The sequence below is a fragment of the Ruditapes philippinarum genome, unplaced genomic scaffold (assembly GCF_026571515.1).
Source record: "Ruditapes philippinarum isolate M1 unplaced genomic scaffold, ASM2657151v2 ctg1245_1_1_1_1, whole genome shotgun sequence".
Taxonomy (NCBI): Eukaryota; Metazoa; Mollusca; class Bivalvia; order Venerida; family Veneridae; genus Ruditapes; species Ruditapes philippinarum.
The window spans coordinates 5,850-63,954 of record NW_026857902.1 but is presented as its reverse complement, the minus strand read 5'-3'; the positions used below and the strand labels follow the sequence as shown (position 1 = coordinate 63,954).

The 58,105-nt window shown below is 32.4% G+C and overlaps 3 protein-coding genes and 1 long non-coding RNA gene across 5 annotated transcripts; 1 reads left to right on the top strand and 3 right to left on the bottom strand.

The window, feature by feature from the left end:
• The first annotated feature begins 19,829 nt into the window (after positions 1-19,829).
• On the top strand, positions 19,830-23,697 carry LOC132751455 (LIM/homeobox protein Lhx4-like). Its single transcript, XM_060741610.1, has 4 exons — positions 19,830-20,176; positions 20,427-20,598; positions 21,071-21,273; positions 22,700-23,697. The coding sequence occupies exons 1-4, from the start codon at positions 20,140-20,142 to the stop codon at positions 23,248-23,250; spliced, it is 963 nt and encodes a 320-aa protein (XP_060597593.1). The 5' UTR covers positions 19,830-20,139; the 3' UTR covers positions 23,251-23,697.
• A 1,527-nt stretch (positions 23,698-25,224) lies between these two features.
• Positions 25,225-42,456, bottom strand: LOC132751444 (monocarboxylate transporter 12-like). 2 transcript variants are annotated; one of them, XR_009628679.1, is made up of 8 exons: positions 41,648-42,456; positions 39,563-39,679; positions 37,014-37,157; positions 36,431-36,565; positions 35,859-35,997; positions 34,659-35,389; positions 33,213-34,232; positions 25,225-25,383 (listed from the first exon to the last, which is right to left on the bottom strand). XR_009628679.1 is itself a non-coding variant. In XM_060741596.1 (7 exons), the coding sequence occupies exons 1-7, from the start codon at positions 41,976-41,978 to the stop codon at positions 34,069-34,071; spliced, it is 1,761 nt and encodes a 586-aa protein (XP_060597579.1). In that variant the 5' UTR covers positions 41,979-42,456; the 3' UTR covers positions 33,011-34,068. The 2 variants fall into 2 exon arrangements, 1 of the variants encoding a protein (XP_060597579.1); XM_060741596.1 differs by lacking the exon at positions 25,225-25,383 and having other exon boundaries at positions 33,011-34,232.
• LOC132751446 (monocarboxylate transporter 12-like) lies at positions 25,384-29,668 on the bottom strand. The gene is made up of 5 exons (XM_060741597.1): positions 29,530-29,668; positions 28,715-28,849; positions 28,165-28,303; positions 26,984-27,714; positions 25,384-26,555 (listed from the first exon to the last, which is right to left on the bottom strand). The coding sequence occupies exons 1-5, from the start codon at positions 29,654-29,656 to the stop codon at positions 26,392-26,394; spliced, it is 1,296 nt and encodes a 431-aa protein (XP_060597580.1). The 5' UTR covers positions 29,657-29,668; the 3' UTR covers positions 25,384-26,391.
• A 7,209-nt stretch (positions 42,457-49,665) lies between the features above and the next one.
• LOC132751443 (uncharacterized) lies at positions 49,666-51,193 on the bottom strand. Its single transcript, XR_009628678.1, has 3 exons — positions 51,033-51,193; positions 50,255-50,447; positions 49,666-49,806 (listed from the first exon to the last, which is right to left on the bottom strand). It is a non-coding gene; the product is annotated as an uncharacterized LOC132751443 (long non-coding RNA).
• Between the last annotated feature and the right edge of the window lie 6,912 nt (positions 51,194-58,105).

The following is a 58,105-nucleotide window of genomic DNA, read 5'->3' as shown; positions in this document are numbered from 1 at the left end:
TCCCTACATGATGGAATTAGAATAATGCAGACACTGGTCTGGTAGAGTTGTCACCAACTTGTTTACCTTCAGTCTCTGTATGAGATATAACCGTGGGTTTTATAGGAGAATAAATAGTCATCCCGGAATTATAACACTGTATTATAGCAATGATAGTGATAGCAGTGAACAATTAAAAAGAATGAATCACTAACTGTGATGACATCTAAACACCCCTACAATAATTTCTGTCAGATAAATCATATCTAAATCAAAATAAAATGTTCGAACAGGGTATTTCATTAAAGGATTACCAAGATTACAGGGTTGTCACCATGTGTCGGAAATATGACAGATTTTTTTTCCTTAATTGTCTAAGTCGTTTTGTCAAAAGAAATAACAAAATATTGTGTCAGATGATGTCAACATTCTGAAACCAATCCTGTGCAAGTGTTCAAGATTTTTAAAAAGTTTGAATATTTCATTCAAATGTTATGACTTGGTAAAACAAACTAAAAGAACATACAAAAGAATACAAAGGAAAAGTCAAATGATGTATATGTATAAACATGTACATTTGGAAAATGATTGATGTAACAATATCGTATAAAGTTAAAAGAAAACAAAAAGGAACAAATTAAGATAAATCGACATTAAAGATTTTGATCACATTATAAATTTAAAAATATCTAAGACTAATGAAGAATGAGTAAAGATGTATTTAACTCTTGTTAATAAAAGGTATTGCAAATCTGTTTTACTTACAGCTCTTTCCAAAACAAAGCAAATTTTTCCGAGAACGATAAGTGAGTTTGAATGTGGAGGGTTTTGCATCTTGTAAAGTACTTACAATTAAAATACAATGAAACTCGTCACGTAATTGATTAATTGATTTCAAGTTAATAGACTTGAATTATCTAAGTTAAAAATTTACTCTTTTTTATTTGAAGGATTGACAAGAAAACATATTATATGCTTTGTATATACAATGTAATATTATACGTGTAAAAGTCCTATATATTTTGGAGTAAATGCAATAGATTTCTATTGGGTCTTATTTCTTTGCTTATCCTTTGTAAATATAAACCATTTAAATCGGTATAAACTTACTAACAAACATTCAAACAATGAATTAAAAAGAATAATAAAACATACGAGTTCTAGTCATGCATTTTCCTTATAAGTACTTTCCTGCGTATGATGTTTTATGTACTGACATATACTGTTAATTTTAGACTTCACAAACTAAAGAGCTTTATCCCCAGCCACTTGCAGGGTCAGAAACCTATACCCGACTGGAACCGTCCCTGTGAACAGTTATATAAAAAGGTTTTTAACGTTTTTACACAAATGGGACATCCTTCTTGATCATTAAAATTGTGTTTAAACCATTTCCTCGAGAATTAAAAAAATCCCAAGTACCGCCAAGTCTCAAAAAAGTACATAAGATTTTTTTATTATCTTTTTGTGCAAATGGTTTAAAAACAATTTTAATGATAAAGACAGATACCCCAATTGTGTTTAAAGTTTTTATTGACATTTTACAGAGGTGGTTCAGCCCGAGGGACAGGGTTTGACCCCAAAGTGTCTGTGGCTTTATCATGGTAAAAAGATTTCACTAGGAAGTTTCGAGATACCTATATATGCACACAGAAAAGCTTATACACTTATTTCACGTTAATGTAAATATTAGAATAATATAAGATTTTCCCATTTTGGTAATGTACACATATATACAATATAGTCCAAAGTATAAGCAATTATGCATTTCTTTTTGTTTCGATTTGTTACGAAGGGGGCTGAAATCTTCACAAACTCAGATGGACTTCTTGTATGGTTTTGAATAAAATCACTTTTGTAATAAAGTTTCTTATTTATCATTTACGCGCTGGCAAGTTTAGATTATATATTTAACATCATTAAATTATTACATTTTGGCAAATCAGAATGACGTTACAATCGTCCGATTCCAAATTTTAATGATTTCCCGCAGGTTTTAGGGATCTATTATTATAAATACCGGTATTTAATAGGACAGAGAAGATCGCGAAAAGAAAAAAAGGCTAGTTTAGATAATTGCACAAACCTTTACATTTATTTCACAATGGCAAGAACTATCCTTTACATTTTTGTTAAGAACCATCTTAGAATGACAACAGCTATCCTTTAAATTTTATTTAGAATGGCCAACGAGATTCCCAGATTTTATTTTGTAATTTTAAATTGACCAATGAAAACTCAAAATAGCGCAGTCAAAAGAAAAACAATATACCCAACAAAAATACAAGCGTTTAATTATTGGTGCAAAGTGCAGGTAGAGACCTTTTTACATTACGATTTTTCCATAGCAACGTTGGTTGCATTTCGCGCATGCGCATTCTGCGCAGGGCAAAAGCGCAATAACGATAGCATACATTTAGCGCACTTAAAGTCTTTAAAAGGCGTGATTTCAAGCTTTGCTCTTTCTAATTGCAGGACCATGAATAGCAAGAGTTAATTTAGAAGATAAAACTATTGTAAAAATACTAGTAGCAAATTCTATACAGAAAGTTATATTAATACGTTCACTATATAACAAGCTATTAATATTGAAATACTGTTAAGAACATAAGTCAGATTCTAAATTATACTCGTTCGAACGTTATCTCAGAAAATCGTTCCATTTCTGTACAAAATGGTCATGAAGTCTATTAAGTTCCCTTAAAACTCGAAGAAAAAAGGAGTAACTGCTTAACCTAACTTTTATGAACAAAATTAATAACACAATAAAAAAAGACGAACGAACGATCGAACGAACGAAATAAACATCCAACGAACACACAGCCAGTCAACCAACCAGCCAACGAATGAACGAGCATTGTGCACGACTGTACCGAAGTAGGCACAGTAAAACGCTAAATTCTACTTCTCATGCTATTTATAACAATTACGTAACTTAATCTTTGGAAAATTTGCTAATAGTACCTTCTGTAACCTGATTAACAATGCTGGGAGTAATTAGTTAATGCGTATACAGTCAAATAATTACATTTTATCATTATGGTTTGACGGTATTGAATACACGTTGTTCTTTGCCATATGAAGTTAACTGAACAAAGATATATACCTAAACTAACATCTGAATTAAAAGGTCGGTATTTTTAGCATGTTAAATTCGATGAATTGCCATATTTCGTTTATAAATGTATCTAAAGTGATAAAGACAACACGTGGCTTACAAGAGTCATGGCAGATCTGAAAAATTTGACCAACTCAAAGTCCAACCTTTTTTAAAAGGCTTTATCTTAATTAAAACGACTATAAAATTCTAAACAGCAACGAATGTGTATACTGAACAAGTTTTGAAAAAGAAGAGAATGGTAAGAAAAAAGGAGAAAGTAGAACACAACAAATAAACGTTGTTGTCAACTTCCGGTTGTCAAGGGAACGTTCTCACCACCTTGGCCAAACGTTCGGATAGTGACTACTCGGAATTGTGTTTACCTTTTTTTATCGAAACTGTCTGTCTTTTTACTGAAAAAATATTGGAATTGATAAACCCAAGATTATATTCAAATACGTTTTTGATAATATACACGAAAATGGTAGATTTTCTTCGATGCTGGTTAACAACTTCGGGATATAAGGTCAAACCAGAAGTGTTCAGCACGTAGTTACCATTTCATCCCAGCGTCCATCTTACCATCGGGCATGTGACTGGAATATTTTCATCCGAGTGTTAATGCAACAAAAGTCTGGCTCATTTCAGTTATACATAGCTGTATCAAAACATTGATCTTAACTTTGTGAATTAATTCAATCCATTATGTAAAATGAATATTAAGTGTAAAAGCAACATAGCATTACAAAATAATATAACAAGTGAAAAAATCTTAATTTTATCTTGTCAATTCTGACATTTCATACAATAAAGTGAAAATGTAAATTCAAGCTCTTAGCGATCCTGATTAGAATCTTGAGCCCGGCATTATCAACGCTATATGCAGAGCGTATATTGAGCTGGCTTCATCACTAACATTGATATTTGTGACGGCGCGGCGGCATTCTGAGCGACGTTGTGAAGAGGTATTGTCGCTTGACGGGCGCCTGGGGAAATTAAGAGATGGGTTTCAATGGAGAATTATTGCGCTCTTTACCGTATAAATTTTACTCAATCAACTTAATAGAGTAAATGATAAAAAGCACTATAGTGTCCATATAAATGCCAGATGAGCGTCTAGGGAGGGTGAATGTCGCCGGTAAAGAAATAAACTGTATATCACTCGAATAAAAGTCTTCTTTGAGAAAGGTTTGAATGAAACAGATACCATGTTACCATAAACTTGCGACGTAAGTGGAACATATATACTTTATTTCAAATGAAATAAAGTACAATTCTCGCCGTAAGGAGCTTCGTAAATAATGCTTTCTCGGAGAATTTTAGTCTTCACACCCATACGTTAGTCTAGTTTGTTCACAATATATATTCTCTTTTTACATTTAAGTACTTGCGCAAATATGTGCGATGAATTGTATTCCGCTCCTATATATATATATTATAGGGAAACTAATCATAAAGCAAAGTGATTACATTGCCTTTATCAAAACATAAACAATAAATTATTAAAGTATATGCAGTTAATATGAAATTATATCAGAACAAACGTTATATTTTAAACATAATGCATCATATCAGAGGAAATGCAATAAAGTAGGTGTCTCCTTAGTGTTGGGGTTTTGAACTTACTGAGGCCCCCGTCTTTGTATTTCATAAATTGTATTTAGGATTTTATGGACAGGAGAAAATTTTATTTATATAGAATGCATCATTCATAGGAGGGATTGTTTATAAAAAAAATGTCTATGCATGGAAAATTGTAATTGTACTTTGCTTATTCTCGAGCTCGGCGTTTCCTGAAGTTTCGTTTGTCTTATGTTAGAAGTTTTTTTTTTATACCTTTATAATTGTTTTTTGGTCATGACTCGTTACAACTTAGCATTAGATTTGGTTGAGTTGACATTTTAAAGATATTTGTTTATATTGATTTTTTTAATATTATATTTTTACACAATTTATTATCACATTTGTTTTCTCAATAAGTTAATGCTTAAGATTTACTTTTTCAGTTATGCTTGAATTTTCACTTTTTTCACTTGTGGAGCATTGTTCAGATTTTTGCTTTTTCTGTAAGGCATTGTTTAAGTGTTTGTATTTGTTGTTAGGTGTTTGCCTTTTGGGTAAGGCATTGTTAAAGTTTTGGCCTTTTTATTGAGGCATTGGTATTGCTTTCAATTTTCCTTCTTTTTTTCCTTGTATTGTAAGAATTACTTTACGAATTCTTGTAAAATTGTATTATGTCTTCGAGAAGACTTTGGAAAGGATATTGCAATCTTTATTCAAACCTTTCAAATCGAGTGTTTGAATCATTTTACCTTACTTGTGTTCCATCATAACAGAGGTAGACCGAACAAAAGGAATAAGTGTCTTTTAGTAAACCCATAGGGAAAACCTGTTCACGTGACCTATTCATCACTTGTATACATGTTCGGAAATATAGCCTTGCATGCCAGCTATAAGTCGTTAAATGCGACAAAAAGGCATGTGAAACAATGGCATCAATAGCAGAGTGTTCCCATTGGGACTTGACTCCATTCATTGATGAGATTTTAATGGCGGTTAGGTTTATTTCATGTAGTCACTAATTGTGCAACTATAATTCAATATATCCACTTTATTTGTTTAACTATTAGATTGCTGAACTCTTGTATTTGACTGACCTTACTTTTGAAATATACTCGTATATATATTATTCATATATACTATCAGATATTTAAATACAAAAACACCAAAATGCAATAACCAAATCGTTTACTTTGAATATGTTCTAATAATACCTCTTTCATTGCCAAACGAAAATCTCTTTGTTTGCGCTGAGACTTATTGCAACAAAATTATTTCAAAAAAAAAAGAAAGAAAAAGAAGAAGAATAGACTTAAACATGATTAATAAACAAGAAGACTTAGAAACTTAATCCAATCCATCCCGCGAATGAAGACCGCATTATGAGCCATAGTACTGAAAGTACACGTTCATAGCTGGCGAAGTTTGTATTTTTCAAGATTATACATTCATGTTTTAGTTGTCACACAAAGAGCCATTTTTGTTAATGGCAGGATGGCGAAAGAACAACATAAGCCTTCTAAAAAGTCGTCTCTCAGGTCAGATTATGTCAAGGCATTTTACACAACAAAAACTACATGTTTAATAATAGTTAAAATAGTAGTTTTCCCCACTTTCATTACTTGTTGTATTCGCTTGATTATTAAGTTTTAGCCCATAAAACGTTGTCATCAACATTTAAATTCAAAAGCAACGTCATTTCGCATTTCGCATTTTGTAATGTTAACATTTTTTTTTAAATCAGATACAAAGTGTTTCTTAAAAATATTTCAGAATTTTACACAGACATCTCAGTTTCTATTTTCTGTCTTTTTTAAAGTCAGTCTGTCAAACTTGGGTTAAGATCAATATTTTGAATAAAAGTTTAATAATTTTCCCATTTCCAGACAAATTAGCTTTCGTTTAAAATAGTAGAAAGACGTTTTTTACTTCTTTTATGGATAAATAAACTTTAACAGAAAGACGGCCTGTTTTTGTTGAGAAGAAATGAATGCATTCTATATGACAGAAACAGGGTATAGTCAGTAATTATTTATGGCTGCAGATTGGACGGTTTGGTCCATAACTCGGCATGCCTTACACGTCTTCCTCCAAGAAGGTGTTTAATTATTCACCCATCTCTGCCATAACTGCATTAGCACGGGATTTTCGCGCTGAAATTCTTTAATTATTCATACTACCATATCATAAGTAAGGTTCAGCGGAAAAGAATAAGAGCCGCAGGTAAATAGACTAGGACCTTTGTTCTAACGTAAATTATGATATGTTAGTAGAAGTTTATAGAAATCCTGTAAGAGATAAGGTCATTGTGCTTTCTTTACAGCTTATTAAATATTCAGCAGCGAATAATGTCGTGAAGATAAAAAAACAAAGAATATGTTTAATTATTATTCAAGTGCATATTACAGTACATAAAAACAAGATGATTTCATGATTTTCAATTAAGATCAGAATAGATACCTCTTACATATGAAAACACTTAATATGGAGATTGGTGAATAATTCAGCATTTTTTTGTTAATATTTTAAAATTTATTGATTGTAAGTGAAAACCAACTTTTTGACTGTATGTCGTTTTATTTAATGAAATGAGGTTTGAACGATGACGACAATGTTGACTTTCACATAAAGACGACGACGATGATGATTTAGTGAGGTTGATAATGTTGTAGACAACGATGACGATGGTGATTATGATGATGATTAAAACGAACCTCCTGTTGGTGATGATAGTAGTGATGATGATGATGATGATGAAAATGATGATAAAAATGATGATGATGAAAACGAAACTCCCGTTGTTGATGACGATGATGATGATAATAGTGATGATGATGAAAATCAACCTTCTGTTGATGATAATGATGATAGTGGTGATGATGATGAAAATGAAATTCTCGTTGATGATGATGATGATGATGATGATGATAGTAGTAGTAGTGATGATGATGAAAACGAACATCCTGTTGGCGATAGTGATAGTAGTGATGAAGATGATGATGGTGATGATAAAAACGAAACTCCTGTTGATGATGATGATAGTAGTGATGATGATGAAAGTAGTGATGATTATGAAAACAAAACTCCCTTTGATGATGATGATGATGATAGTTGTGATGATTATGAAAACGAACCTCCTGTTGGCGATGATGATAGTTGTGATGATGATGATGATCATATGATGATGATGATGATGATAAAAAAGCGAAACTCCCGTTGATGATGATGATAGTAGTGATGATGATGAAAACGAAACTCCTGTTGATGATGATGATAGTAGTGATGATGATGAAAACGAAACTCTCGTAGATGATGATGATAGTAGTAGTGATAATGAAGAATAAGAGAATATGGAGATGCTAACAACAATGATTGAAAAGATGATGATGATGTTGTTAATGATGATGATGATGATAAAGCATATGATGATATGGACGATGTCGACAATAATGATTATGATGGTTATTTATGCTTAAGGAAAATAAAGAAATGATGATGATGATGATAATAATAATAATAATGATAATAATAATAATAATAATAATAATAACAACAATAATAATAATAATGATAATAATAATAAATAATAATAATAATAATAATAATAATAATAATATAATAATAATAATAATAATAATAATAATAATAATAATAATAATAATGACAATAATAATTCTTCTCCATATCAAAAAATACATATCTTATTTATAATATAGCCTTCAATTAAACAAGATAAGGAAATTAAAGAAATTCACACGAATGTGTACACATATATAAAACATATAAGCAACAAATATTTAAATCGACAGACACATGCATTCATCAGATTCGTTTAAATTGTATATCAAGTTTTTTTCATATTTCTTTTAAAAACATATAGAGAGGAAGATTCATTAATGTTTATAAATTATGCATACTTATATAGCTTTATTTCTGAAATTCCCTGTAAAATATTTTGTATTAGGTCTTACATGTATTATGTTTCCATTAGTAGTTGATCTAAGTGAATATGTTTCACTTTTCGAATACTCTAGGATATCTGCAATGTAGGAAAGAGTCGATCCTTGTATAGAATTAAATACTAATAATGCTGTATGATACATGCATATATTTTCAAAAGTCAACCAGTTTAATTGATGACGTTTTGACGGGTTTACACAATACAATCTTTGCTGCGCGTTTTTGCATTTTAATCACTTTTTCAAATTCAGTTTTGTTGCAAATACTCCATGTAATACAACAAACATTAAAACAAGGTAAAATATAGGCACTACAAAACATTTATGTCATTTCAGCGGATAAAAGGTTTGATATATGCAATTTGTGTTTGTAATTTATTACAGACGTGTTTTATTTTAATATTCCATTGGAAGTTTTCGTCTAAGAAAATAGCTAATAATTTCTGTGACTTCGTTTGACTAAGGCATGCCAGTTCTATATTTATACCTAATGAAGGTTTGGATTTTAATTTGTTGTCTGACCCTATTATCATACAAGTGGTCTTTTTTGGATTTATTGCCATGTTGTTTACTTTACACCACTTACTTATGTTATCAACATCACATTGCAGGGTTTTCTGAATCACTTCAATTTTTTTATTTGATGCATGCATAGTAGTATCGTCAGCATACATGTCTATCAGTGTGTTGTACTAAATGGCATATCATTAACTTAGGAAATGAAAAGTAAGGGGCCTGGTATAGACCCTTTAGAGACCCCTGATTTCATGTTTCAATGATTATTTCCATATTTGACAAACTGAGTTCTATTTTCAAGATATGATTTGTAAAGTTTTATTGAGGCGTTTGAGGAGAAGTATAATTTTAACTTATGTAACAATATTTTGTGATCTACCAAATCAAATACCTTCTTTAGCTCTAAAAATACTATGCCTATCAACCAACCGTTATCTAAATCATTGGGGAAGGATTCTATGAGTGGTATTCGAGCTGTTTTTCAGAAATGATTTTTTTCTGAAACCTGACTGATGATGAAGACGATGACGAAGATGACGTTGTTGATGATGATAACGATGATGATCACGATGAAGATTTTGTTGTTGTTGTTGTTGTTGATGATGATGATGATGTTGATAGTGTTGTTTTCATAAGGATGACGTTGACAGTGATCACAATGATTATTATTAAAATGTTAAAAATGAGAAAATGACGGTGATGATTATTGGTACGTCGATAAGCTATTGAATAATGTTTTTCATTTGTATTTTTCTTTAATTTGTATAAATACTAATGATTTATTTCTTTAGATTTCCCATTCGTTTGATGTCACGGTGTCTATCAAGTGATGCATCACAAAGACGATAACGATTCTTGGAGACAAAAAAAAAGAGTCGTTAAAATATTGGACAGATGGAGTGACGGTATTCTCATTCTGTTTACCTCGGTCTTTATGCTCCGTTATATCAACGCAGGTTTCATCTAAATGTTTGTGTTTTCTGTATTCACGATACAAGTAAACAAGGGACCAATACCCCCGTCATCAATCAAATTCCGTCCCTAATTGGGCCTGTCATAACAGTTCTAAATGATGAAATTATACCCCGTATTTTTGTAGAAAAATCTGGGAGCACCACAATAAAATGTCTGAGATATTATCTCTAAAACAAATATGGAAACGGTCAATTTTAATAGCTCAAAATCTGTGGTGTTTTTTGAAGACAGACAAATTATTTTATTATTTTTTCTTCTCCAGTTGGTTCCTAGTATATAATGTATAATAATTGGTTACAAAGTAAATTGCACCTTGTAAAATAGATTAAAATTGTTCAGGAAGTCTAAGTATCATGTTTCCTCAAACATTTTATATTTATTATATAAGGTTTTGATTTATACTAACATGTCATCATGTATCTAGCAAAAGAAATTCAAGGTAAACGCTGTCATGACAATCCAGAACGCATGCTTTTGGAAAAAGAAGTTTCATTTTTTTGCACAGAATTTAACAGTTTATATTCCGCCATATGCTCAGAAGAAAATTGTTGCTGTTAGATATTTTCATCATATAGCAGAGCCTGTAAAATAAAATGATATTATATAAAATTGCACAATGTATCTCGTTCTTTCTCGTTCTACTTTCAGATAATCCATTAGAAAGGCCATATGCTATTGCACTATAAGATTAATAGCGGGAAAACATTCGATTGTTTTCCATTAAAAGCAGTCATCAGTCATCTGCTAATGAAATGGATGAGTTTATTTTTTAAATAGACATCACATACCTGTTTTGCTGGTGTAAAAATGACCTCGTATAAATATGCATAAAAAAACACATTATTGTTGTGCCAATCGTGGAAAATCAAAATATTTTCAACACATTTTTGGTCGATATTCATCTAATTAAAAAGACATTCGTTTGCGTCTAAAATAATGTAGAAAATGAAAAATTAACTTACAGAAATGCCGAAAGAATATGTTTTCTGATATTTTACCTGTTGTATTAGAAAAAAGTGACTAATTCTGTTCGTAAAATCCTTATTGATTTTCCTGTCAGTATATATATAAAAAATAACAGGAAAAATTGAAAAATTAACTTACAGAAATGCCGAAAGAATATGTTTTCTGATATTTTACCTGTTGTATTAGAAAAAAGTGACTAATTCTGTTCGTAAAATCCTTATTGATTTTCCTGTCAGTATATATATATAAAAAAATAACAGAGAAAAATTGATTTCCGAAAGTCACCGTCATTTAAGCCATTCCATCACGCAATGGGTCAGGTAGTTTTGTCTGTAATTGACGTAGAAAAACAATGCATGATGAATAATATATTTCTTCTTAATTCTTTATTGCTGCCAGTAAACGTTGTCAAAAGAGATTCAACTATAGATATATTTAACGGAAAGGGACATAATCCGGTTATACACGAACTTTGTGAAAACTACCGAAAATATTAACACTGAATAATTCATTTCTTTTGAGTTCTTTTTATTGCATACATACAAGAATGTTCTGGGAACATTAAAGATTAATATTTCATAACAATTCAACAGGTTTGGAAAATACTTCAGAACTAGTGAATATCGATCAAATGTCCTCATGCTCAAAATTAACATACTAATACTGCGTCCGCCAGGAATAGGAAGAAGTACAATAAACGGGGACACAATTCAGTTAATAACGGACTATGTGAAAAATCCACGAAAAGTGAATAAATCATTTCTTTATGGTTATTTTATTGCTTCATGTAAATTTTGCTAAATGTGATACATTAAACGGAAAAGGACATAACCCGATAAATGACGGACTATGTGAAAAATTCCCGAAAAAATTTCCTACTTAATACTTCATTTCGTCTTTATTCTTTATCGTTTGCCTGTAAATGTTTACCTTTAGACACAATGAACATATTCCAAAGTAAGTTATAACTTACTACATAGATAATAAAACAATATAATTTCAAGCGTTACGCATATTTGCAATTAATCAGCGGAAATTTAATGAGTTTAAGTGCAAGCATAATCCTATAAAATATTAATGCAATGCTGTGAAGATGTTATGATATCAGTTTATGATTAAATTGAAGCCATACTTGATTTATAACCCACGATTTGTAAAACACTTATTTAATATTGCTACATTATAATCTATGTTTAACTAAAGAAAAAATCTTAATCAACATGATGTACAGAATACCTTTATCCATCTCCTAATATATATTTGAATGTTTGTTTTCCTTTTAATATATATTGTAGATGTTGCTATAACACCATACTGTCATTATTTTTCTTTTATTCAAACGAATAATTACGTTAAAATAAATTTAATATTGATAGCACCGAATTATAAAATTCTTGAAATGAACAATAGAAAAGTATGATATAGATTGTTTTGATAAAAAATACTTGTAAAAAATCCCCCAGCTATCTACTATTCTGGATGGATCGTGGTATAAAAGTCATTGCAACCACAGTTGTTTTTCTCTCTTCGATCGGTACGGGCACGTCGTTCAAAGGGCATTGGAGATCGGCAATTGATTGAAGAACAGACACATCGTGAAAGACGGCCAGATACTAACTACAGCTAGGTATTACGTGTAAGAAGGTCAATGTTCGCATACTCACTACAAGTAAAGGGATAACGTGTAAAACGGCCAAAGCTAGGGATTACGTGTAAAACGGCCAAAGCTATGGATTACGTGTAAAACGGCCAAAGCTAGGAGTTACGTGTAAGAAAGATATTGTTATATAAGATTAGTTTTGGTCGAAAATATTGTTATCTCAGGCCATACTTACATGGTTTACAGCTAGGGGTTACACACGATGTGAAAGACGACCAGATACTTACTACAGCTAGGGGTTACGTGTAAGACGGTCAATGTTCGCATACTCACTACAGTTAGGTGTTAAGTGTTAGACGGTCGATATTCGCATATTCACTACAGTTAGGTGTTAAGTGTAAGACGGCCAATGTTCGCATACTCACTACAGTTAGGTGTTAAGTGTAAGACGGCCAATGTTCGAAAACTCACTACAGTTAGGTCTTAAGTGTAAGACGGCCAATGTTCGCAAACTCACTACAGTTAGGTGTTAAGTGTAAGACGGCCAATGTTCGCCTGCTCACTACAGCTAAGGGTTACGTATAAGACGGTCAATGTAAGCATACTCTCTACGGCTAAGGGCTACGTATAAGACGGCCACAGCTATGGATTACGTATAAGACGGCCAATGTTTGCCTACTCACTACAGCTAAGGGTTACGTGTAAGACAGCCAATGTTCGCATACTCACTACAGCTAGGGGTTACGTGTAAGACGCCCTATGTTCGCATACTCACTTCAGCTAGGGGTTACGGGTAAGACGGCCAATGTTCGCATACTTACTACAGCTAGGGTTACGTGTAAGACGGCCAATGTTCGCATACTCACTACAGCTAGGGTTACGTGTAAGACGGCCTAATGTTCGCATACTCACTTCAGCTAGAGGTTAAGTGTAAGACGGCCAATGTTCGCATACTCACTTCAGCTAGGGTTATGTGTAAGACGGCCAATGTTCGCATACTCACTTCAGCTAGGGTTACGTGTAAGACGGCCAATGTTCGCATACTCACTTCAGCTTAGGGTTACGTGTAAGACGGCCTATGTTCGCATACTCACTACAGCTAGGGGTTACGTGTAAGACCCCAAATGTTCACATACTCACTACAGCTAGGTGTTGCGTGTAAGACGGCCTATGTTCGCATACTCACTTCAGCTAGGGGTTACGTGTAAGACGGCCAATGTTCACATACTCACTTCAGCTAAGGGTTACGTGTAAGACGGCCGATATTCGCATACTCTTTACAGCTAAGGGTTACGTGCAAGACGGCCAATGTTCGCATACTCTTTACAACTAGGGGTTACGTGTAAGACGGTCAATGTTCGCATACTCACTACAGTTAGGTGTTAAGTGTAAGACGGCCGATGTTCGCATACTCACTACAGCTAAGGTGTTACGTGTAAGACGGCCAATGTTCGCATACTCACTACAGTTAAGTGTTAAGTGTAAGACGGCCGATATTCGCATACTCTTTACAGCTAAGGGTTACGTGTAAGACGGCCAATGTTCGCATACTCACTTTACAGCTAGGGGTTACGTGTAAGACGGCCTATGTTCGCATACTCACTACAGCTAGGGTTAAGTGTAAGACGGCCTATGTTCGCATACTCACTACAGCTAGGGGTTACGTGTAAGACGGCCAATGTTCGCATACTCTTTACAGCTAAGGGTTGCGTGTAAGACGGCCAATGTTCGCATACTCTTTACAGCTAGGGATTACGTGTAAGACGGCCAATGTTCACATACTCACTTCAGCTAGGGGTTACGTGTAAGACGGCCTATGTTCGCATACTCACTACAGCTAGGGGTTGCGTGTAAGACGGCCTATGTTCGCATACTCACTACAGCTAGGGGTTACGTGTAAGACGGCCTATGTTCGCATACTCACTACAGCTAGGGGTTGCGTGTAAGACGGCCTATGTTGGCATACTCACTACAGATTAGGGGTTACGTGTTAAAGCATTTACGAAATATTTCGAATAAAAATAATGCATAATAGTTAAAGTGAGAACTAGACAGATATAGGGTAATATTAATTCACACTAGCTATAAACAAACATTCTGCTTTCACCGTATTTCCCAGGGGGATAAAATCAGAGGAGGGTATCATGATTAAATTTGGAACATATATATTAGATTCGATTTTCAGATTTTTTTTGTAGGAAATAGTATCACGTTGTGTTTTTTGTTTTTCAAGTAAGGAAGGAAGGGCATACTAACATTCAAACTTGGTGAAATACTGCTTCTTTTAGTGCGCGTTGAAATAATGAATGAAAATAAAACTGATTTGTTCGGGAAACACAAAGTGTGTTAATTTGATTACTTTCCGAGATGGAATTTGTTTAATTCAATCAACGCAGCTCAGAACTGATTGGAGTAGGGGTTTGCGAATATAACATGATCAACTTGATTGGATTAGCTTACACTTCGCCGGCTCAAGAACATGTTCTAAGGCGCTACGTTCTTTTTCTGACACGAAGTAAATGAATTAAAATTTCGAGTAAAGAATAAGCAAAGATTACAAAGTAAAAAAATGTGGCAAACGTATGAAAGAGGGCTTCACTCTCGGTAGACTTGTAAACAGGAAAAAAGATAGAGGCCAAGTAATCCCATTGCGGTGATGTCAAAATAAGCGAAATGTAGGTAATACGCGGAATGTAGGTAATGAGCGGAATGTGCGGGTTGGGAATTCTGTGACACTTGTAGATTAAGTTTCACCCCATTTTGACATAAACATGTAAGTTAACAACTTTATTAAATATGAAAATCAATTACGTGAATATATGTACATGCCATCTTCACATCTTCATGCCATAGTCTGCAATCACATAGAGTTTTCAGATTATCTTGTTCAGCGGAACACCATATTGTCAAAATGCCGAAATTCAGAAGGATATGGTTATTTTTTATTCTATTGCTTTTCAGTGGCATTTAGTTATTTAATATATCATCCATTACATATCGGTCATAGTCAGTCGCACTACTTCCCTATTTTTTCCGTCTACAAAAAAAAATCATAACATATTTGCTTTGAATACACAGTATGAAAATTTATAATAGAATACATACATGACAATTCATTCAAAATGTAAATTATGAATTATTTTGAATGAATAAAAACGATTATGAATATATTTTGATTCGGTATTTATGAGAAATAGTAATAACAATTATAAATACTTATACTCAATAAAAAAATGTAAAAATGATCATAACAACTGGAGCAACAATATCATTAGCAATAGTAATGTAAATAATATAATCAACAGCAAAGAATAGTTCAATAAAACAACCACAACAATGTAACCAACACAAAGACCCCCCGCCAAAAAAAACCAAAACAACAACAAATAAATGAATAAACAAAAAATAAAGAAAACACAGAAAAAAACAACAACAACAAAACATAAAAAAAACAACAAAAAAAACAACAAACAAACAACAGCAAGAACAACGACGACAACGAAGACGACGACGACGACAACAACAACAACAGCAGCAGCAGCAGCAGCAGCAGCAACAGCAACAACAACATATGATGATGATGATGATGATGATGATGATGATGATAATGATGATGAAGATAATGTTAGTGATGACAGCAACAACAACAGTCATAATTAAAAGTAAACAGCAACAACAAAATGAGTTAAGAAATAGACAATCAGAAATGTCAGAAATATGTTGTACAAAAAATGAATGAAAACTTATCAAAGTTAAGTCATAAATGCTCCGGGAATTTCGAAAAGTATTACCTATAAAATATTCTGTATAATTATCATTAGATCTAGAATCTAGTCTTTATTTATTTATTATTTTTTTATTTATTTATTCATTTAATTGATTGGTTTCATATTTCTCAACTTTCAAATTTTTAAGTTAAAAAAAATCTTGTCGGATCACAGAGTTTCAAAACCATATTGACTATGTCACTTGTGCGCACGTGCATAACTACAGGGTAATTATTGTAATATTCTCGCGCATAAATTTTAAATAATTAGCCATAAATATCAGCAATGTCAATGGTATGAAAATAAAAGATGGTCGTCTAATTACCTTCCGTGACTTGTGAGAGGGTAAAAATGAATTAATGGACTATCCAATTTCATGGGCTTTACTCGTTTTCATTTGCATCATCTCGGAACTTATGCTTTACGTAATACGCTATACTAGTAATCGGACATACCCGATACCGGAAGTTACGAGTTTGTTTTCCTCCAGTCTTAACTCTTGGATAGAATTCTTTCCCTTGTACGAACGAGATATCGTTTAACCAAACTAGCGGACAGATGTGAGGAAAAGATTGAGAAGAATCCATAATGTGTTTTATTCAGTGATATATAGGCAAGGCTGTCACTACATGCAGATAAATGGGCCGAAAATTAAAACATTGGTTTATCGACCGAGTCCCTTTGGGGCTTCAAGATTGATAGAGAATCAATAAGGTACGGCATTAAAAAGGGCGTAGAAGATATTTCAGCGATATTTCGCTCATGGCAAGATACTGCGCTATTGTTATGATGCTGTGATGCGAGTTTATTGTGAAAAATACGAGGGGATGAAATTATAATAAAGAAAATAATTGGGATAATAAAATACAAAACAGTATTACTATTATTATTATGTTTCCAGTCGGAGAGAATCATGATGCAACAGCTAGGTCAATGTGTTTTCCTGTGATTTCACAAAAAAAAACTTTCAAATTTCTTCAAACTTACAATCATTTGAAGTACGACATTCACATGACTTTAAAAGATAAAATAATAATAATAAAGACTTTATTTTGTAATAGTTTAGTTCGAATTACACCACCACTGTAATAAATTTTAAACTGCATCATATTTTCAATTTGTACTATACAATAATGTAAAATATTGACAGAGAATATCACTTTCCGAATTCTTGGCAATATTGCGCTGAAGTAGGACAAACTTACATAAAAAATCAAAATATGTACTGCCTGAATAGCGAAAAATGCAGACCGTGAGCAGACGACACAGATATACCAGTAGATCTTGGTACTGGTACTGGTCGCAAGTTCCGCCAGCAAGCAAAGAGCAGAAGTTAGCACAACTAATGTTATCTCTAGACTTATTAAAAGGGATTATTTTAATTATAGAGGTGTAAATTGTAACTATGTATCGTATTAATATATCAATAATATAATCATTTTTGTAAACCGCTCACAATACCCATTTTTATTTTTTAAAATACCTCTTTTCTAAAACCTTTTTGTTGTTATAGGAATTGGTTCAAAATATTGACATATAGGATTGTATATAGGTATATGAAGGGGAGTGATTGTGCTAACATATATTATCATCATGAAGCCACTGCTGGAGATATGTTAATGATATCTCTAAGATAATAATTTCGTTCTTGTAAAATGTATAATGTCACGTACACCGTGATTAGAAGAGAGTCTTCAATGTAAATTTATTTTCTTTCGTATCGTTTTTCAAATATGGTAAGCATATTACTGCAGAAACCAAGTAACAATTAAAGCAAGTAACAATTAAAGCAAGTTACAATTAAAGCAAGTAACAATTAAAGCAAGTAAAAAAGTAAGTAACAAAGCAAGTAACAATTATAGCAAGTAGTAATTAAAGTAAGTAACAGCAAGTATCAGAGTTTATAGCATCAATGTCTAAAACCGACTGCGCTGAAAAAAAAACACACACAAAAAAACCAACAACAAAAAAACTAACAAAAACAACAACAAAAAACAAAAGCACGTCAGATAAATTAACATGTGAAATCTTTAGCATTAAGGGTTTTGAGGTCAAACAAAACTCGTCCCTTGTAACAGATGTTTCCCCCCCCCCATGTAACATGCATTTACCTGAACATAAAAATTACACCAAAACACATTCTTCTTGGTGATACAAGATGAATTATGTCTGCTAATGATACAGTGACCGGAAGTAAAAGATGTAATCACTTATACAGTGATTTTGTTTCTATACTGTGGAAAAATCTTACACAACTTAATCTTCATGTAAAATCCTTTTTTGGTATTTAATTGTTGATGCAATGAAATATTTTTGCACATATGTAAATACAAATTCGACATGTTTTTACATATCTCATTTAAAATTATTGATAATGTACTTGTCATTCGCGCTTGCAAAACTTTTATCTTCACGTTAAATTTTTTTTTATCGCTTTAAAGTACATGTAGTATTTTTCTCAGACATAAACTGTATAGTTATTTTTTATTTACTTGCTCCCTGTTTTTTGGTGTTGTTTTTTTTTCCCCAATAATTAAGATCATTGATTTATTTAGGAATAATGCTAATGACATCCGTCTATTGATAGTCATTTATAAAGCATGAACACAAAGACTGTACCTTCACTTTCTCTTAATTTTTCGTTTTTCGATTAAGATTCAGTTATTGGTACGGGACTTAGTAACCTTGTTTATTTTTCTCACCTAGGATGAATATAGCAATGTTCATGTTTAAAACAAAGTCTTAACTTTCGCTTTCGTTTAAGACTTTACATTATTGTAAAATAATTTCATGTTATTGTATCTTTTATATTACAATGTAATGCATTTGTATATAATTCTCTTCTGTTGTATGTACATTATATAATACTTTGTAAATATGTTACGCTCTCCAATTTTGGGGATAATAAAATATAATAAAACTAGGCAACGAGCTCACGACTCGAATTATTTTTTGTCTAAGGGAGGCAATCCAGTCGAAATGAAACAGAAATTAAATCATCTGTTATCTCCCATACACCCAAATTATAAGTTTTATAAAAACCGATTCCCCAAGTGTCCAAAGCAGTTTTAATGTTATTTTCGTCAAGTACAATATGTTATTTTGGTTTATTTTGTCATGTTTTCGATCTATTTACTTTAGGTGCGAGAACATCTTAGCTGGGGCGTAAAATAATGTATATTTTTGGTCCCAGATCTTAGTTATAATTTTGTCATTTAATTAGCTAAAAGAAGATACTTAAATTTAATCTTATAAAGACTACGAAATAGCTTAAGAGGAGTGGATATCAATGACCACCCATGTGACATGTGTGGGAACCCGTCAACTTGTATTTACATAAAGCGCCATGCAGACGATATAATACCTATTAATGTGTAATGTATTCCTTAATATTTAGGGTAATTGTTATTATCTCTCGGTCGAGATAACACTTTCTTTATTAAATAAACTTTACGACTTTAGCTACTTATTGTTTACATATTTAATCGCTAAAATCCAGACGATAAAAGTCTCGCGCCTTGGTCACGTGATTTAGCGGAAGTCAAATTCGATCGTCTGCGCAAGATTTTCACAGTCATCGATTGGTTGTAAATATGACATAATGATATACATAAATAAAGATATACCGATGACAATTGTCAATTAAATGCTTTGCTAACTTGGATGCAAAAAGTTTAATTACAGACTTGGTTGAAAAACGGTTAAATTAAAAAAAAAATGGAACTAAACAGCACTGATTCGATGCAAGCAAATGGTAAGTGATTTCTTATTTATAAATATATCAAAGAATATCATTCGTTCCTAGTAAAAACAAAATGCCATTATTTATTTTTCCAGCATATTTCACATAAAAATAAACTATGATATAGTAATTAAATTGTACTTAATAAGTGATTGAAGAAAAAAAGTTGTCTTGTTGCATGTTTTAGTTTTGTTTTGTTTTGTTATGGTACTTGCTAGTTATAAAATACAATTTCATGAAATGGATGTTGATTTTGTTTCAGGACCCCCTGTGTGTACTGGATGTAATAAAGAAATCTACGACGGAACTTTATTTCAAGCGAATGGGAAATACTGGCATAATACATGTATAAAATGTGTTGTTTGCCGGAAACACATTACCGGATGTTGTCACATGAAAGACGAAGAGTTGTATTGCAGAACAGACTTTACCCGGTAAATAAACATTCATACACGTTCTATTTTGTTTCCGTTAAATACTTATAACTTGACTAGATTTCGGTTTTTCGATTACTATTAATTTGATATTGTTGATATCCGTTACGGATGGTATGTGTTTGTTTTGAGAAAACAGGGAATTGATTTATTAAAAATAATAATACTATTTCCCTCACTTCCATGTAGTGTGAACTGTGATACGATGTATATTTCAGTGAATTATTCAGTATCTCATTGAAAAGCATAAGATAAAAGTCATATCTACGATTTGCAATGTCTAAATATTGTATATACATACTCGTATATATAAAACAGCTACTGAACGTACATTGATCATTGAAAATTCTTCACAAATCACAGATAATGGTTGACTAACTGAGTGAATGTGAAACTTATATTGTTTTAATCCTGTCAATAAAAGTTATATATTCATTTCCTTCACCATCTTTGCGTCATTTTATATTTGAAGGTTGTTTGGAGCGAAATGTTCGAGCTGCTGTGAAATAATCTCGCCGTCAGAGGGCGTGCATGTTGCCAACAGTAGCTTATATCACACAGCTTGTTTCTCGTGCATCACGTGCGGCTGTCGACTTCAGCCTGGACATTATTTCTACATGAAAGATGATGGAAAACTCCTCTGTTCCGACGATTATCAAAGATTACTATTTAAAGGTATAAATCTTTAAATATCTGTTAAGGACTCTACTAATTTTCATATTAGTTACTTTAATTTTGACTCAACAAGTTCAGAATACATTTTGCATCTTTTTCTTCAACTGAATGGGACTTTCTTGTTTTTTTTCTATGTTTGGCGATTTATTTATATTTTTACCATTTAACGTAAACCTAATGATAATTATGCAGTAAAAGGTTATTATTTTTTGGATAGCAGAATCAAATATTATTTATATTAATTCTAAGAAGGAAGGAAAAATGCTGGGAATAAATATAAACCGTTAGACTTTTCACAATAATACAACAATTAGTTCCCTACAGTACCACCTGCTTTGTGCAGAACGCATCTGTTATCGCTGAATACATTATTAGTAAAAAAATCGATAAAATCGATGTATTGGAAAATGACAATTCTATAGTTGTGACCCGATAAGGTCACTCAGACCGTCTGATACCCGGTCATTAAGTACAATTGAATCGGATAACTTCGGCTTTTATGGAGTTAGAGTGTCTCACACGTCTATTGTGTAATAATCTATATCCAGTGATAAGAGTGTTCTAATTGGTCAAACCGTGTCTGGATTTTCAAATATTACTCTTCTCAGCTTATGTAGTAGAAAATATGCGTAACTTTAATACTTAATGTTGGTTTATCTACATTTGTGTTGTAATTAATAAATATACATAGCATATGCGCAGGATTATAATTACAAAAATACACCGAATTTAAGAAAATTCAATGTAACAATAGAAAATGGCTTTATTAGACACTGTCACATGATTTCCGAATGCATATATAAATATTAAGTTGCACTTTGTTACAGGAAAATTTTGTATTCTTTCAAAAGAAAATATTGGTATATCTGTTATCGAAATTTGCACGATGGCTTACAGTACCATTAATTGAAATTTTATTATTATCATAACTTTTGTTACTTGTAAACATCTGGGATGAACCATAATATATTTATACAATTTTAAATGAAAGTACGAAGAGATATTTTGGAATGGAAACAAGTTTAAAGTATTGTATCTGCGTGCTGAAATTCCTTTTAAGACTTGATGCAATTACCACGTAATAGTCTTTTATCATAGACGGCGCTTCTTTCCCATTTTATAAAACCATTAGATATTTCTTTATACTACACACGTGTAACATAACAATAAATATCGTACGAAAGCGCACGTAAAGCGTCTTTTGCAATGAGTACAAGTTTATTTTCATTAATTTTAATGCGTTTTTAAAAGCACGTTATAAAAGAAAAAAACTATTTTTTGATTCTCTCGTTTTTATAAATAACCACTTTGAGATCCTTTCGTACAGTTTGTTTCTAGATTTCTAGACGGTTCCATTTTTAAAATTGAAAATATTTAATGTTTCCCATTAATAATCTTTTAACGTAATCAAACTTTTCTTTTGTAGACAGCGGCGATACAGATAGTGGTTCCGACGAATCTGGATCAGACGACACCGACATACGTCATCGCACGTGCTTCAGTGACAACCAACTGCGCATGCTCACAACAGCTTACCAATCAAACAAACGTCCATCCCGAGGTGTTGTAAAACAGATCAGTGACGAAAGTGGTCTCAGTGTCAGAACATTACAAATGTGGTTCAAAAATCATCGAGCAAAAGACAAACAGTACCAAAATAAAGTTGTGAAAAATGCGTCCAACAACTTGAATAATATCAGAATAATGCAGGGTGGTAATTCAGTTCATCATCAAAATCAGGCATACGGTCAACAGACACTGCATTACGAGTACCAAGGCTCTTTTGAGAGTCACCAGTTGTATTGCCCGTTAGACTTTTTAGTTCCGAATGAAATGCCGCCAAATGTTGATTTGTCGTCTGCGGACATTTGTAATGGCGAAGTCATAGCTGGAAAGAGGAACTCAAATAACTACCCCATATCTCTTCAAAACAGCCAGTTTCTCCCAGACTTTATTCAACAATGGCTGACAGCGTAAATGTTGTTTTTTCCCTTTTTTGTGCGTCTTTGAAAACTGTGTTACTCTTGTTCATTTACATTAAATATGGTGATTTTAAGATTTCTTAAAAAATATACTTAGCATTCATTAGCAAGAAAATCAAAGTACGAGTTTCAATATGTTTCCAAAACTAGTGATGATAAATTTATAGCAACATTTAATAAGCTGTAGAAACACACACAAGTTATCTGTGTAAGCTCATCAGGGTTGTAATTTTCACGTGTGGAAAACGTACCACCGCAAACTAAAATATTTTGTCACATGGAATTGAAACTTTAGTCACCGGTCTATTGTTATTCTTGTTGTAATTGATATTGTTTCAATCATTTTCAGGAAATATTTTTTCTTAAATGTTTATACTATGTATTATTTGGTATATGAAAACTACTTTTATATGTATTAAATAAATAAAGTTTATTTACATATCATTTGGTGAGAAAGTTTTTTTTAAATAGATTCATTAATTCACGAAGAGTCAACTTGTGTTTGTTCATTGTCTGCCAAATAACAAGTTTATATATTGTACATACGAGGGATGGTCCAAATAACGTAGACTTTTGATGTTGCTGAGACACAGGCGGTTTAAATTTAGTAAACAATATCCTGAAATAAAGCAGAACATTTATTTAACAACATAAGATAAGATATGTCAAAAAATGTAACGGGCGCTTTATAATGTTGTTTAATTTTATATCTTATAATTGATTGAATGTACTATATTGAGATCAGCCAAGAAGAGAAAAATGTTAGAATAAAAAAGATCGTTTACGGAACATAATCCTCTATATCCTCCATATAAGTCTCATATTTCTGTCGTGTTCTGTTTTACAAGCTACACTAAAGGATTCCATTTTTGTCCGGTTTCCGGTATTGTTAATAAAAAGAATTAAATGTTAAGCTATAACATAAAAGATATTATGTAAATGTGTTGTGTATTTCATTTTTGCATGGGCTGGAGGCCAAAAAGCAAATAAATGTTGTAATTGTCATAGAAGATTAACAGGGATACATTGATCCTTATTTGTAATTTATGCCATTATCTCACGATAGTTGTTACATCACATGAGCCGCGTCACGACAAAACCAACATAATGGGTTGGCGACCAGCATGGACCCAGACCAGCCTGCGCATCCGCGCAGTCTGATCAGAATCCATGCTGTTCGCTTACAAACCCTATTACAAGTAGAGAAACTGATAGCGAACAGCATGGATCCTGATCAGACTGCGCAGATGCGCAGGCTGGTCTGGATCCATGCTGGTCGCAAACCCATTATGTTGGTTTTGTCGTGACACGGCTCACATAGTAAGGTATCATCTGTCGAGTTACATCGATATGGAATTATAGTTCTTAACGACATACTCTACATTCAACATACATTTCAATATATTGACACAGTTCAATATAGTGCTATACTTTTAATTTGGAATCTTGTATGCGAGTGAAATGCTCAGCAGGTGTTAGACTTCATTGTGAAGAAATGATCTATGTCACAAAGGTAGATCAACCTGCAGTACATATATACACACAGAGTAAAATGATGTGGAGTTGTCCCCCTTAGACCGTTTTTTAACAATATTATTCTGTATGGAATGGTTGTCATGTTTTTATGTGCGTGTTAAATAAATAATAATAAGAAAAAATAATATAGGTGACATGAGTATATATGTTAATAAGCGTTTCATCGAAAACCTAACTTATCTATCAGTGTCTTACTAAAAGTGATTTTTTCCACTATTTATGGTGTGGTTTTTCTTAAAATCTTGTGTATGAATAAATCAAATTTTAGTTTTTGTATTAAAACGCCAGTAATTATAATGACTGAAAGTAGTTATATTCGATTCGCGTACAAACTACGAATAGTAAAATGGTTAAAAGAATATTAATCAAATATTACGACAAGAAAAACAGAATATCAGACATATAAAGGGAGAAAATTAATGAACATGATATGAACAATCTTTAGTTTTATTCTCAATTAGGAAAATATTCCCTTTAACAATAATTGCGATATAACATATACACATATTTTAAAATTCAAACAACAGCTTTCATATTTCATGCATACCAGAACAAAATGTAACGATAAAATGTTACTATGCGTCAGAATAACCTCCCCTTATATTTGAGTCTGAACCAATTCTATTACGGAACTAACTATCCAACTATATTTTTAAATGAATTAAATGCAAACTTAGCGGTGAACATGGTTAGTAGTAATATACACATAAATGCAAAATTAGTGACGAAACTGAACTGAACTGATATGGTCATTTCATACATAAATACACACACAAGTACAGGTTGTCACAAAAATGTTACTTCAGTTACGTCTCTTGACTTACCAAACAAAACTTTTATATACATATACATATCATACAGAGGAACAAGAAAAAGGAACGATCGCCCTTAATATCAAATAACATGATATATAACATAAATTATTCAATATGCCATGCTATATAACACAAAGTATTTGTAACAAAACAAACATGATGCATCTCATAAACTATTACATTTCATGATATAACAAATTGTAAAATTAAATATATCATGATATATAACAAAAACTGTTATATAAATGATATTTATCACATAAACCGCGGCGCAGGAGTGCAATAAAGCCATTTTAATAAAAACGATATTACACTAGTGTAATAACACTTGACGTGACGTCATTTGTGCCATATATAAACATAGCGTTAAAGCGCGTTAATGTTAGGGTTACACTATAGACGCGTCATTGAAAAATTACTTATTTTAACAGTTTACTGTTCTTATTTTATATATGTGATAAATAGAATATTATATTCGTGTAGATTCAATACTAAATTTATTGAACTCATTGAATAAAACAATATTATGCTCGCCAGAGGCTCGCATAATATGATTTTATTCAACTCGTTCAATAAAAGTAATAAACTACACTCATTCAATATCCTCTATATATTAAATGTTATATATCATAATTTTTTCTATATAATATGTATATAACATGGCACATAACATCATAAGATATGATATATCATGACATATGATATAATGACATCTCGTTATATATATATCATAAATTGAACACTTCGTTATATATCATTAAATGAACAGCTGTGTCATAACAAAATCAAACGTCATCTTCGTCCGACTTCTTTTCGTTTCGTTTTGCACGCCTTTCTCTTATTATCTTCCAGACGTTGCCGCATACTAAAACAAGTCCGCCGAAGAATATACCCAAACCACCAAAATAAAACGCCTCGTCGTAAGATCCAAAAACATCCCGGAATAGTCCTAAAATGTAGACATTTGTACAATATACATGACTATTTAAAACATTATGCTTTCATTAGTTCTGAGTAATCATTCGTCTTTTTTGTTTCACATGACAAAATGCTGTAACTATACGATGCTTATACGCTGCACCGGAAGTGTTTGAAACTCAACGTACACTTAAATACCACATATTTATTTTCATATTTTAAGGCTGTAATGTTGCTATAAATTAACATAAAGCATACATGAATACACACACCTATTATATATTGTTATTCATTTATTTAATTTTTCATATTATCATTCAACAATCAAACCTAAATGTCAGCAAGTAGGAAGACCTTGAATTCAGTCACAATGCTTATTTAGTACTGATAGCTAAAAGATAATTGCTGAACAATGCGTTTACACATTCGACGTTGTTTTCTTCAAATTATAAAGTTTACCTGAGACTGTTGGACCAACTAGTGAGCCAATTCCTTGAAACCCTAGAAGCAGTCCAAATGAACTTGTCATTTTCTCCAGGCCTAATACATCAACAACGACAACAGACTTCTGTGCAACGTATGTACCCGTAAAAATTCCATAACATGCCGCAATGATAGCAAATCCAGAAAATCCTTCTATTGACGGCATGATCATACAAACAATTCCGACACCAAACATAACGCCATTGTACACAAGCAATCGGTACGGTTTCACTTTTTTCATATCCAACACAAAACCGGAGGTGAATCGCGCGACAGAGTCACTGGCGCCAATAATTGAAATGAGAAAAGACGATTGCATTTGTGACACGCCTTTCGATCTCGCGAGAGGCGGGAAAAATACAAATACAGACATCATTGATGATGTAAATAATAACACTGACACACATAAAGTTAAAAAAGGGAAGTCTTTCAATAATGACAGTTCTAAAAATGGCCGCTTTTCCTGTTCCGGCGGACGTTTAAAAGCTTGTTTCACTTGCGACATCTTATCATGAAATACGGATCTACGTCTTGGTTGTGGTTCCGGTATGTAAGTGAATTCCAATGTGGAAGAAAATTCGCTGCTACCATGCCATTGGTCACCAGTACTGGCAACTGCAAGATGTTTATTTTTCGGCTTTGGTGGAGCAAACTGCTGCACTATCATTTTGGCATCAACACTTCCACGACGCGCCATTTTTACAAGACTGTGAAATACAGTAAAAATTGTGTGTGAAGTGTTTTCTAATTTCTTATAAAGGTTGTTTATTCAGATTGCTGAACCATTTTTTTACATTGTTTTTAAGAATATGATATTAGTTTCAAAACAATGTGAACATAACCCAAAATTGCGCTTCGGCAAAGGTGTGGACCGGTAATTAACATTATCATGTATGGATCGCCTTTAAAGCAAACAAATCTCGCCAAACATAACTAAATATAAGATGCTAAAACTCTTTAATTTTTGTTAGACAATTGCAACCAATGCTTGTATGATATTCTAATATTTACTGCTGTTTTGATATTGCAATGCTGTTATATTTTTATAATCATTGTTTTGCCACATGTCCAAATAGAGCATTGGTTGAAAATTTGATTTGATTTTTGACTTGATAAAATTATGTAATACATGTAGAAATTACGTCATATCAGCTTACTCATTGATTCTTTGCGTTTTAGAGATCTTCTTGTGAAGGTCCATTGGTCTGAAGAGCGCTGCACAAACAAATGTTTGTAAACTGATTGCAGACAACAACAACATCGCTCCTTGATAACCATAGTAACCGAATATACCTTCTGCAAGAAAACGTGTGGACACGGCGTTAAAACATAGTGAAAAGTAGACATATACTGCACAGGAAAACCGATGTAATACACGAAACAGCCCTAAATTGATTTGTACTCGGCTACATAAATTATAGGGGATTCTCGATGTTTGCAACTTACAAAACATTTAAATAAAATGTATTGTTCGGATTGCAATATTATAATGATTGCAATATAATTATAATTGCAATATTTCGTAAATGTTAAAAATCTATATAGTTTGTTATGTTATATTGTTAGAAACCATGTACAGACATCCAAACATGTACATTTTACTGATTTATTGAACTACTGTAAACGACATAAATAAGATGACAATAATTATCACGTGATAACCATTATGTTACGGTGGTAACTAAAGTATAAAGAAAATTCACTCACCAATCAAAGGGGGAAACGTGAACATTCCTAGCCCAACGCCGGCGGTGGTTATTCCGACGGCAAGACCTCGTCGTTTGTTGAAGTAATTGTTTACTAGGATCAGACTGGGTGTGTAGGTCAAACAGCGACCAAACCCTGGAATTTCGTGCATTCATGATTTTACATTATACAATGTACAAATTATATTTAGAGGAACAGTGGTGTGGTGGTTATGGGTGTCAAGCTCTCAACTTAGGGATCATCGGTTCTCGACCCTGTCACCTAGTTTTGTTTGTTCGTTTGTTTGTTTCATTTTACGCCTTTTTCCAACAGTATTTCAGTCATAAAGGCGGGTAGTTTCCTAACCATCGTTCCTGGAGAGTTACACCAGTACTAGACTGCCTTCCTCCGCGCTAAACTACCAAAGCATCTGCCGGGGATCGAACCCACGCTAGAGAGGTAACTGGATTAGAAGTCATCGACTCTAACCCCTCTAACCCCTCGACCATGGAGGCGGTGCAGTCACCTATTATGATATCAGTAATGGCTAGCCCCAGGAAGCGGGATTGAAAGTGATAAATACTTATAGTTTTTACATCGGAATTTAGATCATGAAACCTGGTCGAATTAAGAAATTACTTGTGCTCAACACTGTAAACTGATATTGACTATGGTTTAACAATAGTTTAAACGAATCCTTAACTTTGTACTAAACATTCCTTTTATATATGTCAAAGTGTACAAGTTAGTCCTTTAAAAGCAAAAATACTTGGAATAATGGGTTCATATAATCTACCGGAAATAAGAACAAAAGTTTGACCGCCGACGACACTTACCGCCGACGACACAATAACTAAAGTAGAGAAACTCGATATTCGGGGCGAAGGCAGAGATGAGGATTCCTATGAAACACAGAATGCTTCCGAGAAATACAACCGTGCGGCACGAGAAACGATGACACATGGCGCCCGCAACTGGCCCTGAAAAGCAAAAACTTGTTATTACAATGTTTACAATAATTTACATACTAGCTATATAATTGCAATGTTCATACCATTGAATCTTATAATTTAGATATGTCATTGCAATTACAATGCAACCATTTGTCAGTAAAAATGTGAATATTGCAATACTATTTCTTGCATGAAAGCTTGTTTTTTGAAAATACCATAACGTACATGTATTAAACTTACAGGAAATAATGTTGTACACACTGTAATAATACATCTTCTATAAGAAATAAAGATGTCAACATTGCAATAAAGGACCTAAACTAAAAAAAAAAATGATATGAATTTTGCAATATCACAACACAAACAGATGTATAAGAATAAATGTTTTGAATATTGCAATGTTAAATCTAAACTATAAAAAATAATTTCATTAACATTGCAATAATATAGCTTAATATAAAACATAATGATGTGAACATTGAAATAATGTCAATCTAAATTATAATGTTTCGAAACTATTTATATTATATCTTATCTCTAATGATGTGAACATTGCAATAACATGCTTAAATTATTAAAGGGACTCCACTGAGGTTTTTTGACATGGTGGGACTGAAAATATTTTTTCCAGATAAATGTACGATTTGATGTAGGTTTAGACCACTAATCTTTGTGCAAAATTTCAGATCATTTGCGCACTTCGTTTTTTCCAGAATAACTATTCCAATTGTGAAAAAAATGACCCAAAATGAAAAGCGTTTAAACGCTTTTCACTCTAATCAGGCTAAGAAAAGCATAAAAATACGATTTCCAATTTATTTCAAAGTATATTTCTTAACTATCTTTGCATATATGTCTGTTTAAAGTGGCCCAGCTCATTTATGTAAGAAATTCAAATGTTATGTTTTTAGGCTTTTAAACCTCAGTGGAGTCCCTTTAAAACTACTACTGCAATGTTGTTTAACATACTGTATGTGTATTTAAATTCGCGGAAGCAAATTTTCGCGGAAAGGTCCACTTTGGGGGTCTATACAAATATTCGCGCTATTTTGAATTCGCGGAGGTGACTGCCAAAAATCATAAATTCGCGTAGACCACTCAGGTTAAAAAAGGAAAATTACTGTAATCATCGTGGGAGTTCACAGTTATTTTCAATACCAGGTGTCAACGATACTCTATTGTACAGAAAAAAAGACATTGTCTAGCGGACAGATTATAGCAAACATAAGAATGCCCGTTAACGTGCATATTGTTTTCACAGTTTGCGTCATAAAAGTCTTGACATCTGATCAGATCATGTTTTGGTTTTTCTGAATAAACAATTAAAAAACACAAACATAAACAATTTCAAATGATGAATAACTTGGAAAACAAAACCCAATTACTCGGTGACAACAACAACAACAACACATCTTTTATTCACTCAAACATGCATACAACATGTAATATGAGGATAATGTCAAAATATTTAACGAGGCATTTATACAAATTGAGATCAGAATATAATTACTAAACAATATCAACATATCTATTACATATTATTAAATTATATGCATATTTTGCTTAGGAAACAATTTTTTTTTTTTAACTTATTAAGAAAATGCAAACCTGAATTTTACAACATTCAAATACTGCTTGAACAGAATGTAAGATATTTATTACTAGGAGAATGTAGCTATAAATGTGATATAATTTGTCATAAAAGTTGTAAAATAAATAATGTAAATAAAGTATATGTGAGGTATAAAGGACCTTTGCTGTATAGTAAGAAAGTGGTAAGTGAATATCATTAAAACAAAACTATATCTATAAGATTTACATAAAAAGTGTGAAAGCATATCACACACTGATATACATGTACATTGTTCTACAGAAGCGCGAAAATATGACTATTAAGAAATTATTGGTGTAGAAATATTCGCGCTAAACATGAATTCGCGGATCGAAGGTCACCGCGAAGATCGCGAAAATTTAGACTTTTGATGTTGCTGAGACACAGGCGGTTTAAATTTAGTAAACAATATCCTGAAATAAAGCAGAACATTTATTTAACAACATAAGAGAGGATATGTTTATCAAAAATTGTAACGGACGCTTTATAATGTTGTTTAGTTTTATATCTTATAATTGATTGAATCTACTATATTGAGATCGGCCAAGAAGAGAAAAATTTTAGAATAAAAAAGATCGTTTACGGAACATAATCCTCTATATCCTCCATATAAGTCTCATATTTCTGTCGTGTTCTGTTTTACAAGCTACACTAAAGGATTCCATTTTCATTCCAGTTCGCTTACAAACCCTATTACAAGTAGAGAAACTGATAGCGAACAGCATGGATCCTGATCAGACTGCGCGGATGCGCAGGCTGGTCTGGATCCATGCTGGTCGCAAACCCATAATGTTGGTTTTGTCGTGACACGGCTCACATAGTAAGGTATCATCTGTCGAGTTACATCGATATGGAATTATAGTTGTTAACGACATACTCTACATTCAACATACATTTCAACATATTGACACAGCTCAATAATTTGCTTTACTTTAAATTTGGAATCTTGTATGCGAGTGAAATGCTCAGCAGACTGGTGTTAGAAATGATCTACTAAGTATGTCACAAAGGTAGATCAACCTGCAGTACATTTATACACACAGAGTAAAATCTGTGGAGTTGTCCCCCTTAGACCGTTTTTAACAATTCTGTATGGTTTTTTTTTTGTTTTTTTTTTGGGGTTTTACGTCACATCGACACAGTATAGGTCATATCGCGACGTTCCAGCTTTACTGGTGGAGGAAGACCTCATGTGCCCTTCCGTGCATTATTTCAGGCACGAACGGATACCTGAGTAGAACCACCGACGTTCCGTAAGCTAGCTGGATAGCTTCCTCACATGAAAGAATCCAAAGTTCCTGTCGGGATTCGAACCCACAGAGGTGAGGGGCAAGTGGTTTGAAGTCAACGACCTTAACCACTCGGCCACGGACGCCCCGTAAAATTCTGTATGGAATGGTTGTCATGTTTTTATGTGTATGTTAAATAAATAAATACAATAAATAATATAGGTGACATGAGTATATATGTTAATAAACGTTTCAACGAAAACCTAACTTATCTACCAGTGTCTTACAAAAACTGATTTTTCCACTCTTTATGGTGTGGTTTTTCTTAAAATCTTGTGTATAAATAAATCAAATTTTAGTTTTTGCATAAAAAACGCCAGTAATTATAATGACTGAAAGTAGTTTTATTCGATTCGCTTACAAACAACGAAAAGTAAAATGGTTAAAAGAATATTAATTTAATATTACGACAAGAAAAACAGAATACCAGACATATAAAGGGAGAAAATTAATGAACATGATATGAACAATCTTTAGTTTTATTCAGAATTAGGAAAATATTCCCTTTAACAATTATTGCGATATAACATATACACATATTTTAAAATTCAAACAACAGCTTTCATATTTCATGCATACCAGAACAAAATGTAACGATAAAATGTTACTATGCGTCAGAACACGGATTTATATTACATGTAATGTAAATCCGTGGTCAGAATAACCTCCCTACTCACTTATATACCTTATATTTGAGTCTGAACCAATTCTAGTACGGAACTAACCATCCGACTATATTTTTAAATGAATCAAATGCAAACTTAGCGGTGAACATGGTTAGTAGTAATATACACATAAATGCAAAATTAGTGACGAAACTGAACTGATATGGTCATTTCATACATAAATACACACACAAGTACAGGTTGTCACAAAAATGTTACTTCAGTTACGTCTCTTGACTTACCAAACAAAACTTTTATATACATATACATATCATACAGAGGAACAAGAAAAAGGAACGATCACCCTTAATATCAAATAAATAATATTTATCACATAAACCGCGGCGCAGGAGTGCAATAAAGCCATTTAATAAAAACGATATTACACTAGTGTAATAACACTTGACGTGACGTCATTTGTGCCATATATAAACATAGCGTTAAAGCGCGTTAATGTTAGGGTTACACTATAGGCGCGTCATTGAAAAATTACTCATTTTAACAGTTAACTGTTCTTATTTTATATATGTGATAAATAGAATATTATATTCGTGTAGATTCAATACTAAATTTATTGAACTCGTTGAATAAAACAATATTATGCTCGCCAGAGGCTCGCATAATATGATTTTATTCAACTCGTTCAATAAAAGTATTAAACTACACTCATTCAATAATCCTCTATATATTAAATGTTTTATATCATAATTTTTTCCATATAATATGTATATAACATAGCACAGAACATCATAAAATATGATATATCATGATATATGATATAATGGCATCTCGTTATATATCATTAATTGAACACTTCGTTATATATCATTAAATGAACAGCTATGTCATAACAAAATCAAACGTCATCTTCGCCCGACTTCTTTTCGTTTCGTTTTGCACGCCTTTCTCTAATTATCTTCCAGACGTTGCCGCATACTAAAACAAGTCCGCCGAAGAATATACCCAAACCACCAAAATAAAACGCCTCGTCGTAAGATCCAAAAACATCCCGGAATAGCCCTGAAATGTAGACATTTGTACAATATACATGAATATTTAAAACATTATGCTTTCATTAGTTCTGAGTAATCATGCGTCTTTTTTGTTTCACCTGACAAAATGTCGTTACTATACGATGCTTATACGCTGCACCGGAAGTGTTTGAAACTCAACGTACACTTAAATACCACATATTCATTTTCATATTTTAAGGCTGTAATGTTGCTATAAATTAACATAAAGCATACATGAACACACACCTATTATATATTGTTATTCATTTATTTAATTTTTCATATTATCATTCAACAATCAAACCTAAATGTCAGCAAGTAGGAAGACCTTGAATTCAGTCACAATGCTAATTTAGTACTGATAGCTAAAAGATAATTGCTGAACAATGCGTTTACACATTCGACGTTGTTTTCTTCAAATTATAAAGTTTACCTGAGACTGTTGGACCAACTAGTGAGCCAATTCCTTGAAACCCTAGAAGCAGTCCAAATGAACTTGTCATTTTCTCCAGGCCTAATACATCAACAACGACAACAGACTTCTGTGCAACGTATGTACCCGTAAAAATTCCATAACATGCCGCAATGATAGCAAATCCAGAAAATCCTTCTATTGACGGCATGATCATACAAACAATTCCGACACCAAACATAACGCCATTGTACACAAGCAATCGGTACGGTTTCACTTTTTTCATATCCAACACAAAACCGGAGGTGAATCGCGCGACAGAGTCACTGGCGCCAATAATTGAAATGAGGAAAGACGATTGCATTTGTGACACGCCTTTCGATCTCGCGAGAGGCGGGAAAAATACAAATACAGACATCATTGATGATGTAAATAATAACACTGACACACATAAAGTTAAAAATGGGAAGTCTTTCAATAATGACAGTTCTAAAAATGGCCGCTTTTCCTGTTCCGGCGGACGTTTAAAAGCTTGTTTCACTTGCGACATCTTATCATGAAATACGGATCTACGTCTTGGTTGTGGTTCCGGTATGTAAGTGAATTCCAATGTGGAAGAAAATTCGCTGCTACCATGCCATTGGTCACCAGTACTAGCAATTGCAAGGTGTTTATTTTTCGGCTTTGGTGGAGCAAACTGCTGAACTATCATTTTGGCATCAACACTTCCACGACGCGCCATTTTTACAAGACTGTGAAATACAGTAAGAATTGTGTCTAAAGAAGCGTTTTCTAATTTTTTTATAAAGGTTGTTTATTCAGATTACTGCACCATTTTTTTAAGAACATGATATTAAGTTTCAAAAAAATGTGAACATAACCCAAAATTGCGCTTCGGCAAAGGTGTGGACCGTTAATTAACATTATCATGTATGGATCGCCTTTAAAGCAAACAAATCTCGCCAAACATAACTAAATATAAGATGCTAAAACTCTTTAATTTTTGTTAGACAATTGCAATCAATGCTTGTATTATATTCTAATATTTACTGCTGTTTTGATACTGCGATGCTGTTAAATTTTTATAATCATTGTTTTGCCACATGTCCATAGAGCATTGATTGAAAATTATTTTTTTAAAAGTTTGTAAATCATACGGTATCCGAGATCACGTGATTACGATTATGTAATAAATGTAGAAAATACGTCACATCAACTTACTCATTGATTCTTTGCGTTTTAGAGATCTTCTTGTGAAGGTCCATTGGTCTGAAGAGGGCTGCACAAACAAACGTTTGTAAACTGATTGCCGACAACAACAACATCGCTCCTTGATAACCATAGTAACCGAATATACCTTCTGCAAATTAATGTGTAGTCGCGGCGTTAAAACAGAGTGAAAAGTAAACATATAGTGTATTACATGTACACAAATACCCTTAAATCAATTTGTACCCGGCTACATAAATTATCGGAGATTCTCGATTTTTGCTACTTAATATTCATTTATACATTTATTGGTTCGATTCTAGAATTGGAATATTGTGTAAATGTTAATAACCTATATTGTTTGCCATTTTATATTGTTAGAAACCATGTACAGATGGTGTATTGTTGTTTTTCTCTTGAAAACCTGGAAGGTTACGGCAACACAGTTATTTCGCTGTTTGTTGACAGACAGCTGGTACCGATTTATTGAACTATTGTAAACGACATAAATAAGATGACAATAATTATCACGTGATAACCATTATGTTACGGTGGTAACTAAAGTAAAAAGAAAAATTACTAACCAATCAAAGGCGGAAACGTGAACATTCCTAGCCCGACGCCGGCGGTGGTTATTCCGACGGCAAGACCTCGTCGTTTGTTAAAGTAATTGTTTACTAGGATCAGACTAGGTGTGTAGGTCAAACAGCGACCAAACCCTGGAATTTCGTGCATTTATAATTTACATTAAACAATGTACTCATTATATCAAGAGAATCGGTGATATGGTTGTTATGGGTGTCAGACTCTCAATTTAGACGTAATGGGTTCCCGACCATGTCACCTCATATGACATCAGTACTGGCTAGCACGAGGAAGCGGGATTGAAAGTGATAAATACTTATAGTTTTCACATCCAGATTTAGATCAATATTAAAAGAAATGAAACCTGATCGAATTAATAAATTAGTTCTGCTCAACACTGTAAACTGATATTGACTGTGGATTAACAATAGTTTAAACGAATCCTTAACTTTGTACTAAACATTCCTTTTATATATGTCAAAGTGTACAAGTTAGTCCTTTAAAAGCAAACATACTTGGAATAATGGGTTCATATAATCTACCGGAAATAAGAACAAAAGTTTGACCGCCGACGACACTTACCGCCGACGACACAATAACTAAAGTAGAGAAACTCGATATTCGGGGCGAAGGCAGAGATGAGGATTCCTATGAAACACAGAATGCTTCCGAGAAATACAACCGTGCGGCACGAGAAACGATGACACATGGCGCCCGCAACTGGCCCTGAAAAGCAAAAACTTGTTAATAAAATGTTTACAATAATTTACATACTAGCTATATAATTGCAATGTTCATACCATTGAATCTTATAATTTAGATATGTCATTGCAATTACAATGCAACCATTTGTCAGTAAAAATGTGAATATTGCAATACTATTTCTTGCATGAAAGCTTGTTTTTTGAAAATACCATAACGTACATGTATTTAACTTACAGGAAATATTGATGTATACATTGTAACAATACATCTTCAATGAGTAATAAAGATGTCAACATTGCAATAAAGGACCTAAACTTAAAAAAAAAAAAATGATATGAATTTTGCAATATCACAACACAAACAGATGTATAAGAATAAATGTTTTGAATATTGCAATGTTAAATCTAAACTATAAAAAATAATTTCATTAACATTGCAATAATATAGCTTAATATAAAACATAATGATGTGAACATTGAAATAATGTCAATCTAAATTATAATGTTTCGAAACTATTTATATTATATCTTATCTCTAATGATGTGAACATTGCAATAACATGCTTAAATTATTAAAGGGACTCCACTGACGTTTTTTGACATGATGGGACTGAAAATATTTTTTCCAAATAAATGTACGATTTGATGTAGGTTTAGACCACTAATCTTTGTGCAAAATTTCAGATCATTTGCGCACTTCGTTTTTTCCAGAATAACTATTCCAATTGTGAAAAAAATGACCCAAAATGAAAAGCGTTTAAACGCTTTTCACTCTAATCAGGCTAAGAAAAGCATAAAAATACGATTTCCAATTTATTTCAAAGTATATTTCTTAACTATCTTTGCATATATGTCTGTTTAAAGTGGCCCAGCTCATTTATGTAAGAAATTCAAATGTTATGTTTTTAGGCTTTTAAACCTCAGTGGAGTCCCTTTAAAACTACTACTGCAATGTTGTTTAACATACTAGTAATTTATCTAGAAACTTATTCTGTAAACATTGCAAACTTATGTCTAAAATTTAGAAATAATGTTGTATACATTGCAGTAATGTTGTGACATAGTAAAAGAAGTAATGTTGTGGACATAGTAAAAGAAGTAATAATGTGGACATAGTATGAGAAGTAATGTTGTGGACATAGTATGAGAAGTAATGTTGTGGACATAGTATGAGAAGTAATGTTGTGGACATAGTATGAGAAGTAATGTTGTGGACATAGTATAAGAAGTAAAGTTGTGGACATAGTATAAGAATTAATGTTGTGAACATAGTGTTAGAAGTAATGTTGAGGACATAGTGTTAAATGTAATGCTGTGGGCATAGTGTAAGAAGTAATGTTGTGGACAAAGTGTAAGAAGTAATGTTGTGGACATAGTGTTAGAAGTAATGTTGTGGACATAGTGTTAGAAGTAATGTTGTGAACATAGTGTTAGAAGTAATGTTGTGGACATAGGTGTTAGAGGTAATGTTGTAACCATAGCGTAAGAAGTAATGTTGTGTACATAGTGTTAGAGGTAATGTTATGGACATAGGTGTTAGAGGTAATTTTGTGAACATAGTGTAAGAAGTAATGTTGTGGACATAGGTGTTAGAAGTAATGTTGTGAACATAGTGTAAGAAGTAATGTTGTGGACATAGTGTTAGAGGTATTGTTGTGGACAGAGTGTTAGAAGTAATGTTGTGGACATAGTGTTAGAAGTAATGTTGTGGACATAGTGTTAGAAGTAATGTTGTGGCCATAGTGTTAGAAGTAATGTTGTGGACATAGTGTTAGCGGTAATGTTGTGGACATAGTGTTAGAAGTAATGTTGTGAACATAGTGTTAGAAGTAATGTTGTGGACATATTGTTAGAGGTAATGTTGTGAACATAGCGCAAGAAGTAATGTTGTGTACATAGTGTTAGAGGTAATGTTATGGACATAGGTTGTAGAGGTAATTTTGTGAACATAGTGTAAGAAGTAATGTTGTGGACATAGTGTTAGAAGTAATGTTGTGGACATAGTGTTAGCGGTAATGTTGTGGACATAGAGTAAGAAGTAATGTTATGGACATAGTATTAGAAGTTATGTTGTGGAAATATGAATAGTATATCAAGTGAAAGAACAAATTTTGTGTAATGTTGTGGACATAGAGTAAGAATCTATGTTGTGGAAAAAGTATGAGAAGGAATGTTGTTGGCATAGTGTAAGAAGTTATGTTATGGACATAGTGTAAGAAGTCAGGTTGTAGACATAGTATAAGAAGTATTGTTGTGGACATAGTTTGAGAAGTAATGTTGTGGACATAGTATTAGAATTACTGTTGTGGACATGTAAAAAATATCAAGTGAAAGAGATGATTTTGTTTAATGTTGCAATAATATATCTAGCTATTGAACATAAAAAAAGTATAAAAAAAATATAAAAAAAAACTCTCATATACTTACCCATTAAGAGTAAAAATGTTGTGAACAATGAAAATACCCAGGCTGTAGCTACAGCACTCTGGTTGAACTCGTCCTTCAGTTTCATGTACATGACACCACTAGCCTTCATCAAGCCACCTAAATACAAGAAAAAAAACTAGCTTTTTAGCAATTACGTACATTTTGATTACTAATTAAAAGGTACTGTGAGCGGTCATTTGGAGTTTTGTATTTTCATTATTTCTTTTTAAAGAAAATAAATTACGGATTTAAAGAATTTATATTAAAAAAATAAAGTGTGTAAAGGGAGCAAGAAAGGGCCTTTAAAATCATTACAGCCACTCATTTACTCAATGAGGTGACTATCATTTAAGAATGACTTAACTGTAGTCTAAAATTTATGTCGCTTGTTGCTGCATGTGTTGCTGTACATTTGAAAAAAATACTTTTGAACTATAGATCAAAGCGTTGTAGGAATGCAACAAAGGCGTCCCATACTCGAATAGCGTAGGAAAATTGTACGCACGTTGCATTTTGACTCGAATTTTGAATTATAATCTTGATTTGTGTTTGTAACAGATTCGAGACACTTATTTTCATTAACTCATGGCGTGATTTTTCAAAATCTTTAGTCTTTCATAAAATTTAAAGACCAACCACGATTTACAGAATAATATGCAGTTATTAACTTGTATGTACCACATTTAACACCACATATTGAATCAATGAGTAAATATTTTTGAACTCTTACACAACAAGAATTATGTTATTGATCTGCAATGCTTCCAATTCAAGATTGATTATTGGAATGTCCTTAATTGGCAGGATAATCATCAAAATAAAATGAAATATATACTGAGTAACAAAAACGAAGTGTGCACTTGGTGAAATTTAAATTTTGTGTGTTTACCCGAGTAAAATATTGGAATATTTGGTATAAAAAATTGCAAAAATTGAATTGACTATACGAGGGTTACATTAAATTGAAATTTGATTATTATTTGAACTTTGATTACATGTAAACTGCTAAGGGTAACACTAGAAAGTTGAAGAATGTTTCTTTTTAAAAATGCATTCTTTTCTTTGCACATATGAATTTTTAAAACTCATCATTCAAAGGCAAGTCCATATGGCGTTACATCAGATCTATGAAAATCTGGAACACTTTTGTTGATCCGCAGACGACATATAAATGCAACGGAATTTGGTTAATGATCACTTAAAGTGACGAAAAGCCTAAACAAATCACATTCCTGTCAAATTTGATACCAAATTTGTGATTTTATTTTACTGAAGTATGTAATGAAGAATGTCCAAGTAACCAAGTGCACACTTTTATTCATAACTGAGTATATACATAAGTAATAAATGACAATTGTATAGTTTGATGAGGGTCTTTAATCTGTTAGAGTTATATTGTTAATAAGTGACAAAAAGTTATATTTAGAAGATGCGAGTGTACCTAGTTAGGTTATTATCTAAAGTCAACCCAATCAGGTCACTGTCTTATTAGGTGTTCTTATATAAAAGAGATAAAATGATAAAATATTGTCTAGAGGTCGCCTTGACCTAATAAACTTAACTTTATATGCATGCGAAGAACTTTAACATATATATGCAAACTTTCATTTTCTGTGACAGAAATTCTATAAAAGTTAATATATAATTATATTTTATTTCATCGAAATAATTGAATAATATGAAAGGGAGACCACTGCGTCAAAATTGCGTACTTAACTTAATTACTTTCCTTTATTAGAACTTTTTGTGGGTAGCGAAAATCTTCCTTCTTCCGTATCATTTATTTTGTAACCTTTATATATGTAGTATGATCTATACATACTTTCATGATTCAGTAATTACAATTTATGTGAAAATAAAGTGTATAAACTTTCAACTTCAGAAAATTGTTTCCGCATTTTGCTGAATCACAACAATCTTACTGAGTTATTTTCCTCCTATTACGAATAATGTTTGCTTTAGCATTATGTTTAATGAATTTTGAGAGATAAAGTTGAGAGACTTATATTTCTAAATAATTAGCTTGCTTTCCATTAAAAGTACTTTGATTATTAAATATGATATACTTTTATGATAACAACTTACCGACATAAACGTGAACAATGACACCTCCAGCGACCACGCCCCATCCCCAACCCCCGTCAGGCATCCATCCAGTCTGCTGAGAGACTTCAATAGATAATAGCGCAGCTTCTTCCGGTTTGGTCTCTTTCTCTCCATTTTCCGCATCGTCGTCTAGTTCGAACCCGACACGTTTTTCTTGAGATTCTTTCTCAGTGTCTGTGGCCGTTTTATTGCCAGCTACTACTTGCCTGGCACTAATCAGCGATTCATTTCCGTCTGCAACAGAATCCGCTGAGACAGTTTTCCCATCGTCCCCACTTCCGGTTGAATCTCTCTCCTCCGGCACGGTCATGAGTCTGCGTTTCTTTACGGTGTTAAAATAAACTTTTATTCTTGTAAAATATCCTCCCCTCAAATTTCTTTATTCATGTTTATATAAAGTGTTAATAAACTAATATTTTTCTCTCTATCTCCATAGTATATCCATGCCATTTTTTGGTCGCCACTCTAATACAGTTATGTTTTTGAGCTTAAGTGATTTAGCCACATCTGAATGAACGTTCTACTTATTGGAAGATAACACCGTTATTTGACAAGGTCCCCGTGCTTCTTTATTTTAAACTCGGCTGATCTAGACTCACATTGTCACGCAAAGAAAGAATGATCATCTCTTGTGCGTTAACTATATATATTTCATTTCTCAAAATGTTGAGAAATTTATAGTACATATATACTATTGAATGATAAATCGTATTAAAGTGCACGTCCCTGACGATTACATTAGCACATTCCCACTGTTAACGTGAAGTGTCGCACGTGAATGGTATTTAGAAAGCGATCAACTGGAATTAGGTTTTTTTTTTTAAAAAAAAAAATGAATCATGATATTAAGGTAGTTCACACATTCTTGTAGTGTGACCTTAACAAAAATACAATGACTTTGAATCTTGCAAAAAGTAAAAATGAGTATGTATAATGTTGCTAAAAGTGATAATTTGTATTTAAATAAACAATTGCATCTTTATCAATTTGTTTACAAACGAAAGTATTTGACAGATTCACCAATACAAGATAGACAACTCCTATAAAGGGAAACTATGCAAACGGCTTTATTAATAACTTTACTGCTTAGTCAGGGGCGGAAATGATAATTTACAGATTGCAAAAAATAATACTTATTGTAGATAAATTATCAAAATATTTTGCAATGTGCATGATAATATTATCTGATATAAAGTTATCTATTGTAAACGCAGACAGTTGTTGTAATTAAATCAGGACAGTTTCAAAAATAGCGTGCTATCACTGAATGACATAATTTTCTATTTTAAGAAATCATTACTGTACATACTTCATGACCAAGTATTTCATTTAATTTTATTGAAACACGTTGACCAGTCAAACTGATCCCTGGGACACCAACAGAGAGGTGTTACCTTAAATTACATATATGAGTGCGTCAGATAAACTTATCACTTATTTCCTAGAATTATTGATTTGTATTTATATTATGTCTCGTTTCCAATGGTGACCATGCAATATTGCTGCACATCATTGCAGACCTGATCTGTCGTCTGCTTCCTTCATGAACTAAATCTATATCTAAAATTTCTGATAATGTGGCTCTTAGACATTTGCTTATAAATTGAGTATAACATGAAACTGAATTATTTATTGATTAACACAGCGTCTTGATGAATTTACAATAAAAAGCAAAGTAAAAACATAGCGTTATTGTAATGATGAAAAGACAAAATGTAATGTAAAAATGTTTTATTTCTTCAACATTTCAGAGATAGATAAATGTACTAAACAACAAAATGCAAGAACATGTTTTGATAAACTTTTTATAAAATAGGTAATTATTTATACAGTCATTTGGTATACTAGTATATAAATGTTTGCTAGTCAGAATTAATGAGATTAAATCTGCATTTATTGGAATTAACGAGATAGTATTTAAATAGAAATAAAGTGTCGATCAAATGTACCAAGCATTTAAATAATGAAACGATCTCATTAGAAAAAAACAACAAAAACTTAACAGGTTATATGACCATATTACGGAAGAGCATTAGTGCCAGGTGTATATTTTTATTTAACTCGAAATTTCGAGTTACTTTTCTCGAAATTTCGTCTTACCTACTCGAAATTTCGACTTACTAACCCGAAATTTCGACATATTAACTCGACATTTCGAGTTACTAACTCGAAACTTCGAGTTACTTATCTCGAAATTTCGACTTATTAACTCGAAATTTCGACTTAGTAACTCGAAATTTCGACTTTCTAACATTACAAGAATGGCCAAAGTTATTAGTTAGATGATATAAGATATAGTAGGGAGTGCAGTTGAACGATGGAGATGGAGAAACGGGTGCCTGGACAAAAACTATTGAAATTTAACTTAAACTTAAGAATGGCATGTACACACCCGACCTAAAAAATACAAGGCTTCCTTTAATTTGTACGTTCAGGCGTTCTTTAGACGTTGTATTGTATCCCATCTGTTCGAACATATCTTTTCACTAATCATATTCTTCTCATCCCTGTGAATAAAACGATCCTATACTTCACGTGTGGGACATCTGAGGAAAGTATCGCGGTGTGGCCAAAATAGGGCGTGCTGAGGCCTTTGTCAAAATTGTTGGACTGACTATATTTCTTGTAAAATCGGATGCTTTTATATTATTCCCAACATATATATAACAACAAGTTCCACTTTTATCAACTTTTATCAACACAATATGAATCAAAGTACATGTATGTATTAGTAAATAATGAATAATGTTACAAAAACATTATTAGTATAAAGAAACGTGACAGACTAACTGGCGTATGCACGACATTTAAAACTTATTTAACACATGATATTGCACAGTTTACAATAGGGTGGGTTTTTGACTTGTTGTTTCTCGACATGATGGTTGTATGTGTGCTTAAGAAAAAGAAACATCCGGTTAACACGGAAATGTGGAAAGTGTGATTTTACAACCCCCCTCCCCCCCTCCACAAAAAAGCGAAGGATATGTTCATTATGTGTGGACAATTTAATCCTATTAAATTGTTCTGTTAAATAAATGTTAAAGGTGCTCTGTCAATGTGCAACAGCTAAGAATGTATCTTGAATTCAATCCTTGGTTTCACCGTCAACCAATAAAAGTCGTGCAATGTAAGTCGAAATTTCGAGTTACTAAGTCGAAATTTCGAGTTAGTAAGTCGAAATTTCGAGTTAGTAAGTCGAAATTTCGAGTTAGTAACTCAAAATTTCGAGATAAGTCAGTCGAAATTTCGAGTTAGTAACTCGAAATTTCGAGTTAATAAAAAACATACACCTGGCACTATTGCTCTTCCGTACCATATATACATACACAGTTACGTTTTAAAACTTAAGTGATTCAGATTTTATTTTAATAGCAACTTCAGATTAAACACAACTGAATAAATTGCCTTCCTTTTTGGCTTAACCGTTTATGGCTGTTTTTTTTTTAATACTGCATGTTTGTAACGTCGTTTTTCATTGGATAATCATGACGTTTATACAATCTATACACATGGCTGCAGTCGATTTATGGATTAATTATTTTCTTCTCTGATTAAGAAAATGTGTAGTATTTTAAATTCGTTATCAAGATTCTTAAGAGGTTATATGACCGTATTTAAACTGTTATTTGCAATATAAACAAACGTTTATATAAGGCCATATAGCATGTCAAAATTCTTTATAACTAATAATATACACGTTTTCCTTTCTACGTTTATACTGGGCTATATAACCAGGTCAAAAATATTCTTTTTTACAAATAATAGCATACTTGACTTTTCTCCCCATTATAAAGTCATCGTTTGATTGTTGGTTAAGTGTACAAGCGAGTATTACTCATAGTTTAATGTCTTTGTCTTATAGACACTGATCCTGAGTAACTACCTGTCATTCACACATGATTTCATCAAAGAACGTCCAGACCTTTTATGTTCACAATTACTGCCGGTTTAAGAGTTGATTATAATGATAATGATGATGATGATGATGATGATGATGATGATGATGATTATTATAATAATAATAACAGTAAAAACGATGATGATGATGATGATAATGATGATGATGATGATGATGATGATAAAATAATAATAACAATAATAATAATAATAATAATAATAATAATAATAGTAATAGTTATATAGTAATAATAAGAAACAAATAGAAATAAATAAATAAATAATAATAATAATAATAATTATAATAATAATTATAATAAATAATAATAATAATAATAATAATAATAATAATAATAATAATAATAATAATAATAATGATAATAAAAATAATAATAATAATAATAATAATAATAATAATAATAATAATGATAATAATGATTATGATAATAATGGAAATGTTAATAAAACAATAGATTTTACAATAATCATGATTAACTTAAAGTAACACAATAAAGACAATTGTTCTCAATGTTACTCTTATTCTAGAGTTCAGACTCGACCAAAGAGTAACGACCACCTTACTTTGACTATTACGAGTCATTAAGACATGTTGATCAGATATCTAATCACACTCGCGTTAAATATCTTAGTTTCAATAAAGTGCAGATAAAAAATTTCGGTTATCAGTGGTGAAACGTTTTTCGTGTCATCAAATAAGAAAATATGTAATAATTTCAGGTCAACCCTTATCGGGGACAAACACCGTTTTTCGACACCGTTTGTGAAACAGCTGTTCTTATAAGGTGAATGAAATTGAGGCTAACATAAAATTATTTTATGGTTTACTCTTTAAAATTCTGTATTAATTAGAACATACTTGTTTAGGCTGTGACAAAGATTATTATTATGTATTTTTTTATCTTTTTTTTTTGTCGTGGTGGTGGGGGGGGGGGTAGGGGGGACAGCAGGGTATAGGATAGGTAAATATGGTAAGCAACACACTCTTTATATATCAATTACAGTGTATAGATCATATAGTAAAACTGTTATAATTTTTTATTCCGGATTTCACAATCCATGTACAAAATGTGCGGCACATTCTTTTTTAAAGCAATCGCTACATGTTTGTTATTGTATCTTTCAATCATATAAGCAAAACATATAGGTAGAATGATAACTAACAAAATAATTTAGTTCAACAATGTTTTACCTTTGAAAAAAACGAAAACAAGGAATATGTCCTTAATATGTTATTAAAGTGGCAGTCTTACATTGCATATTTTATAAAATTAAATAGATTTTTCTTTTTATTTTAATTATCATGCACGAAACTAGTTTTATAACTAATAAATTGTACAAGTATTTGACAAAGGGAACTCTTGCACTTGATAATATAGATATTTCGTACGTCACTGTGACCTTGACCTAATGATCACAAAATGAATCGGGGTCTCTCTACAAGCAATGGTAAATGTCCTATATAGTTTCTACATAATTTACACAGTGTGACCTTGACCTTTGACCCAATAACCTCAAAATCAACAGATAACGTTTACTGGCTATTTGCAAGTTCCCTCCTAACATTAGCATTGTGATCTTTTTCAAGTAATTGATAAGATTTTATACAAAGTACCCCTGTGCCATTGATCTTTAACCGAATGACTTCATAGTTCTTAGAGGTCATTTACTAGTCATGACTAAACTACACACTAAATCTTGAGACTGTGGACTAAATATCTTTAGCGATTGATAGGATTTTTTTTTATTAATCGATGTTACATTGACTTTGACCTTTGACCTACTGACCTTTGAATCAGTCGGGATTATCTTTTTGTTCAGACCAACCTCAAAATCAAATCTTACGAATATAATTCAAGGCTTCTTTAGTTATTGATCTAACAACATTTATGTAGTCAAGACCACAGGGCCCTCGACCATAAATATGTCTGACCTCAAAATCAATAAAGATCATCGTCTAGACATGGTCAAACTCCACACCAAATCTTAGAACTGTATAGCTTTAGTTATTTATCGGACATACATTTAGTAGCTAATGTCACGGTGACCTTGATCTTTGTCAATAAAAGGCCATTGAGCAATTTCCTTCCAAATGCATAAAACACGGCATATTTCTTCTCAAGTAAATGATAGGTCAAGCAAAAGGTTTATACTCACGTTCGTTCGTTCGTTCGTTCGTTCGCATCCATCTCATCACAGTATGTACTTATATTGATAAAGGTCTCAACATACGGTAAGATACTGGTACAACACCAATTACAAGCAAACCTTAATGTGTGAAGGCTGCTATTTCTTGAATTTGTAAAACTTTGAACTAGGACATCATCTATTTTGTAATTCGTGTTGGCAGGTGACAGTTTTTCCAATCTTATTTTTCTTGATAATGTGTTTAATGTATATTTGGCAATAAAATAATAAAATAATTCGTTTCTTCCAAGAGAGCTAACTCGTTTTATACAAAATGTAAGTATTAACCACAGTAGTCGTTCTTAGATTTATGCATTTAATTACGTGTTTACATTGACAGAGAAAGAAAACAAAGATAGCTTCATGATGAATCTTATTCACGAATATCAGGGAAATAATGTCACGCAATTAAAACCAATTCCACGGCAGCCAACGAGCCCTTATTCAACGAAATTGACCCAATTTGTAGAACTTAGTGTGGTTGCGTGGAAAAAAAATATTAAGAAAATCAAAGTGCAAAGGCTATTTGTGGCTTTATATGAAATAACTTTTTGTTGAATAGTCAAAAAGTAAACATCCCCTTTCATCGGAAGTAATTGCAATGAGGACAAGTTTGCTTCTTTAAAAGCATTCGTTCAAATGGCGAGGATACGTGTACTTTTTAAATAGAAACAGTAGATAATGGTGACATAAGGATGGATGAACGTTCAGTGTAATAACACAATATTAACACCACCTCGTGCGTTTAAAAACGAAATTTTGTTTTCGTAAAGCCTAGGTCACAAATAAGAAAATGCCACCGGGCGGCGTCTGTTTCTCCAAAAAATCGAAATATCGGCCGGCGTCCGTCCGGCGGCAGTGACTATCGGACGGCAGCAGCTGAAAATTTTGCTCATCGGGCGGGCGCCTTCGAGTTTTAAGTAATACTTAAAAGCTAACGGCGGCCGGACGATAATTTTTGGGGTCAATGAGTATAAATATCATCGAGCGGAGATCGCTCGGTCGCCGGGCGGCGACTGGGCGATAATTTTTGATCGGGCGATTTTTTTGTTCTACTAAAACAGCGTCCGATTTAAAAGGCGTCCGGGCGGACATCGGCCGGGCCCCGCCCGGTGCCTGAATAGAGACAAGTAGTCAAACGATTATCGCCCGGTACCCGGACGATTCATGTACAGGCACCGGGCGGTCATCGTTTTATCATCCGGCGACCGGGCTGCTTGTGTTTGTTGTAATTTCAGCTTGAAGAAGTTGTAATTGCCTTAAAAATATATTTGTGAATTTCTTTTGAATACTAGTAAACATGATTTTTTTCTTCAATGTCCATGCGAATGTCTGATTGATTTTCGCCTTCTACGGCCTCGATACTGGCCGTTGGTGACTCGTTGTCAACAACACGGACCAACTCCTTGGCCTTCCCCTTGGCTTTGGCAGCTGACTTCTTTGCTGGCATAATTACAACTGGCTGATTTATCTAGGATGTCATTAAATGTAAAGTCATTGTCGCCCGGCGACCGCGCGGCAACCGTCCGATTCACTTTTAAATCGCACAGGCGCCGTACGAACATCGGGCGGCGACGCCTGATCCGTTCAATTCTTTCTGTAAAATCCACTCGGCAAAAAATCGCCCGACGACTGTTTCTTTCATGACCACGCAAGATATCAGATTTAAAATCGCCCGGCGTCCACGACATCAAAAAATCTGCCGATTTTATAAAAATCGTATAATCGGACGGCGCCCGTTTTAATTGTGACCTGGGCATAAGTAATAATGCATTCCTCGTTAAGCTATATCATGTGTATGGTCGAATAAATTCCAGATACCACGAAAACTAGTTTCATGAATGTTTTTTTAAACCTTTATTTTCAATATGAAAGGAAAAAAAATATTTACCTTAACATCAATTATGACACCGGGTCCAATTAATTTCTCCATTGGAATTTCGTGCATTCTCAATTTACCCTCGGCAAAATGTGAGGGTGCGTCCACATGGGTCCCACCGTGGTCTGCTGTCTCAAACTTGTTTAACTCATACCTATATAACAGTCGAAAATCAAAAATAGAATATGTTTTAAAAAGAAATGTCGTTGGAACAGACAAATTCCCCTAAAAAAGCAACAAATTCCCCCCAAACAGAGCAAAGGAATGAATGAATGAATGAATAAATTAGGAAATAAAGGAAGGACGAAAGGAAGGAATGAAGGAGGGAATGAAGTAAGTAAGGAAGGAAGGAAGAAAGGAAGGCAGGAAGGAAGGAAGAAAGGAAGAAAGGAAGGAAGGAAGGAAAAATGCTTATCTCAATCGAAGAGAAATATAAAAGAGAACTTTTTGTCTAAAAGGTGTTGGACTAACCACAGCATGACATCAATACATACAAAGTTCTTTCGTAATTGCTATTAAAACGCTTCAATTAAAAGGATTTACATTGTACTTTCTTTTAAATGATTGCACAATATACCAGGCATATATCGAAAAGTTGTTACCAGTAATCCCCGGTGTCGCCACGGAATATGATGGTAAAGACAAATGGAGGATCCCCTGGGTAGAACAAGGTATCTGATCCAAGCTCGTGAGATAGTTCTACTACTTCAAAATCTAAAGCTTGAAGAAAATTTCTCACCAAAATGATGCTGACGATTAAACTGAAAGTTAATTTCATTTTCCTTTCTCTTATATCTGAAATAAATTAGCTGATGTTAACTTATAAGATATTACGAAAAACTGAATTTTATTTGATGAGTTTATATATTAAAACATTTTCTTTTTTAAAAAAAGTCTGAAAATTAACAATTTGACATATTGACCTAGTTTTTAACTCTTGTTGAAGTATGTCCGGATTTTTCTACGATACTTTAATGGAAATTAAATCAAAACCTTACCTCTAAAGTGCAAACAGTCATACAATATGGTAAATTCATTGACTGATCCTAAAAGCTCGTACTTGAGCACTTAGTGCATAAGTGAGGCAAGAAGACTTTGATTTTACTTCCTTTCTTTAGTTCGTCTTTTTTAAATTCATTTATTTATTTATTTATTTTCATTTGCCTTTGAAACAGCAGCGAAAATAATATTAATTTCATTATTTTTATTTTAAAAATTATATGTAGTATCGTCTAAATAATTTTGGATATTTTGAAAATAAAAGGAACAGACAAAACAAAAAAGTGTTATTGTTAAGATTTTACGTTAATACAAGGCGACTAATGTGTATGCGTTACCGTCCACCCAGACAGGTTTTTTTATTATACTAATTCTACATACCAAAATTAAATCCAGTAAAATTTTATGTAGTATCCTTCTGAGAAAAAATAATCAAAAGTTATTCGCATAAAATATCACTAACATATAAGTATCCGCACATCAGCTCAATGTTCAATTTAATTATAACACGTTTTTATTGAAACCATCTGCTACTTATTGCCCATACATAAATGTTTAACTTAATAACTTGTATCAACGTGTAGAAAAATCTATATTAAATGAAAGGCCCGATCAATGTTTGTGAGATTATCAACAAAAAGCAAGAAATTTTTAACACAATGCTTAAATGTTTTTCTAACATTGGTCTATATAGATAAAATGACCCAATGGAGAGGGGGGGGGGTAATGACCAAAGGGGCATAATTATTTTTATTTTTCTTTGTACAGGTTCACAAGGCAATGCTACAAGCCAGATATCTTAGCTTTGTGTATTGTAGCTTCACAAAATAACACTAAGGTGCATTTTCCGATGTAAAGCGTATAAAAATAAAGTAACCCACGTGATGGTGCCAATTTTGAAAGTCCAAAAAGTCGATAGTCTGGTAAGAGGTAAGAATACTTCTTGAGAGAAAGTAATGTCTCCAAGAATACTTCTGACGGGAGGCCAGTATTCTATAAAACTATTTTTGACAAAGTACGAAACAGCTTCTTGTGCGAAGCAAGAACACTTCTGCTCAGAGATAAGAATGATTAAGACGTTATGTAATAATACTTCTTGTGAGATGCAAGAATATTTCTGCCGTGAGATAAGAACCATAATGACAAAAAGGTAACTTCTTGCAAGATGAAACAACTATATGTACTTCAAAAAGTACTTCTTAAAAGGGATAACAACACTTCTGTCAAGAAGCAAGCAAGTCAAGAACTTTTCTTCATACAATACATCTATAGCATTTCTGACAAAAATCCATAAAATCCTCTGACAAAAAGTTATAACACATCTGTCAAGAGGAGAGTTGGCATTTCTAGTTGAGGATCGTGAACTTGTGTTTTGATGTTTTGATAACAAATGAAAAAACAGGTTTAACATAAAATATAAAGTACATTTCAAAAATCAATATAGCTAACTGAAAAATAGCAATAAATACTCAGTTTCTTTTGTTTTAAATGAAAGTAACATCTGGTTTTGTTGAATACATTTGTACTTTAAAGTAACAGCTAAATAACCATAATAGCGAGATGTTTAGCAGAAAAGAAAAAAGAAAAAAAAAGAACGATATCATAACATATAGATATTTACTAATTTACTACATATGTTGTTTTACATATATCTAACAAATGATGAATTTTCTTTTATTATTTCTAAAGAATGAACTGTCACATGGCAAAATACCATACATATCTTAAATATTAGTAAAGACTATTGCCGTTGGAATTAAACTATGGGAAGTTCCTCAGAATTCATCCGGCTCATTGTTATCATTGTGTTAATTTAGACCATTGCTAATGCTTTACCCCCACTTTGAAGAGTATTCAAATATGCTAGAATCACTTGTCAACTGCTTTATAATTGAGGATAAACGTATTTCATATTTTGCATGATCAACCAATATATTTTTAAGAAAATAAAGTTAAACTTTGAAAACAGCCATTCATTGTGGTAAATTTTAGAGATATTTTGGAAAAGGCTTTTTATATACAGAAATGTTCAAATAAGTGTTTAAAGTGGGTGGGCAATTTTATACATATTAAAAACATTTTTCATAATGATGATATTATAGATTATTTAGAGTTTCATCATTTCTAGAAAAAACAACAACATTCTGATAGCAAAGTTTTTTAGTATATCCATAACTCATAAACCACATGGTAAATTTTATTTAATTTTTGCATACAGGTGATCTTTAAGGCATATATCTGTCCTATGTTGTCAATTTTACAGTTGCTTATAGTGCCCATTAACCATGGTTTACCTTAAAAACATGAAGCTTACTTCAATCACTATTGTCATCTACAAAGACATCAAGATCAACAACAAGCAATTGGTAAACTTAAGCATGGGTTATATAAGGAAACGTAGTTGTTACCCGAATAGATTTCGAGCACTTGATCACTACCTTAAGTAACATGACTAACCCCCGTTTTTGTCATTTTTCTTGATAACCCATTGCAAAAATATAGATGATGTTGTGGTTTATACAATATATTGACAAAAATAATGATCAATCTTTATTATATTTGCAAAAGAGAATAGTGTAAGTCATCGTAAAAAAGAAACATTTAATTGGTAATTTTTCATATAAAAAACGATGGCTAATCAGACTTTACAATTATGACCATACCTTTGAATACACTATGTCCCATATGATTGACTACACAAATTTTGCCATATTAAAATGTGATTTCACTTGGAATGTAAATGTATTGAAATACTCAGGCGAATATACAAAAGGGGAAGGAAGACTTTAAGGACATAAGAAGAAATTATAGGGGAGTTGTCCTTACGATATTCTAAACAACACATGGCGCATATTTTATTTGAAACTTACTTTATATATATTTAATCCGCTTTTAAAGTATAAGGGTGTATAACTGACTCACAACTTATTTTTGCAATTTTGGAAACGAATACATGTAATTCTAAAATACCCGTATAAAAGAAATATACTTCTATGTGTGGCTATTTCTGAGAAATGTCAGTTTCATAATATGTATAAAGATAAAATGCACCCGGACAGCGTTCGTAGAGAGATATACAACGGGGATTACACATTGTACCGAAAAGGTATTTATTGTTATTTAAGAGTATAATATATTTACTAAGGCCTAATGGCATTCATTTGTATGAATTTGTATTTTTTATTGAAATATAATTGAAGATTTGAAATAAATATAGCTTTCTGTTCGAAAAACAAGAATATGTAACAAGGAAGTTTATAAAGATTTCCTTCAAATACATTAATATCTTTGTATACTATTTATTTCTTTTCGTTATATTCGCAATGATTTGCTAAATGAGACATTATACCCATCCAAAAGAAATATTATGAGTGAAAAGGTAAAAATCAAACAAAGTTTACATTTTGACATAATTCCTTTTAATTCTATAATGTAATTTGGATGGACGAAAATAACTCACATGACCCAAGGAAATTTCTACAAATATTCATCAGAATTATTACATGTTACGTTCAAATTTTCATAATTTTCTAATAAATATGTATTCAGTTCAGCTCATCTTTACAAAGAAAAAAATGAGCATAATGTCACTTTTATAGTTTTGATATTACAGGAAAAGTTGGCGATTGGAAAAATTGGTTTACAGTGGCAGAAAATGAGGAATTTGATAAACACTATTTGGAACTTGCTGCTAGTTGTGGAATGCGGTTTCAATTTACGTGGCTGTAATGTATGAGTAAACAGTTGTGTTAAGATGTATGTCTTTGTCAGTATTTAATTCATTTGAGGTCCGGCAGTTAAAAATACACGTAAAAGCGGAAAATATGCTCATTTTCAATGAATGTATGTTATTTCTGTATGCAATACATAGTTTATAAGATTTTTTTTTATATTTCTCGCATACATTTCATTTATTCCTATTTGAAAATTGTATTTATATATTACAATTTTATAACTAACGTTGTTTACTTATTATATTACGTATCAAGTGTTTTTGATATAAACATTTGTATTACCTCATTAAAGGTTTTTTATATGTTTGCGTTTCATTTTTTATGCTTCTTAAGTTCTATAAAAATGCCTCACGATGTCTCTCTATTTCCTTGCTTATTTGAATGAAAATATAAAAAAAAATTCAATTTGTCTCCGATCATACTTTTTTTAACGAAATGTAACAGTTGTTAATTTCCCTCTATTTTTAGAGTGGCGTCCGTGGCCGAGTGACTAGTTCGTTGACTTCTTGGGTTCTTACTTGCTAGCTCCTCACAGTTGCGTGTTCGAATCCCGACTGGGACTTTGGATTCATTCATGTGAGGGGGCTATCCATCGCCTAGCTTACGGAACGTCGGTGGTTCTACTCCGGTGCCCGTTTCTGCCAGAAATAGTGCAGCCTTTTTTAAGGAAAGGCATAATAACCGTTGCCGTATTTAGACTGTAAATGTTTTACATTACACGAGACTGTAAATTAAATTGATGAAGTGAAAATTATCGCCGAAATGCGATATTGAGACATAAAACAGAACGATTATTGGGACATTGAATATCAAATAGTAATCCCACTTAACATGTTAATTATATCTTGAATTCCCTTTTTACTTTTTCATTAATCTTAGTACATCTTTCTCAAGTTTGATTTTTAAAAAATACTTTGGCTTATCTGGAGGTATGCTGCTTTAAATGGCTGTCTTTGATACAGAGTCATATCTAAGTTGTATATTTGTATTGGTTCTGCTGGATAACAATGAAACATCGCTGAACATGGGCAACTTGTTGATAATCAAATTTGATGCTACACGCATTGTTTAAGACCGAATCTGGTGTAATATACCCAAACCCTTCAACATTTACCTTCGAGGGCAGAAAAAGTACCATATCATTGAATTATTGCCAGCAGTTTTGTTCCAGAGCTAACAACACGCCTGAGATCACAGATGTAGCATATATGGTGATAAACATTTATGGTGATAAACATAAGCTGAAATCTTGATTCACGATAAGTAATTCATTTAAACAAAGGATATAAATTAAACCATTTAATTGGCATTACTTAATCCAATATATTTATTTCAGACTAGATTATTGAAATCATGCCTGATACTGTACATATGACAATGTCAGCATCTTTTATTGAAGAATACATTCATGTTTTGAAGAAGAAAAAAATCTTAAGTCGGGTGAGTAATTCAAAGCTGACCCAATTTAAGTGTACACCATGTAGAGCATTTTGCACTCCGATGTCCTTGTTGTGAAAATATGGAATACAACTTGAAAATAGTAATTTCCTTATTTGTATTTTTAGACCACTACATGTACTCATGTCATAAAACAGTGATTCTAAGTTCGGTAGGTGTAACAGTAAGACGGTATTACGTGTATTAAGCAAGTAAAACAATTAAAGGCTCATTAGGCCTCAGAAATGCTATATTTTTTCACAAAATGTTTTTATTTTTGATATCTTGTTACAGTTTTGAAAAGAACTTGATTTGCCACACAGATGAACTTTTTTTTAAATTTTCTTGCTCTGTTGGCAATGAGTATGATCATAGTGAATGAGTATTTTGTACGGAATTAAAAAAAAACTACTTTGTTTATATTTTGCTACCAGCACAACTTTCTTCAGTTGTTAAACATCTACTATGCTCTAAATCTAAATCCAATATTTAAACCATTATTAAACACATGTTTGACATTTATAAAGAATTAAAATAAAATGGACGCATAATGTTCCTTTGGAGATAATATAATAATATGTGTTAATTTAGTATATCTTTTACACATTTCAAAATTGTTATTTAACCTCCTTTTTCATAATTTCTAACATTAAATGAAAGCGTTCCTTTATCCACCATTTATAACAGTAGTTCACAATGTCATGCATGACACGTGTAGAATTACTCGTGCTCTGAAAGTCGATTTGCACGAAATTCACGGCTTTTACATGGTCGGTACAAAAGACCATGGAAAAATACATGTATTTACACACGTTGCCAGGCAACTTACCGCGTACATGGTTGAGCGGGGTTATGATTGTCGCCTGTGTTTGATTTTGGGGGGAAGATGTGCAGGGTTGGAAAAGGTATAAAAATTTATATTGAAATCTATGGGTGTGTAAAATAATCATTCGGGGTTTTTGCTTTTTTCGGCTGTTCAGAGGATTTTTTATTTAACTTTTCATTTAAAAAATTAAAAATGAACTCGGAAACATTTTTTAGTTAAAGATAAAATGTTTTTTGGGTTGCAAATTTGCGGGGATTTTAAGAACGAGTTTTGGGAAAAAGAAGTTTTTCCCAAAAAATCATAAACCACTTTTTTGAAAAAAAGGGAATCAGATTAAAGCCCAAAATGTGAGCTTTTTTGTTTGGGAAATTTTTTCAAATTAGCGGTGATTGAGTCAGGGGGAAACGGTGAGGCCCCTGGTTGTGTGAGCGCTAAGAAAAAAAATTTGAACTTTTCGCAAAAAAATGTAAAATGGCAGACAAGTCACCTAGTGGTTGGTCGACTGTACACGAATATGAGCAAGACGATTTACCAAGCGATGATGAGGATTCAAAGAGAATAAAAAAGGCGGAGAAAGCAGCTGCGTCCATTATCAAACAGCGCAATGAAGCAAAGAAAGCGCACAGAAGGTTCATAAATGGTAAGTTTAGTTTAGTCAGTTTAGTCTGCAAGACAATTAAACACGTGATAGAGTGTAAAGCTATGGGTGTCCTGATTGTACCAAGCTTACTGGCCTTTATTATTTGAAGATAACAGTTTTACAGGGAAAAACTATGTTAAGGATGTCTTAGAATTTTGTGACAGAAAAATATATGTTTCATGGTAAAAACAAAAGATATCTTTTTGGTTCTAGAAAGTTTAAGGGATCTGTTTTGGCAGTTAAACTTGATGCCAGATCATAAAAATAATTATCACGTTAATTTGTAATAAAGTATTACCGGAAGGACTATATAGTTTCATGGGTAAACGGTCGGAAGGACCAAAGTCTGGCCGGAAGGGCCTAAGTATGGCCGGAAGGGCCCAAGTATGACCGGAAGGGTCAGGGCATATGATTATGTGCAGCAAAAAAAAAAGGGCTTGAACAGGTCTAGGATTTCATGATATTTACGGACAGTCTGTAAATTTTTGGACGATCCATAATTTTACAGATTTTTTTATCTGTAAATTTACAGACATGAAGTAAGAAAAGAGCAGAAGTTGCATTCAAATTTAAAACCGCATGTTAAAATTAATAAGTTTATGTATTATATGAATAAATGTATCAGTATGGTAAGATTCAGAACAATTTGATGACTTTCAATTTTCACTTTTAACAAAAATTTCAAAATCATCATACAAAGATGAAACTCACCCCATTACCTTTGTAAATATAAACAATCAATAAAACAACTTGTCTTATGCTGCGGATTTTAGTGTAAAACTAAAAACAGCAAATTTCACATTAAATATCTGTAAAT

Coding starts and splice junctions, on each gene's coding strand:
- LOC132751455 (XM_060741610.1), top strand. CDS start 20,140: ATGGAACTAAACAGCACTGATTCGATGCAAGCAAATG. Junction 20,599..21,070: donor TGCAGAACAGACTTTACCCG/GTAAATAAACAT, acceptor TTATATTTGAAG/GTTGTTTGGAGCGAAATGTT. Junction 21,274..22,699: donor TCAAAGATTACTATTTAAAG/GTATAAATCTTT, acceptor TTTCTTTTGTAG/ACAGCGGCGATACAGATAGT.
- LOC132751446 (XM_060741597.1), bottom strand. CDS start 29,656: ATGTGTCATCGTTTCTCGTGCCGCACGGTTGTATTTCTCGGAAGCATT. Junction 28,850..29,529: donor TAGTTATTGTGTCGTCGGCG/GTAAGTGTCGTC, acceptor ACGAAATTCCAG/GGTTTGGTCGCTGTTTGACC. Junction 26,556..26,983: donor AGTTGGTCCAACAGTCTCAG/GTAAACTTTATA, acceptor TCTACATTTTAG/GACTATTCCGGGATGTTTTT.
- LOC132751444 (XM_060741596.1), bottom strand. CDS start 41,978: ATGACCGTGCCGGAGGAGAGAGATTCAACCGGAAGTGGGGACGATGGG. Junction 39,680..41,647: donor CATTGTTCACGTTTATGTCG/GTAAGTTGTTAT, acceptor TCTTGTATTTAG/GTGGCTTGATGAAGGCTAGT. Junction 35,390..35,858: donor AAAACGCAAAGAATCAATGA/GTAAGTTGATGT, acceptor TGTATTTCACAG/TCTTGTAAAAATGGCGCGTC.